At 39.1% G+C, this 64,049-nt stretch overlaps 5 protein-coding genes and 1 long non-coding RNA gene across 6 annotated transcripts; 3 read left to right on the forward strand and 3 right to left on the reverse strand.

Annotated features, from left to right (window-relative positions):
* The first annotated feature begins 2,239 nt into the window (after positions 1-2,239).
* On the forward strand, positions 2,240-16,953 carry gldc (glycine dehydrogenase (decarboxylating)). The gene is made up of 25 exons (XM_017695599.2): positions 2,240-2,506; positions 2,853-2,931; positions 5,458-5,593; positions 6,105-6,269; positions 6,371-6,448; positions 6,858-7,005; positions 7,467-7,663; positions 8,182-8,278; positions 8,370-8,475; positions 8,560-8,699; positions 8,794-8,874; positions 9,016-9,113; positions 10,077-10,161; positions 10,248-10,289; positions 10,515-10,657; positions 11,946-12,021; positions 13,124-13,249; positions 13,360-13,509; positions 14,510-14,622; positions 14,773-14,914; positions 15,038-15,149; positions 15,238-15,333; positions 15,425-15,597; positions 16,208-16,288; positions 16,421-16,953. The coding sequence occupies exons 1-25, from the start codon at positions 2,240-2,242 to the stop codon at positions 16,556-16,558; spliced, it is 3,069 nt and encodes a 1,022-aa protein (XP_017551088.1). The 3' UTR covers positions 16,559-16,953.
* coq2 (coenzyme Q2 4-hydroxybenzoate polyprenyltransferase) lies at positions 14,080-24,281 on the reverse strand. Its single transcript, XM_017695600.2, has 8 exons — positions 24,208-24,281; positions 22,296-22,646; positions 19,703-19,869; positions 18,618-18,739; positions 17,849-17,934; positions 17,607-17,740; positions 17,313-17,501; positions 14,080-17,178 (listed from the first exon to the last, which is right to left on the reverse strand). The coding sequence occupies exons 2-8, from the start codon at positions 22,600-22,602 to the stop codon at positions 17,017-17,019; spliced, it is 1,167 nt and encodes a 388-aa protein (XP_017551089.1). The 5' UTR covers positions 22,603-22,646; positions 24,208-24,281; the 3' UTR covers positions 14,080-17,016.
* Positions 24,282-25,407: 1,126 nt separating this feature from the next.
* mfsd10 (major facilitator superfamily domain containing 10) lies at positions 25,408-33,838 on the forward strand. Its single transcript, XM_017695489.2, has 13 exons — positions 25,408-25,530; positions 25,957-26,165; positions 27,291-27,387; positions 27,507-27,610; positions 28,207-28,365; positions 28,799-28,987; positions 29,541-29,649; positions 30,289-30,400; positions 30,900-31,008; positions 31,158-31,248; positions 31,368-31,415; positions 31,748-31,837; positions 33,351-33,838. The coding sequence occupies exons 2-13, from the start codon at positions 26,019-26,021 to the stop codon at positions 33,452-33,454; spliced, it is 1,359 nt and encodes a 452-aa protein (XP_017550978.1). The 5' UTR covers positions 25,408-25,530; positions 25,957-26,018; the 3' UTR covers positions 33,455-33,838.
* Positions 33,839-35,244: 1,406 nt separating this feature from the next.
* On the forward strand, positions 35,245-44,340 carry inpp5e (inositol polyphosphate-5-phosphatase E). Its single transcript, XM_017695595.2, has 11 exons — positions 35,245-35,443; positions 37,132-37,999; positions 39,513-39,636; positions 39,765-39,862; positions 39,946-40,070; positions 40,216-40,335; positions 41,225-41,332; positions 41,812-41,973; positions 42,125-42,240; positions 42,351-42,487; positions 43,173-44,340. Exons 2-11 carry the CDS (start codon positions 37,188-37,190, stop codon positions 43,306-43,308), a joined length of 1,938 nt encoding a protein of 645 aa, XP_017551084.2. The 5' UTR covers positions 35,245-35,443; positions 37,132-37,187; the 3' UTR covers positions 43,309-44,340.
* Positions 42,700-43,243, reverse strand: LOC108426246. The gene is made up of 2 exons (XR_001857760.2): positions 43,162-43,243; positions 42,700-42,964 (listed from the first exon to the last, which is right to left on the reverse strand). It is a non-coding gene; the product is annotated as an uncharacterized LOC108426246 (long non-coding RNA).
* Positions 44,341-45,263: 923 nt separating the features above from the next.
* On the reverse strand, positions 45,264-52,073 carry pmpca (peptidase, mitochondrial processing subunit alpha). The gene is made up of 13 exons (XM_017695596.2): positions 52,027-52,073; positions 50,743-50,945; positions 50,579-50,658; positions 50,384-50,466; positions 50,130-50,224; positions 49,942-50,042; positions 49,489-49,752; positions 48,330-48,422; positions 48,115-48,233; positions 47,919-48,009; positions 47,751-47,813; positions 47,504-47,648; positions 45,264-47,128 (listed from the first exon to the last, which is right to left on the reverse strand). Exons 1-13 carry the CDS (start codon positions 52,071-52,073, stop codon positions 46,959-46,961), a joined length of 1,554 nt encoding a protein of 517 aa, XP_017551085.1. The 3' UTR covers positions 45,264-46,958.
* Positions 52,074-64,049: the final 11,976 nt, after the last annotated feature.

Consider the following 64,049-nt stretch of genomic DNA (forward strand, 5'->3'; position numbering starts at 1 on the left):
TGAAAACATCTTAATCGTTTACACAGGCTTATGCCTTACACTACCAAACATTTCTAAAGGGGAAAATAACCACCACATGCTACTGTATGCAAATGGGTGTAAAAAGAACAAACAGTAGTTCAGTTTTGTATGTTTAGTTTAAAATGATTAGATGGTAAAAGATACAGATGTACATGAAAATATAGCACAGAATTTTTTTTTTACTTGTAACAGTCATGTGGAACCCTTTTTGGTGTTCTTGAAAAAGGAAACATATTCAACAGGTTTACCATCACAAAGAACCTTTTTAATTATGCATTCATAGAACTGTTAAGCTTCTCCATGTTTAGTCTTTGCCTTAAGCAGGATTAACTGACTAGTTCCTAATGATCTGAGAGGTCTGCTTGGCTCATACTGCTGCTGCTTATCAGATAAATGCACTGGTGATCTATAGACCAGTAATAACACCCTAAAGTCCATTTTGTAGCATACTAGTAACCAGTGTAAGGATTTAAGAATGGAATTGTGCATGCATGACTGACTCCTAAATGGCTATTTATTATACATATGCACTGTATGGGTGCAGGAGCCACTATTTTACTATGTGGTGCACTATGTAGGGAACCGGAAAACAAGATTTTTAAAAGTTTACGCCTGGCTTTAGTAACCTGTGTCCTGTGACACACATACTGTAGATTGGATTCATTCACATGGTCTGACATGTAGGCCTACTCCCCGTCCTTTGTGTTTCTGATAAGTACTGGAATGGGAGAGATTACCGGCACACAGGGCCCAAACTTGTTTTGAAAGCATGTACTACTGACATCATTAATGTAGCAGCATGGACCTGTAAATATCAATTTGCCAGATTACTTGAGAATGGGGTGACCTCTTCCCTTCCAGGGGAGGACGGCAGGTGGGGCTTCTGATGTGGTAGAGAGCAAAGCTGCCTTTCCGTAAGTTGCGGAGATTGTCTCTTTGTGTGAGGTGTTGGTGGAGCTCTGCTCACTAGTAACCTTTGCTTTCACTAAAAAACTTTGAAGAACTACTTTTTTTAGGAAAAAGGGTTCTATGTAGCATCAAAACAGGTTCTATAACTTGTAACAATAGCTGAGCCTTTCTTTATAGAACCATATACAACAGGTTTCCCATCACAGAGAAAAATCATTTAACCATGCAAAGAACCATCAATGTGAACACGAACAAATTTGGGGGACAAAAATATGTACACACACAAATATGGTTCTTCAAGGGTTCTTTAGTAAAGGGAATAGTTGAATTTAGAACCATGAGTCCTAGAACCATTTCCTGCTTAAATGTTATTTAGCATGGTCAAAAAAGTGCTTTTTAGATTGAAGCAGAATGTGTTGTGTATGGTTCTGTAACCTTTTCGAAAAGGATTCTTCTGCTGTTACAAGCCTGACATCGAACCCTTTTGGTGCTATGTAGAACCAACTTCATAACTGTTCCATTTAGAACCATATGCACCACATTCTCCATCAATCTGAAGAACTATTTCACCATGATAAGAACCGTTTAAGCATGAAATGGTTCTATGTATTACTCATGGTCCTAAATAGAACCACTGCCTTTAATAAAAAACCTTTTTTGGGTGAAGCACCTTGAACAGAGAAGAACATGAAGTACAATCTCAAAAATGATGGTTCTTTAAGGGTTCTTTAGTAAAGAAAATGGTTCTATATAGAAACATAAACAGTAAAAAACCTGTTGCGTGATTAAAGGTTCTAGAGATGGATCTATATAGAACCCGTTTGAAAAGGGTTCTATATAGCACCACTAGGGTTGTTTTATTGTTAAAAGGAACCTTTTTTGATGCTGTAGAGAACCATATATAACCTCTCCATCGGTCTCGAATCGTCTTATCTGTGGCACCCTGAATCCAAATGGAACACAGAGGAGCCCAGAACGTTCCATCCCTGCGCGACGGTGGAGTGACGGTGAAGTGACGGTGGGGTGAAGTTGGAGTGAAGGTGGGGGGTGGATCCTCAGAGGAACTCTAGGGGTTCTCTCATAAAAAAAAAAAAAACTGGCACGTGAGAAAAGTTGGAGACGGCGTCACAGTGCTCGCGCTCAGAGATTGGCCGCTCGGCCCGCCCCCCGCTGAGGCGTAGGTGCTGGACACTTTTAAGGAGTTTGCTGGAGCGGCGCTCGGCAGCATCGCGGAGTTGCTGTAGTTTTCCCCGCCGGCTCGTGTCTTTTCCTCCTCGCTCTTTCGTCCGCGTCTCGACCCTCCTCCAGCATGCAGAGCTGCGCGAGAGCGTGGCGCGTCGTCACGAGGACCGTGAGCGCCCGCGAGAGACGCCGCGTGTGTGAGAAGCTCAGCGGCAGACAGGCGTTCACGAACGCGTCCGTTAATGTTAACACCGTCCGCGGACTCAGGACCACCGCGGCTGCGGGGTCCCGGAAGATTGAGCGGATCCTGCCGAGACACGACGACTTCGCGGAGAGACACATTGGACCCGGTGATAAAGAGAAGAGAGAGATGCTCAACACGCTCGGCCTCGGGGTGAGATGAGGGGATAACACTACAAGACTACCAGTAACTACCTAACTACCGATGACCGCTCTCCTCAGAGAGCAGGACTCCGTCACACGCCGTTTATTTGATTTAAACTTTTATTTTTACATGAACAAGAAATCTAAGCTGAGGTTAGCTCCTTATTTCAATTTTCCGTTCCACCTTAAACGGCGCCGCGCCTGGATTTTGACGCTTTTAAGTGCCAGAACGTATCCGCTGCGCCGTTTAAGGTGGAACGGAAAATTTGGAATAGGGAGTTGACTTCAATCCCGTTAAATAAACAGGTGTAACGTGTGCTTTTGGTGTTTTATGTCTTAATTTTTTTTTCTTTCAGTCCGTTTCGGAGCTCATAGAAAACACGATTCCTTCATCAATTCGTCTGCAAAGGAGTCTGAAAATGGACGACCCAGTGTGTAAGTTCTTGACACTTTGAGAGAGAGAGAAAACACGTGTTGTCTGTTGATGTGATTTCGTCGCTAATCCAAATTGCCTCACCACGTACCAGTCGAGCTACTTTTGAGGCAGATATTGCGCTTTTTGAAAGGATGTTCTTTCAAAATAGTCCACGCAGAGACTACTTTTCGACGATAAAGCAGCGTTTTCAGCCCCCGCTGTCGTATTCCGGCTGAATTATGTTAGTACCCGGTCAGAAGCTCAGTATTTTTCTGACAGAGCACGACTGGGAACAAAAGAGGCGGAATGTGGGTTGCACGCTCATTGTGTGCCAATAGACCTTTAGTGGAGTGAAGGGGCTTTTTTTTCCTCCTTGAAAAGTCTTCCTTTGAACATATTTGGAGTTGTTTTTGCCCTCGGCTCATACCAACAGGCGAGCAGTAGAGTGTAAAGTTCAGCATTGAGCTCCCGTCACACGGCCAGTTTGATCTGGTTGGCGTTGCCATTACATCACGCCTTGTGCACCGCATGGACCATTTTCTTCTCTTTCTGCATAACGAATGCACATTTAATGTTAAACTGCATGTCGTGGGAAGCAGAATCGTGCAGAGAAGTCTCTTTATCAGGAAAATGTTTTGTGGCAGGTTAAGGATGGTTTAACCTTTTAATTCCGACTGGAAATGCATTAAATGAGCTTTTCTTTTGAGCAGGTTTGCTTGTACTGGAGAGGTTAGTGTTCATGATGAAAATATGCAAAAAAAAAAAAAATACAATATGTGGTGCATTTTTTTATAATGCAGGTACAAACTGAATTAAAATTGGAGAAAAAAAACTAATCGATTGTCTGATATCTGAACGGATGACATGAAGAAGAATGTTTCAAATGTATAAAAGCACCTCACTCCAGATAATCATGAAGGTCTGATGCGCTGCTCTGATGTCAGTTGCGACTGCCCCTGTCTGCTTCGGTAATGAGTCAAGCCATGCTGAAGAAACTCGATGGGGGGCCATACTGGATTTTGCTGGTTCAGCTGCCTAGAGCTTGGTTTTGCAAATCCAGCGAGGGATTCGTTTCTCAACAATAGATGTAGCACCCTCCCATCCCCACATGCACAAAAGTGCTTTTGCACTTGGAGTGATTTAAGAGGTTAGCCGTGAAACACTTGCACTGATTTAGCCGATTGTCATGTAAAGCAGAATGCATTCGTCCCAAGTTACTCCTTCCCTTGTTAGATATCTGACAGCGTAAATCTTCCAGTGATTCAGTGGGAGAAATTTCGTATGGTAAAATGAGATATAAACCCTGTAAATTAAAAATACATCACCATATAATGCTCACTTACAGTAAGATGGAACATGACAATAGATGAGTCAATCCAGGCTTAAGAAGGAAGCATTCTTGGAGATATTACAGCATGGTTGTTTTTAATGCGGCTACCTCAGTCAGCGCTACTGGGTTGTCTTTGCCCTGCCGAGTTGCTGTGTTACTAAGCTGCAGCACAATGCCTGGGGAATTCCTGTGTCTCGGTATGCACGGACTCCAGTGTGCCTGAGCAACTGGAATTAAACTAGGTACTTAGCCATCAGGAAATGGCCCATATGTGCCCATCATCCTCTATTTACTTGAGTAGTTTGTTAACCACCCTTGCACTTGCATGTGTGACTTTTTGATTGATTAAAATCATGTAGTGTCTGGTAAATTGAATTGTGGCTTTGTAAATATTAAAATTTGAAGGTGCAAGTAGCAAAATACTCACTATACTTGATGTTTTCAGATACACTTTAGTGCTTTAAACAATATTTAGTTTTTTTGATGATCAATAGATTTAAACATGCAAAAATAAACAGTTGTGGCGCATTTAAAAATAAAAAATTATGAATACAGTGTTTATTTAAATTTTCCACATACTGCACCTTACTTATGTACTGTTCAGAATAAAATACACAATTGGTCACTGTTCTTTAAGTACTGATGGCATCGAATATACTGACAAAAGCATGTTGTGATGCAATATGACAATTTAACACAATAATAATAAATATCAAACATTTTCCCTACCCCTTGGGACATGTGTGAGTGTGAACCTAAGCTTTACTGGTGATCGTAGCCCTGCATAATTATTCAAATGAGTCTAGCAAGAACCAAGTTTCCTAACCAGATTTGAGTCACAATGCCAGTCACTTGGTTAACTAAATAAAGGAGTATCTGCTTTCAATTTTAGGTTGCAGCACTACAGGGTTTTTCTGGCATGAAAGGAGGTCTATTGCAAAGGCCTCATTCATCCTTTTTCTTGTGTGTCAGTTTGAATTAGATTGACAGTAAATTGTGGCTGCACTGGGAACACGTGAGGAGAAATGGGTCGTCTTCAATAAATCGTGAAGCCTCCCAATCACCCCTTGTGTGATTGTGGTTCTGTCAAAAGAACTGGTATATCCAGCTTGGCAGCTCTTAGTTGAGAGAGAAATGTCTTCTTTTTTTTCTTTTCTTTTTTTATTTAAACAATTTTTTTCTGAAATGTCACACTTTCTGTACTCATTCTTCACAGGTGAGAATGAAATTCTCGAGTCACTCCAAAAGATTGCCTCCAAGAACAAGCTGTGGAGGTCCTACATTGGAATGGGCTATTATGACTGCTCTGTGCCCCCAGTCATACAGAGAAATCTTCTGGAAAATTCCGGATGGTGTGTGGAATTTTTTTTTTCCTGATTTTATGTTGTGGGATGATTTTCCAAACATGGATTAAGCCTAGTCTTGGACAAAATTGCAATGCCACTGGTGAATCACCCATAATAAATTTTTAGGCTTAATCTGGATGTAGGAAATTGGCTACAAAGTTCAGAACCATGCAATGACGAAAACATTATTGTTACGGCAAACTTGTTAAAGTAAGCTTTTCAAATGGTTTTTATAAAAGCTGCTCAATACAAGATTTAATTTTACTAGATGCCATTATTGAGCAACATTTGGAGCAGTTTGTGTATTTAAGAATAGCATGCCAAGCACCATTTAAATCTTGTGACTTAAATAAGAACCCAAGTTTAGATCTTGTCCCAGCAATTCTTAATCTGATCTTATGATCAATTTGTGGGAGAAAGTATTTTTCTAACTGCATGCAAGTGAAAGTCATTTGTTTTACTAATTAGGTCCTTAGGTGAGTTATAAACAGGCTTGAGTTGCCCTGTCCTTTCACAGGGTAACACAGTACACTCCCTACCAGCCTGAGGTCGCGCAGGGTCGTTTGGAGAGCCTACTTAACTACCAGACCATGGTGTGTGACATCACTGGTATGGCAGTGGCCAACGCTTCGCTTCTGGATGAAGGCACTGCAGCTGCTGAGGCCATGCAGCTTTGTCACAGGTTAGCACACCAGTTAACAAGACGATGGAAAGTGTTTGATCGTTTGGTGAACTGTGGTGATTCTTGCCTTTGTGGCTGATTTGACTGCTTCATGTCCTCAGGCAGAACAAGAGAAGAACATTCTACATTGATCCTCGTTGTCATCCACAGACCATTGCAGTGGTGCAGACCAGAGCAAAGTATGTCACTTTGAATTAGCTTTATTATTAACAGTGGACAGTGGATTATGCACATAATATATGTAAAGCTAGGTGATATCAAAAACCAGCTTGATGAGTCAAATCGACTTGACCAGGTAAAATAATGAGTAAATGAAGTTCCTATAGCTAACATGTACAATACAGTGTAAAGTTCCCTATGGTGTAATATTAAGAGGGAAAAACAGTCCAATCAAAAGAAGCTCTGTCCAGTTTGTGGGTCATTCTTTTACCCTAAGATTCTAATACTCAGGAGGTGTGTGGTCCTTAACCTCATCTGATACCATCATATATTTGAGAAAATTCAGTTTCATGATATTTTCCAATGTCTGGAAGCACTACATGTATACATCTGTCTATATTGAGTTCTGACAAATATGTATATTTTTAGCTATATTGGGGTGAAGGCTGTGCTGAAATTGCCTCATGAGATGGACTTTAGTGGAAAAGATGTTAGTGGAGTGCTCTTCCAGTACCCTGATACTGAAGGAAGAGTGGAGGACTTCTCGGCACTTGTGGATCGGGCCCACAAGGGTGGGGTAGGTACTAATGTGACTTAAACTGCTGGCAAGTTCAATACTTTTTTTTTGTAAATTGTTTAACTTTTCTACATGTGCCTAAAAGAACACTGATTCTTTTTGTACTTGTATTCAAAATGTTATGGCACAGGGAGTTGCTTCATCTGTCCGTCTTATTCCAAAAGAAGGGTGTTGTCACTTATTTGTTGTGAGGACGTCATTTTGTAATCACTGCTTTTAGCTTTCAGTTTTAACTTCCTTTAAAGGCTCCAAATTAATATTTTTTTTGTATTTTTGTTAAACCGATGTCCAATGTAATATTCATGAGTTTATGTACCACATATCCATTGTGAAAACACTGGACTTAATAGGCAGACATGTCAACTTATTTCATCACATTTACCCATACACATACAATGAATGGTATAATATGATCCTTTAAAACCACTAAGCATTTTCTTTATGTTGAATTTTGATTAAAGGCATTGGCTTGCTGTGCTACTGATTTGCTGGCCCTGTGTGTCTTGCGTCCACCTGGTGAGTTTGGAGTGGATGTTGCTTTGGGCAGCTCCCAGCGTTTCGGAGTGCCTATGTGTTATGGCGGACCTCATGCTGCTTTTTTCTCAGTCAAAGAAAATCTGGTTAGGATGATGCCAGGAAGGATGGTTGGAGTTACTAGGTAAGCTTCCATTAGATTTTTGGCATTGGTTTGTTATGTGTTTCTTTCATTTAAATAAAAATAAACAAAGCCTGAAGTATTTTTGCCTGCACACTCAGAAAAAGGGGTTCTAAACAGTCGCGGGGGGGTGCTGGCATGCTAAAGGGTACATTTTCAGTACCTTGAGTTAAAAAACATTGTACCACCTTTCATTGAACTTACACTTGTAAAGTTGTAGTGGCTCCAAGCACTCTGTCTTGTCTGTAGGTATTTTAACTCATTGCTCTGTTTTAAAATGGAATATTTGTACCTTTTTTAAGTCATGAAAAGGTACAAATATTTGCCATTTCCCTAGGGGGAAAAACTTACACAGCTGGACCTTAAAATACCTGTCGCACCTTTAGGGGTAATGAATGTAAAATGTAAATGTAAAACCTTAATGAATGCAAAATGTGCCTTTTTTTTCCTGACTGTGTGGAGGCTTTATTTCCTTTTGTAGTATCTTAAAATTCACACAGCCCTTTCTCCCTCTTTTACAGGGATGCTGCTGGTAAAGAGGTGTATCGTCTCGCGCTTCAGACTAGAGAGCAGCACATCCGGCGAGACAAAGCCACGAGCAACATCTGCACTGCTCAGGTGCCGGAGTATCCTCAAAGAGAATCGCATGATTCTGCATGTCAAGTTGTTCGTTGGTGACTCACCTTTTTTAACATCTCTTCCCTTTTAGGCTCTTTTGGCGAACATGGCAGCTATGTACGCCCTGTACCATGGCCCACAAGGCCTGAGGCACATTGCTGAGAGGACACATAATGCAACCCTGATTCTTGCTGAAGGCATGTGCTTTCACACTATAATTTATTAGGCATTTTGTTCATCGTCTAACAAGCACTAGCATGTCTTATTTCCTGCCATGACAGGGCTTATTAGAGCTGGACACAAGCTCCAGCATGAAACCTTTTTTGACACACTGAAGATTCACTGTGGTGTGGCTGCCAAGGACATACTAGAGAAGGCCGTACAGCGTCAGGTTAATTTGCGAGTCTACAGTGAAGGAGTGGTAAGATGTCACACATTTGCTTTAAGTTTGTAAACATTTGAATCTTTGAATGACAGATAAGCCTCTTTATAAGCACTGAAATATGTGATTTCAGCTTGGTGTGTCTTTGGATGAGACGGTTACAGAAAGAGACTTGGATGACTTGCTCTGGATCTTCGGATGCGAATCCTCTGCTGTACGTGTGTGCAAAGTCTAATCTGAGAAAGGAAACCATTACCGCTAATTAGCATACTATGAGATTGATCACACAGTAAACAATAGTTTAAATCACTGCTCACTCTGCTGTTTAATGCCTCTGGAACTGCCCTTTTTTTAGGAGCTCATTGCTGAGAAAATGAATGAGAGAACAAAAGGTCTGCTAGCAAGTCCTTTCAAGAGGACCAGCAAATTCCTCACCCACCCAGTGTTTAACAGGTATGCTATGATGTCTTTAGGAAAGTTGTCATTAGGGCTTTCATGAGTAATCAATTAAATTATATCACTCGGTTAAAAAAAAACATTCTTGACAATGTGGGCTTATTGATTAGATTGCAGTTTGATTTAATAAAGTGTATCTGCAGGTCAGAATAAAGCCATGTTTGGCAGGCTAAGGATTCTCAACAAGGGGGAGCAATTATCAGTCAGACTGATTTCATGAGCATCACAGAGACAGAGGAAACTTGCACCAGCAGGATGAATAGTGGTGTTACTCAGGCACTTTTTTTTATCTTTCTTTAGTTAAGTATTTTGGAATCTTTGAACAATAATATACTGCAGGACTTTTTACTGTTCAGTTATTGTTTGGCCTTTAAAAACGAGGAGAAAAGATTTGTCAAAATAATCAGTTATCTGGCTGTGAAGTAGGGAAGCCTTAGCCTTCTGCAGCTTAGGCCATAAATGAACACTGTCATTCAGTGAACTTCTGGGACTGGACAAAATGCAGTGATCTTTGAAACTGGAAATACAGGGCGAGTCAGAAGTCACAGTACACCGTTTTATTTTTTATGCTGTTACAAGCCTCCATGATGTGGTGCTGAAGGTGGTGCTTGTTGCAGAATTTATCAGCATACACAATTTGTTTGAGATGACCGCGAGATAAAAGTCGACAATAAAATAAAATAAAATAAAACGGTGTCCTGTGACTTGACTCACCCTGTACTTGATTATGCTTATGAAATGATGGTTACAACACAATGAAATTGCAGTTATATGAGTGGATGAACTGTGCTAATGGTTTAATTCGCATTCAATCATGATAAGAGTGTCATTTAATACTGTCTGGAGAACAGTCTGTTTCAGTTCTTCTGTATCAGATTTCATTTTGTTCTGTTCAGATTACTGTTAGCATAAAGTGAAGTTATTGTACAAGTTTTTTTAGCTTATGCTTTGCACTTACAGCTATCACTCGGAGACCAACATTGTGCGATACATGAAAAGACTGGAGAATAAAGACATTTCACTTGTGCACAGTATGATTCCTTTGGTAAGTTGTTAATAGACCAGCATTACTTAAGGTTACATGTCATTGCCTCTTTGTAAACATCACATTAAAACTGTGCTTAAATGCAGGGATCCTGCACTATGAAGCTGAACAGCTCCTCAGAACTCATGGTGAGTCATCATTTTTCTGACTTACAAAATCCTGGAAGGTGTTTGTTGTCCGGGTTATCTTTGGGGCAACTATAAGAAAACATGCTGTCTATGCCCTACATGATTTAGAACGTGTAGCCCCACCCCTCATTGCTTCTTTAAAAGGCCAGTCAGTTTTGGCTTTCTTTGCTCTTTTATTGATCCTCATTCAGTCATGATGTGTATGCTCTTCTCACTTGTTTCCAGCCCATCACCTGGCAGGAATTTGCTAATATCCACCCTTTTGTGCCGCTGGACCAGGCTGAGGGTTACCAACAGCTCTTCCGCCAGCTGGAGAAAGATCTTTGCGAGATCACAGGATATGACAAGATCTCCTTCCAACCAAATAGGCAAGCACTACATCCGCTACTATTCCTTGAAATAAAGTACCTCACATTGTCATGTTAATATTGGGCTGTTACTAAGGGCGTGATTTTAATATACTGTCCAAAAAAAAGCCGGAGTATTGAAATGCAAAACTAACACAATGCATTCTTGAGTTTCTTCCCCTCCCTTTTGCCATGTTCTGTGGAAATCACTGGCATTCAGAACTAGGCTTCTGGATGCATTGTATCAGAGTAAATTGAGTGGTAAGGGGGAGGAGCTTATGCTATGCACACATCTGTAATCAAGTTGCTTATGAATTGTAGGTCTTTGTGATTTATTTTTTCTCAATTTGAGCCTCTCAATTTAACATACAGGTAATAATACATTCAACAGACTGGTTGTCATATGATTTTTGATTGACATCAATATTTCATTCAAGGTATGAAAATGTCTTGATACTTGTAGCTCGTCTTACTGTTAACTCTTTTAGTAAAAGTTCAATGAACTCGATTTTACCAACTTTAAAACATCAAAGTTTTCAGTGTATGACAAATGTTGTTATACACTGAAAACTTTGATGTTTTAAAGTTGGTAAAATCGAGTTCATTTAGTAAAAGTTCAAAGAGTTAACAGTAAGACGAGCTACAAGTTATGAGCAAAAACCTACATCTTATTTAGTAAAAGTTCAATGAACTCCATATTGCAGCAACAGTATAGCCGACCTTTTTATATATATATATATATATATATATATATTAGTTCACACCTTACCTGTTAATATTACTTGAATGTAATGTAATTGTTGTGCAGCTGTAATCCATTTTTAATCAGGTTATTGTGACGGCCCAGTATTAGTATCAAACATTATAATTTGCTGTAGCCAATAGAATTAGTCTCAGAAATACAAGGTCATTCTGATGACCACCCTATTATATACATTAGTTTTTTTTTTTTTTTTTTTTTTTTTTTTTTTTTTTTTACCTTGATATTCTTGGCACCATCAATTGTTTTTCTTATTAGCTATGTTGATGTTTGAAATGGTCAATGGAACACTTGTTCTTCCTGTACAGATATCTTAATGGATGTTGATATTTGAAACAGTAAAGATAATCCTGACACACAATTGCCTGTAGATGTCTGTCATTTGGTTATTTAACACGCAAGATAGCTTTGCCATGCTGTACTTTACCCTCATTGAAGTAAGCTATTGCCCTCGAGAAGGACCTTGTGAAGTGATGTTTGAACTGTGATCTACTGAGGCAGAGGTTGTCACTGGTGTTGAACAGAATGTTGGGTCTCTTTGCCTTTCAGTGGTGCCCAGGGAGAATATGCTGGCCTGGCTGCCATCAAAGCCTACCTGAATTCCAAAGGAGAGTCACACAGAACAGTAAGTATCTATACTGTGAGTGGCTTAAACTGATCAAAAACAAGATCCAGTTGATTATTACACAGAGGAACACTGGATGGAGGAAACTGGAGTCCAGATAAACTCTTACAGAAGATTGCATTGTTGCATTTATCCAGGTCTGCCTGTATTCTATGAAAAAATAGATAAGCATAATCAAACCACTCTGTGGCCAGTGCCAAACAAATGAGTGGTTTCACCTGTCTCACCTGTAGGTTCATTAGAATTGTACTGTAGGGCATCTGATACTTGGAATAGATTTTATTTGTAACTAGAGCATATACTGCATTTGAGAGTGGACTTAAAGCTACTGCACTAAGTGAAATGAGTGGACTAGCTTGTGGTAGAAAAGGATGGCAAACTGCTGAACAATTGCAAATGCAGGTATTGTTAGTCACAGGGGAAAAAGCGCAAGATGTCCAAGATAAGGTCACTTGTTCAGGTTGTTCAAGCATTTTGTAATCTGGCCTTTGTTTTAACAACTCCCTAATAAGCACATCTTAGATAGCTGGTCGAGCTTCTGAAACAGTCAAGGTCCAAACTGCCACGGTTGAGCAAATAAGAGAGAGAAAACAACCACCAGATTCAGAAAGTTGGCACATGTCACTTCAATGCAAGATTCCATATTTGGTGATTTTGTTAAAGCAGAGACCTCACTGACATCGACTCGTCAGTTTGGGTTTAGTCATTCACAGACTGTTACCAAACACACACTGTTTTTGTGCCGTGGTGTCCCTGTATATAACACAGATTGTTTTTTTGTGTTTTATTGCATTAGGGATCTTAAGACATGTTAGTGTTATTCAGTATGTTATATAAATGTACCCATAGCTGCTTTGATTTTGAAAACTGTATGGATTGTATGAAAGGTAATTTCAGTCATCACTAACTTTGGCATGTTACTATTTTTAGTGAACATTATGATCATAGGAAACTATTACCATAGCAGGACACTCTTTATGGTTCTCTTGTAGTGCTGACAAGCATGGCCTATTGTAACCTACTGTACTATATAATTGTGCAATTTTTTATGACTACACAGCACTGAAAGTAACCAGGCTTGCTGTCCCTGTTTGAATTCCAGGTGTGTCTAATTCCTAAATCAGCTCATGGTACCAACCCTGCCAGTGCTCAGATGGCTGGCATGAAAGTTCAGGTGGTAGAGGTAGACAAAGACGGAAATATTGATGTGGTTCACCTGAAGGCAATGGTACAGTACATTGTGATATTTAAGTGTCTGATATGGTCATGGTCAGTTATATTGGAGCTGTACTATGAAATGGATAAAAATGTATTAAATGTATTCAATGTTTTACCCAGGTGGACAAACACAAGGCAAACTTGGCAGCCATAATGATCACATACCCCTCAACAAATGGTGTGTTTGAGGAAAATGTCAGTGAAGTGTGTGAGCTCATTCACCAGAACGGTGGACAGGTGTATCTGGATGGGGCCAACATGAACGCACAGGTGAGATAAGCAGAGCAGTTTAGTCAGTGTTATTTAGTAGTGATGTCAAACACTAAACTCTGATTAGATTAATTTTAAGCACACTGTTTCAGTAGATTGCTTTGGAGTCTCAAAATACAAGTTACGCAACTAGCCTGAACAAGGTTTCATTACACTACACTGTTTAGAAATGATTTACCGTGTTTTTGTATATGCAATAAGAAGCAAAAGCTGCTGATCTGGGATCAGGATGTTTTGACTCAAAATACACCTATTCAAGAGTCGGAAAATCCTATTTGTGACTGTTGTCAACATGACATGACCCAGTTAGCACCCTCGCAGACATTGTAAATGATGCAAAGGAAAGCAGGGGACACAGACACCAAATTGCATTTGATTATCAGTGTTTTGAAAATCATTAAATAGCACGTGGTCAGTCATTCTGGCTTGAATGGAAAGATGTTCTCACTAAATTTCTGATTAACTGCATTGTTCATTTAAAAAAATAATAAAAGCAGTCCCAAGCCCAGTTCCACAAGCACTTATCTCATAATTTGAAACTGCAAAACAAAATCACAATAAATAACATCCTCACATATTCATGAGTTTATTTAAAAATACAAAAACATACATGTTCTCTGCACAATGTCTTATCATGGACATATTTAGTTCAATGAAAAACAAAACCCTATCATTTAAATGGTTCCACACTTGCCTCAGTTAAATAACCATCAGTACTTTACTTTTTTGATTATCTCAGAAGGAGACTGAATATCAATGTTTTGCAGCTATTTTTTTTTGCACATCAGACAGGTTTGTATTGAGTGCTGTGCTTGGCCACCAGATGTCACTATATGGGAAATGCTTTGAAAGATGGAATCTTTTTACGACTCGTTTCATTTCCTTCTCTTTCAAAATATCCCCTAATTGCATCACTAGTGCTCAACAACATGCTTATCTACTGGGTTTACCTTAGAAATTGACATTAACAGCTCTGTTTATGTTCATAACTTGTCACCAGGTGGGATTGTGTCGGCCAGGAGATTATGGCTCAGATGTTTCTCACTTGAACCTTCACAAAACCTTCTGTATTCCTCATGGTGGTGGAGGTCCAGGCATGGGTCCCATTGGAGTGTAAATTTGTCTTTCATCTTCCACAATTAATCCTCTCCAATTTGTGGTGCTGTTTCACTCTTTTTGCTGTACTCACACATTTCAGTGTCTATGCTCAGTGTGACTTGAGCTTGTGTAATTGGACAATAACATTGGACTGTTTTGTTTCAGGAAGCAGCATCTTGCTCCGTTTCTACCAAGCCACCCAGTGGTGAACATGCAGTCTAGCAACACAGTTAGCTCTCTGGGCACAATCAGTGCTGCCCCCTGGGGTTCCAGTGCCATCTTGCCCATCTCTTGGGCCTATATAAAGGTAGATTTGTGAAACCTGTTATTGCTAGGGAAAAAAGTTTGTTTGCAGAATGCAATGCGGAATCAGTACTGCAGGGCTACATATGAAATGCATTTCCTATTTCTTTCTCTCCACATTATTTAGATGATGGGCTCAAAAGGCTTGAGGCATGCAACAGAAGTCGCCATCCTTAATGCAAACTATATGGCCAAGAGACTAGAAAGCCATTACAAAATCCTGTTTAGGGGCTCTAAAGGCAAGTAACGATGTTATTTGAATAATATGGCTGCATAACCCATGTCACATCTTGTTGTTTTACTGAAAATCAAGAACTTTCTTCACAGGGTTTGTTGCTCATGAGTTTATTTTGGATGTTCGACCATTCAAGAAGACTGCAAACATCGAGGCAGTGGATATTGCCAAAAGACTGCAGGATTATGGTACAGATGACATCCTTCTGAGAACTCCTCAAACAGTTTAATCCTGATGTAAATGATAGTTTTGTAATAAATTTCCTGAAACGTTCACTAGGCTTCCATGCCCCTACCATGTCGTGGCCTGTGGCTGGAACTCTGATGATTGAGCCTACAGAATCAGAGGACAAGGGCGAGATGGATCGTTTCTGTGATGCCTTGGTGGCCATTCGACAGGAAATTGCAGACATTGAAGAAGGCAGGATGGACACCAGGGTTAACCCACTAAAGGTAGGGAATTAAGGGGCAACTGAGCCTACTGACCAACTACATGATACCAAAAATGCATTCCTTCATGGCAACTGTTCAGTTTGAAAAAGATTTAAATTAAATAATCAAGTCTTCAGCTTAAAATGTAAAGCTATTAAGATATATCGCTGCTGTTGGAAGAAAACCTCATATCTCCATTTTTGTCCTTCTCCTGTAAAGATACGAGGTTTACTTCCAAACACAGCAATGCATTGCTGTAGCTAATCTAAACCTGGCAGGTTGGAAATGATAAGATTTGCTGCCATTATCTCGATTCAAAATTCACCTTATGGATCCCTTGCAATATAACAATACATGTACACAAATTGAAAACTTGAAACAATAAATACACCCTAAATTTAGTTATTGAAAAAAGATGTACTGCAATTTCTCATTAGGTTGAATGGGAATTTGTCAGTGTTCAATGCTTGTAGGTGAAGTGTGGATAGATTAACTGGCCAGTAAGAAATAATCCTAAACCACATTTTGAGCACATTTTTGGGCATCGTTGTAACTGGCTTTTGTAATGACCAAAGTATCTTTTGGTTATAGAGAGCTCAATGCAACAACTTCGTTGTATTTTTGTACACAGATGGCTCCCCATTCTCTGGCATGCATTGCTTCATCCACTTGGGACAGACCCTACTCCAGGGAGTATGCTGCTTTCCCCATGGTATGTGGCTTAGGCCTTTAGATTTATCTTCTATAGAAATCACAAGGTGGAACAAAACTGAAATCTTCATGCTTATTTCCCTATTTTACATTGTTAATCTGATTATGTGGAGTTATTTTTGTACTGTTCTAGCCTTTTGTGAGACCTGAGACCAAGTTCTGGCCCACGATTTCAAGGATTGATGATATCTATGGTGACCAGCATCTTGTGTGCACCTGTCCCCCCATGGAGGTCTATGAATCTCCATACGAAGAACGAGCCTCCTCGTGACCACCTCTAAGCAACATGCCATTCTTCCAAATGATTCATCTCTCCATGCTCTTGGTGCCTCACTTCTCATCCTGCAATCACTGTACAAATCAAATCGTTTCCTTCCCGTTCTTTAGCTCTCCGTTGCGCTACTAAAAAATAAAATCGGCATCTGGCTCATATTTAGTGATCAACTTGTATGGGAACCCTGTCATATTTAGTGATCAAATTGTATAGGTTTTGTTTTGTTTGGTTTTTTTATTTGTTCCTTCCAAGTATGAAATGTTCAATGTATGGATTTTGTTTCAACTGTATGTAGACATAACTAACTGGCACAGTTCTCAATGTTGACCTTAAATTTTTCAGATGTAACCTTTTCTAATTATTTAAGAAATTTAATAAATGTTTTAAAGTAACATCTGTGAGTGAGAACTTCATTAAAATATTCCAAAATTAAACCGACTAATAAAAAAATTGTTTTATGTAGGAATAGAGTTTAAAGGTGTTTCATACTGGCTGTCGTCTCTCTTCTTCCACAAATTGCCAACAACTATTCCCAAAAATAACAGAAGTCCCAAGTTACGGTTGGAGGCAAATTTCTTCCAGCAGTCATCAGGCTTGTTGAATTCCAAGGAATAGATCTATGGATTGTCGCATTAAAACCGTTCATTAGTCACAGGTTTTTAAAATGTTTACAATTTGTTGTCTTATTCAAGACATAGGACTAATAAAATGCAAGCAGAACAGATATTCAGCATTACAGATCAGTACTAACCTGATGTGCTAAATGAACAGCCACTGTGGACACTGCTGCATAGTAAGGAAGAGTCTGGTCAGCATTAGCCCCTGCTAGCACCAGTCCAGACAGCATAGCCACAGAAAAGGCACTAAGCCATGGTTTTGTCTGCTCCTGGAATTTGAGGGCTGTGGACTTTACGCCCAACTTAATATCATCATCTTTGTCCTGCTCAACAGAGAACATGACAAAAAGCAACATAAGCTTATAAATTGCTTCTATGCAAAACAGATGCTATTATAAAACAGCAAATATGACATGTTAAAGTAGTACTTGATGGGCGTAGATGGTGTCATATATCAATGTCCACATGATGCCTGAGAAATACAGTGGTAGACAGATGGACCACTCACAAGATCCCATCACAGCAGACCAGCCAAGCAAAGCCCCCCAGTTAAAGGTAAGACCTGACAAAAAAAAGTTGACACTTTCATTTGAGTGCATTAAATATAAAAAATATGCTTAATTTTTTTATGGTGGATTTTAATTTTTGCTGAAAGTTTTGTTGCACACACCTAAGACGAGCTGAGGCCAGTATGTTATTCTCTTCATTAGAGGGTAGGTGACAACCAGGGATAATGAAGCAGCACCAAGAGCTATGCTAAAAAATGAAAGTCATTTTTTAAATATTACAATATAATTCGGTTATTTCAGCACACTTTAGTGGTTTCCCTGTTTTAACACATACACCTTTTCTCAGGAAGGGTTTGTTAATTATCTGGATCAGGTGTGGTGTAGCCGCAGAGTACTCCTGGACCAGGACCATCTCACGAAGCAGGATTTGTTGCTTAGCCAGGTACGTATAAGCTAAATTCTATCTAACCCTAGATTACTGGACTACATCACCAAGGGAACCTCTGTTGTATGCCTAACCTGCTCCAGGGCAGGTTAAGATTAGGATTTCAGGTCACAAACCGCTCCTGGACCAATCAGAGCAAGATTCTATGGGGTTTTTGAAGTGGAAGCTTAGTCAGGAACCCTGTCAAAGTTGATTTTCCTTCATGAGACTGGCATCTGGGTTAGGAGCCACTAGATTAATTTATAACGGTGACACATTATGTAGTGCTGGGAATCAAAATGTAACACTTTTATGGTATCGACCAAATTACTTCAGTACTACCAAGTACTGAAAAATTCTGCCATTCAGAATCAGGATTAAAGGTATTAGTATTTGTATCAGTATTGAAACATTTTGATTCAGCCATACATATAAGTGAAAATTAAGATAATTAAAAATTCATATACAGAGATACACCATCAGAGATGTTTCAAAAGGTGTAGTACCTGTAATAGTTGAGACAGAGCAGAACCCCCAGTGCTAGACTTAGTTGACCCCCCAAAAAAACCAGAGCCTGGAAGCGAGAGATCTGACCTGCAGCTATGGGCCGCATAGCTGTCCGGGACACCTACAGGGAAATGAGTTTATAGACGAAAACTTTTTATCTCCTACATCATCAGAATGATAAAAGCCAAATGTTATTTTGAAAGAATCACATTAGTATTCAAGCTATTTAAAAGAACTGCAAGAGAGAGGCAAATTTTGAGATACTTGTAAGAAAAATTATGCCCAACAGCCTGAGCTTTTCTAAGCCTTCAATGAATAGTGGCTACTGAAGTAAAGAGGGTCAAATAAGGTCATAAAGTGAAGCTGCCAGAGGCCTTAAATGCAAGTTGATTTGTTACAGTTCCAGTAAACTGTTCCCATGTTCACATGACATGAACTGGTTCAGCCAGTTTTTGTTTTTTTTAATCCAAATAGTATTGAGTATCGATGTAATGAGGTGGGTACTGCAATGGTGATTTTTGTTAGGAACATTAGATCATTAGGCCTAATTTTTCCTTTAGTTAACTACTTTCTAAGAAAATCCAATCCTGTGTTCACACATAAGCAGAAGTGTTTTGATGATTTGTTGAAAGTGAAAACATCCTCTACAGAGAACTCTCTTCTGCACATGTTAATGCACAATTACTAGAAACTGTGTATTAAAATGTACATAAAAAGTCCATATTTTAGAGTGTTCTTTGTAGAGGATGTATTAACTTACTTTCACTTAGAAAATACAAAACATGCAGTTTGAAAGGGGGTGTTTAACCTTGTGATTGTGCATGAAAAATCAGATGTTGGCATCTGACCAGAATTCTGATATTCATGCAATCCTAGTCAGCAGTGAGTTTTGTGTGAGTCACAGAGCAAGAAAGAGAGAGAGAGGCCGGCAGACACACAGACAGACACAGAGAAATATTTCTCCAACAACCATATCAGAAGTGTTTGTCAGACCTTCTCAATACTCCAGTTTTTACTCATTGATACCAGCTTTCTGTTTACAATGGAGGGAAATTGAGAGAATCCCTTGTTATGGCAGTGATACCTTCTTGTCAAAGTCTTTGTCCCACATGTCATTGATGGTGCAGCCGGCTCCTCTCATCAGCAGAGCCCCAGTGCCGAATAATGCAAGCATGCGCAGGTCAGGGAGGCAACCCGGGTCCGCAGCCAGCCCAATACTCCACGTACACGGCAGGTACAGCAGCCATGTCCCTACCAGCACAAACATCACAAACCCATACAAAACATGAGTCAGCTGTAGCTTTTGAGAGTGATTAATGCCACTTAGATGTAGAAGGAGGAGCTACGTTATATTATACAGGGTACGTATTGTATATACCTTTTAACGTTTGTCAAGCATGTCCCATTACTAGTTCTTAAAAAGCAGTTAAAATACAGTATGTTAATTTAGCTACTTCTTTTTAAACATCCTATTTTTATTAAAATTATTGATGATTACAACTAAGGATTACACAATTAAAATAGATAACTTCATTTGGAAAAGCAATTAAAATGCGCAATGAAAGTGCTTAGTAATTTGACATTCAAATAATAAACAGGCCATTCAACAATCAGTGGATTCTCCACAAGGGGGAGCTACACTATATTTCCAAAAGTATTCATACCCATCCAAATAATTGAATTCAGGTGTTCCAATTACTTCCATGGCCACAGGTGTATAAACCCAAGCCCCTAGGCCTGCAGACTGCTTCTACAAACATTTGTGAAAGAATGGGTCGTTCTCAGGAGCTCAGTGAATTCCAGCATGGCGTCATAGGACGCCACCTGTACAACAAGTCCAGTCATGAAATTTCCTCACTACTAAATATTCCAGTGAACTGTCAGTGGTATTATAACCAAGTGGAAGCGTTTGGGAATGATAGCAACTCAGTCACAAAGTGGTAGACTACGTAAAATGACCGAGCGGGATCTGTGAAAGCTGAGGTGCATAGTGCACAGAGGTCGCCAACTTTCTGCAGAGTCAATCACTACAGACCTCCAAACTTAATGTGACCTTCAGATTAGCTCAAGAACAGCATACATAGCTTCATGGAATGGGTTTCCTTGGCCAAGCAGCTGCATCCAAGCCTTACATCACCAAGGGCAATGCAAATCGTCCAATGCAATGGTGTAAATCGCTGCCTCTGGACTCTAGAGCAGTGGCGACGTGTTCTCTGGAGTGAAAAGTCACGCGTCTCCATCTGGCAATCTGATGGACGAGTCTGGGTGTGGTTGCCAGGAGAACGGCACTTGTCTGACTGCATTGTGCCAAGTGTAAAGTTTGGTGGAGGGGGGATTATGGTGTGGTATTTTTTGTCAGGAGTTGGGCTCAGCCCCTTAGTTCCAGTGAAAGGAACTCAATGCTTCAGCAGACCAAGAGATTTTGGACAATTTCATGCTCCCAACTTTTTGGGAACAGTTTGGAGACGGCCCCTTCCTGTTCCAACTTTACTGCACACAGGTGCACAAAGCAAGGTCCATAAAGACGTGGATTAGTGAGTTTGGTGTGGAAGAACTTGACTGGCCTGCACAGAGTCCTGACCTCAACCTGATAGAACACCTTTGGGATGAATTAGAGTGGAGATTGTGAGCCAGACCTTCTCGTCCAACATCAGTGTCTGACCTCACAAATGTGCTGCTGGAAGAATGGTCAAAAATTCCCATAAACACACTTCTAAACCTTTTGGAAAGCCTTCCCAGAAGAGTTGAAGCCGTTATAGCTGCAAAAGAGGGCTGACATCTTTTTAAACCGTATGGATTAAAAATGGGATGTCACAAGTTCATAAGTGTGTGGAGGCAGACGAGTGAATACTTTTGGAAATACAGTATATTAGCACACAAGAAGCTTTCATGTTTCTTCTACATGAAGTCATATGTTTGCTGTTGGGAAGTAAAAGATTTAATTTGACTAGGTCTGGGCTGAACAGCTGGGCAGACAGCTAACAGGCTAACAGGCTACTCCAATAATATTCAATTAGGCTTTAATGAAGGATTCACTGAAAAACTGAAACATACAAAGAATGCTACCTTAATGTTACAAGTTTTAAATAAATCCAGAATCCATGTTTAAATAGCGCTAAAATAGCCTATGTAGTGTTAAGTATGTAGTGTGGTACTCATAAAGTGAGCACTCTTATAGTAAATGCCGCTCTATAATGATATACACAGCTGTGACAAATGATGACTGGTTCTAAGCAAAACAAATGATTTCTTAAAACTTCACAGAATTTGGCAGTAAATGAATTAAAAAGCATTAACTGATAAAGCATTTATTCTCCTACTGGTCTGTACTGCATTAAGAAAAGGCATTGCATTTTTTTGCCACACTGTTTGATATTTTAAGTATTTTAAGTTAACACAGGCTCAGTGTACTATGTTACTGTTCAGTTAAGCCTATATTTAATGTGTGGTGTTAAAAAAAAAAACACAGATTATTTGATTCATTGTCAAAATTATCAGCAAGTTACTCGATTATTAATACATTGGACAGAGAGTGACAGCCCAATTTAGCATTATTATTATGATTATTGTTGTTATTAGTATTATTATAAATGCTAAGAACAGAAGTTTGGATTTGTGACATCACAGACAAGAACATGACAGCATGGCTGGTATCAGGTTTTTTTTTATCAACTCACCAATGGGTTTGTCCAATCTCATTAACCGGAGGTATGGCTGCACAGACGATGGGGCTGCATTTACTATCCCGGCAGGCGTGAGGCTGAAAGACCTTTTACTCGCAAGTCCACATTCATGGCCAGTCAGTGACCCCACTCTTAGTTTCCAAAAGTCTCTCTTGAAAAAACAGAATCCTGATGGAAACCCAGCCACAGTGTGATCTTTCTTGTCATTTTGGATACTTGACAGACAGGAGTAACAGGTCTGTGGTGAAATTCTCCTTATTGGATGTGAATTCAGCAGTGTCACCAGTCTGCTGGACATCATGTTGTCTGTTGTGACAACAAGAACTACCTACATGTCAGAAACATCTGCAAAAGATACCAATGCAGGCATTGTGCTTTTCTTCATTTACATGCAAATCATCACCGTTCTACACACTCAATAATTAACAATAGAAACAGCAACTTCAGTGAATACTATTGTGTCTTTGACTGCTGCTGTGTAAACCCATGTTTAAACTACATATTGATCTCTGTCATGACCAAAAATCTCCATCATATTTCTAATTGAAACTTGACCCACTTAAAATGGTATAAGAAAGTGTTCCTTGTGCAATGCTATAGAAGATCCACTTTTTGTGCACTTAAGAACCATTATAGAACCAACCAGTGAGGTACCTTTATCAAAATTTACAGAACCTCCATGTAACATACAGGTTCTAGGAAGAACCTTTAAACTGGTATCTAACCTTTGCATCATGTGAAACTTTTCCACACTCGTAAATCTCTTTTTCAACAAAGCTGCATCTCTTACCAAAGAAACAGATCTATAGTAATTCTACGGATGAACAATTATATATTGGAATCATCACTACAGACAGATTTCATTGCTTAATAAAAATTCTCAGCTTAAAACACATTTTGATTTGACCTATATTTTAAACCAATAGTGTTGACAAATTTATTGTACTCTGGAAGAACAGAACATTTAAATGATGTTGAGCTGCTGTGCTAAAATTTCTGTATTTTATCCATTTTCCTGCATTTTTAACTGTACAGAAACGAAGGCCATGTAAATCCAAGTAGAAGTAGTCTCAATATCTACTTTTTTTGAATGTTTAGGTATGGGCATCAGTACATAAATACATGGAAAATATTGGAAAACAGCCCACAATTCCCATATCAGTGCATCCATAAGTAATAACAAGACATTACAAGATTTCTATGGTGCTGTACAATACTTCAGTAGCAATCTGTGATATTTTCACCCCATTTAATATTCTTTTAGTACTTAGTAAATCTATAATTTCTATAACTCTTTTAGTAATCTATATTTAAGATGTGTTTGTTAAGCCTTATAGTCCTTACAGGAATCCTGTAGAAATCAGTTGTATGATTATAGATCTTTTCCATAAGAGCTAAATCCTTGAATGTTGCAATCTAGGCGAGTCAGAAATGAATACATGCCGGTCATTTACAAAGACCATCATTAAGCTACTTTCCCATACTTCCCATACACTGACTAGGACTGAATTTCCAATCGCTCCCTATTCCCTGTATACTGCACTGCACAGGTCTACGGCTTCCACACCGAAACAGTGCTCTGTCGTTAAATATTAATGACAATGAGTCGTGCAACATTTGGTTCAATATAAATGAGGACATATATGACATATAATGCTCAATTAGGTGTGCAGAATCCGTTATTTCATGACCTACTTCGTGCACTACATAGGGTGTAGGGGGCCTTTTGAATGACAGCCCAGCTAACCTGGCTACGTTACTAGCTAAAGCGACAGTAATCTTTACTAGCCCGTGTTTATTCGCTCTGCGTACGTAATTTAGGCGAATCAAATCAAGTTTAAACATATAACACGTAGACAGTGTTTACAGGACTTCACCAAGTGCTTAGCGTTCAGGATGTACTTACACTGCCCTCAAAACAAAGCCGCGCACAGCTCCACACCGAGGTGTTTTGTGTGCTGTAGTTTTCATTGTCCCCCCGGAAACACCGGATTGATCATGAGCTCCGTCTGACTGAGCAAAATACGACGACATGTTAAAACATTGGAGATATTCTCGGTTTATTATGTACTTTTATACTTCTAAAATATGCTTTTAATACGTGTTATTACACCATCTACTAATCGTTTTATTTTGCCGTCATTTGCAGATACATTTGATCTCATTGCTCCACAGTGCCAACGCTTCGTCTGGCTTTCAGCGACCTCGTGTGGTCTTTTGCAAAAGTTACACAAAAATGTTTTATAAATACACGCGCAGAAAACTAGAGAACAGTTGTAAAGATATTTACGGATTCCTCGCACATCTAACAGGTTATGCTGTGTGTCCGCACTTCGGCCTCGGTTTGTTATGCCTGTTAGCTGTGAAGCGTTTAGAATCAGTCTGGCCTTCAGAAACTGGGATGAACCAAAGTTTGTGGGAGATGGAAGCTATCATAAATGATTTAAACTGTGCTCAGCGCTCCTGGCCACAACATTTCACACATGGGCCTTTTTGTAAAGCACCACTTGACTATTTTTCAAACGGAAGCGTGTCTGTTTATTGTTCTGTAATTCTGTCAGAAATTCTTAGTTTTGGCCACAAGATTCAACGGCTTAATGGCCTGAGGGGCCAGTTCAAATTGGTATCTGTCTACCTCCGTCTGCAGGAAGAACGAGTTTGGATTTAATAAGATTTTGAAATGAATAACAACTGATGTATGTTATCATATCTGGAAATTTCTTGTATGTGTAAAGCCCACTTCCAAAGTTAATGTATTGTTGTGTGTTGTTTTCTTTGTTGTTTTAGGACCAAAATGAAGAGCTCCTATAGAGTTCAGGTTTAGTTTTATTTTTTTCTATTGAAGAGCTCCTATAGAGTTCAGGTTTAGTTTTATTTTTTTCTATTGAAGAGCTCCTATAGAGTTCAGGTTTAGTTTTATTTTTTTCTATTGAAGAGCTCCTATAGAGTTCAGGTTTAGTTTTAGTCTTTTCTACTGAAGAGTTCATATATAGTTGAGGTTTAGTTTTAGTCTTTTCTACTGAAGAGCTCGTTAAGGCTAGTTTCGCAGTGGCAGCTTCTGCTTCCTCCTCTGTGCGTCACTCCTCTGTTGAAGCCTCTTCCTGGTTGAGAAACACTGCCCCGCGTGTGTGTGTGTGTGTGTGTGTGTGTGTGTGTGTGTGTGTGTGTGTGCGTTTGAGGGCGACTGTGAAAGCGCATCCATTCAGTCGAGCTCGGGGAGGAACTCAAGGTACAGTGTCTCATTCAAATTTCTCTTATCTAACCACCTACCGCTCTGAACACGCCTGGTCGTCAGTGGCTCACAGCCTGTGGTTAACGTTAGCGAGCCGCACAGCCGCTGTCTTCACAATAACTTTAGCAGCGAAACTATTTTGTTTACCGCTCGTCTTCAACATTAAACAAGTTATTTGTCAGGGTTTAGCACGATAGCTAGCGTCATGTCAGTGACGACGAACAAACCGCTTAGTTAAGCTGTGATTTCTCCATAACGATTTGCGATTAAACAAACTGTGTGTCCACAACGGAACACCTGTGTCTTTAAAGTAACTGAATGTACTGATTAGATGTGGTGTTTGGGCTTAATGTAATCTTTACTCTAACTCCACTGCTAAACAGCTCACATTGTTAGGGATTTATTTCCGTTCTGTGAGCACAGGAGATGCTTTGAGGGTCCTCCACAGCTGTTTACTTCTGAGAAGACAAGTGAAGGGAAGAGTTATGGCGGGGGAGAAGAGTTCTCCAGAAGACGGTCACTCTTCCAGAGTCATTAGGGTGGTGTTTTTTGCCCTTCTGCTGGACCTGCTGGGCTTCACCCTAATACTCCCCCTGCTTCCCTCCATCTTGGACCACTACAGTCAAACAGGGGTGAGCACTCTTTTTAAGAGAATACTTACCATGGTTGCTGACTACTTTGTCATCATTCAGAAATGTTTCAGAAATTGAATTTAGTTTATACCAGAATAATAACGACGTATTCTGTACCAAAACATGCAAGACTTAAGATGTTGTGTTGTCTTATTGAGTCTCTGACTGTTTAAAGAATTCCACCACAGGTAAATTAAAGATATTCGTGTTAAAACAGGCCCTCTCACGTTAAAAAATGTAGCAATGCGTTACGTAACCTCTTAAAATCCCAGGGACTTCAATGCAAACTGGTTTAGAAATTTGTAGGTTAAAGAAGTGTGTAATAAAGCCGGTGGGCCCTGGCCATTTAATGGGTTTAAGGTTTAGTGTGTAATATGTAATGTCATCTGGCGGTGGGGTTGCAAATTGCAACTATCTGAATACCACTGCCTCACCAACTTCAGCCTAAGTTCTCAGAGTTTCCTGTACTTTTCTAAACTGTTTTGGATACTGTATTCTGCATATTGTAATTGCTGTACCCTTAAAAGGGAATTCCATGCATACCTAAGTTGTTCACAAGTCACACAGAGTCATTCAGAGTGATTTGATGTCAAATGATCTGTTCTAGAGAAACTGAAGTTAAATTTCTTTACCGTGGCGGTGAAAGGAACTAAGGGTTACCATGTCTACCATGCAAATATAGCCATTCTAATTGCTGTCTAAATTGATGGGTTAATCTACATATGCCTTTTGAATTTTAAGGTATGTAATGATGACCATTTTGAAACATGGCAAATCTGAAAAAAAAAAAAGAAATGGTTACTATCTTGCCATACAACGCACACCTCGCGAACCAGCTTCTTAAAAAACATATTTTTGACCAAAATCTGATCATAAAACCTGATATTAATTGTAAAACAATGTTCTAGACACACGGTTATGTGTTTAGAACTATTTCTTGTAATAGCTCTCCGTGAGATCACTTTTAGAAGCATTAAAAACTTCAGACGTCTGGTTCTTATCACCACCGCTGTAAACAAATCTGACTGTATAAGTGTCTCTGGAATAGAGAATTTCACATCAAACCACTCTGAATGAATCTGTTTACATTGTAACAACTGACAGTCTGTCTTTTCTCTGAAACAGGATGGTGTGTACCAGTCATTACAAAGCATTGTGGACTGGTTCAGAGAGATCGTAGGAGTTCCCATGGAAACAAAATACAACAGTGTACTTTTTGGGGGTAATATTTTTTAAGCTTTTTATTTCTTAGCACTTCTTACTTTCTTATATATTTTATCACCCAAGCAGCTTGTGTCTAACAGGGAATGGTGATCGTTTTCTACTTGTTTTACTTTGTAGGTCTGATCGGCTCGCTCTACTCTCTGCTGCAGTTCCTTTCTTCTCCTGTGATTGGAGCTGCCTCAGATAAGCATGGGAGAAGACCACTGCTGCTGTTAACTACTGTGGGTATAGTGGACTTTTTATGAATCTTTGATCTGTGGATTTTCTTTTTAAAAAAGCTCTTTTTAGCAATTTCCAAACCTAGAGTCAGTCTGTTGCATCTGTATTGTATGGTCTGTTACCTCAAACGTTCATCATGTTTAAAACATTTTTACAGGCTAGTAGTTCGGGATAGAGTTGTGCATGTTGATATTTTGCTTGGCCAAGTGGTAAAATTGCTTGCTTTCTATGCAGGGAAACAGGATTCATGCACAGGGAAGCACTTGTTCTTGTAATTTTACCTTCTTATTAATCAATCTTATCAGGTGATTTTAGTGCAGTCATTGCAGCCTGTAACAAAGTGTTTGTCATGGAAAATCATATCATGATAATGATAAAAATAAGATTTTTCCCGCAGGCCTACTCAACCATTTATTCTGTTTTAAGTACAGAGAAACGTAAACATTGTTGCCCATTATAATCGACTGTATACTACTATGTATCTGATTAGGTTTGAAAACATTCTTTTTAGGCATGATGAGTAAGATGTGCTCAGATTGGGATGTTAAGGCCTTGTTAGTATGTGTAAATTCTAATCAGTTTGTCTCTGTGTTTCCAGGTGGGGCTGATATTCTCTTACATTCTGTGGGCAGTTTCCCACAGCTTCAGTATTTTCCTCATGTCTCGTGTAGTGGGAGGACTTTGTAAGGGCAATGTTAGCCTCTGCACTGCTGTTGTGGCTGACCTGCCTTGCCCTAAAGCAAGAAGCAAAGGAATGGTGAGTCATTAGTATTGCCTGAGTTCTTCAAACAGAACATGCAAGTGCAACATTAATCAGTAGAATTCAAAGGCCTTACAGTTCTGTATGTCTTTTAAGCTATTCAGCATTCGATGGAATGGTCCATATAAGAAGAAGCCTGGGCCAACAAACATTTTCATATAGTGTAAAGTGATGAATGTTGTAAGAGACAGTAGTGTTGAATCTCAGAGCTGAATGGTAGACTGAGTCTAAAAGTTTAATAGCAGGTGAATGTAGCTATATCACATCACCAAAATCAAGCACAGATAACAAAGTTGCACAGTTAACTTTAGCATGCATTGGAAGATGTTTTATTTTGATACAGCAATCAAGTTTTTGTCTCCAGTAATTTGCAAGATTACTGACTTAACATCTGCTATTGTGACTGATTTGTATTTTATTTTCCTCCTAGGCCATGATTGGTGTTGCCTTCTCCTTGGGCTTCACTCTAGGTCCAATAATGGGAGCCTACTTTGTGCTAAAACTGGTGGATACTGAGCTTTTCTACCAGGGCCCTGCTTTACTGGCAGTGTTCTTTTCCATAGCAGACCTGCTCTTCATCTTTCTCATGCTACCAGAAACTTTGCACAAGGACAGCAAGGTATGAAAAGAGACCGATTTGATTATAAAAAAAAATAAACTTGAATGGTGTACTAAGCTTTAGTCACAGTCATGACTTATTGTAACAAAAACATGGTGTCATTTAATTTTATTCCTTTGTCTGTAGCTCTTTGAAGCAAGCGTAGAAATTCTTTCCAAAGTGTGGGTTTTCAGTCTTTCAACTGGTAACAGACTGGTGCTCATACATAGAAGAGAATATTTTATTATGATTTGAATTACATTTAAAGTTGTTGATGTGTGTATAGTTTTGTTTTATGTAAAGAAAACCGTACTTTACATTTTGTGTCTTGTATTTGTAATTTCTGGATGTAAAAATAAACAGAAAATCAAAGGCACAGACTTAAAATCAAATGTAAATATGATTCATTGTGTAACTATGTAGTGATTATATAATTACATATGTATGACAAATTGACTGTAATAACTATAGACATAACTAAGCCATGATGTCAAGGCAATGATAATTGATGTAACTTTGATGGAGACACGACACTCCGTATGAGGCATATTTGATAGGTGTTTTTCTTCACAAGGGCTCCTCAGTCAGCTCAGGTGTTCAGGAGGTTGGGGACCTACTCAGTCCAGTGTCCCTTTTTAACTTCTCTGCAGTCACAAGAACAAAAGAACCACCATCGAGACAACGTAAGCTCATTCTTGTGTATGCAGTTTTAATACATCATACAGACACGTTTTTTTTGTTACAGAAACATGATCTCAAACCCATCTGTAGATCTGTTATGTGACATATATAACATTTCCACAAACATACACACAGAAATGGCTGTTCTATGTTATGAAGATTCAAGAGTTTTATTGTCATGTGCACAGCAGAACAGGCAGTTGCACTGTACAATGAAATTCTTACTTTGCTGTTCCTCCATTCACCATATATACTCTTAAGAGAATAAAAAAAAAGAAAATATAAGAATAACTCTAAAAAACCGTAGTAAAAGGTAAAAGCAAAAAGTGTACAGTATGTGCAAAGTTGAAATAAAATTAAAGTTACATGTGCGTATGTGCAAATAAGTGTAGCAGCTGTTCATAAAGTGCATCAAGTGACAGATGAAAACAGATGTAAACAGTAAACAATATTAGTCTGTGCAGTAATAGATGTAAACAGTATTGTAAACAGTATTGTTCTAACAGCAATAGATGTAAACAGTATGGTTCTAACAGAATTACTACGTAACTAAAACCCATTGTGGTTTTTCTTGCACTGTCAACTGCCACACTTATCCCCACTCAGATATTTTCTGGTTTTTCTTTTTATTCCCACACTAGGAATGCACAACCTTAAAGTTATGGGCTGGGTTTACTTCACATACCTCTTCCTTTTCTCTGGGCTGGAGTTCACTCTGAGCTTCTTGACCCATCAGCGCTTTAAGTTCTCCAGGTAAGCTTCACCAGAAAGAGTCTGATAACCTCTATTACATGTACTTTATGGACAACTGCTGTTACCTTAAAACTGAATATCAAGATGGATCACTGGATCGTAGTTCATTCATTCTTGTGATAGTTTGGTTCCTGGCTGTCCGTATATTCAAGGCTCAAGTTAGCCAAATATCTTTGGTGATACATTAAAAGATTTTGATGATGTCCTCTTCAACTCTTGAAAATCTGTTAAGACTGCTGTTATTTCTCATGTATTTCCATGGCCTCACCTCTTTAGAGACTGACTGATTGCAGTGGTTAAGCTGTGATTTGGGTTCTTTTTTGAAACTAGTGTTTGCTGCTTTGATGATTTAAGCATTATAGCTTTTCTGACTCAAAGCAGTTATCTTGTTGCTAGAGAGGAAGGATTATTCTTGAATTAGGTAAATTCACTAGTAAATGGCTAAAGATACAGTGTATTTTTTTGTTCTGATGTTCACAGAGATGTTTTTTTTTTCCAGTATGCAGCAGGGTAAGATGTTCTTCTTCATTGGCATCACCATGGCAGCATTCCAGGGTGGATATGCCCGCAGGATCCAACCAGGCCGTCAGATCCAGACAGTCCGCATGGTATAATCCCTACATCCATGTATTGGTTTTAAGCATACATAGTCACCCCTTCCCAGCAGGATGAGAAATATTATTCGAAATAAAATAAGAAAATACTGTAGAAAACTGAAAACAAGCTACTGAACTGATGACTGATTTTTTTTTTTCAGGCAATAATAGTACTTATTCCAGCCTTCCTGCTCATTGGCTTTGCACAGAATTTGGCAGTGCTCTACAGTGGCCTATTTTTGTATTCCTTTGGTAAGACTATTTAAAAATTAGCTGATTTCTGGTGACAGTGTTTTAATAAGGAAAAACCTGTTTTTGTGAAAAAAATAAGAAATTTTGTCAACTTCTGTGTCCTTTCCTCTTTCATACAGCGGCTGCTATTGTTGTGCCATGTCTTTCAGCACAAGTCTCTGGACACGGTGAGTACATGCGCTCCCAGCTGTACGGAATGAGCTTTTTTGTATAGCACCTTTCATCATGCAGCTCAAAGTGATTCACATAGGGTTAAAAGACTATAATAAAAACAAATAACTAAAAAAATAAAAGACAGTAATATAAATATAATTATACATTTACACAAGAACATAAACATAAGAAGCATATGGTAAAATATTGTACAAATAAGAAACATAAAAGAAACACTCTTAAATTGGTGGCTGGCCATACCAGACACACTGTGATTTCATATATATGGGGTGGGTTGCTAACAGCAGTATGAATGAACATGTTAACGCTATCTTAATTGCATTAGGCACTGCCAGTCAGAAGGGCACAGTGATGGGTATTCTTCGTAGTCTGGGAGCGCTGGCTCGAGCACTGGGGCCAATTGTGGCCTCCTCAGGTGAGTAATCACTTATCATGTATCTGGTTGAAGAGAGGAAGCAGGAAACACGCTTGACTCTTTTTACTGTAGCCTATATTTCACGAGCATTCCAAGAAATGACTGACCTGTTTTCACACATTACTGAATTTATGATCAATGTTTGACCTTTGAATTCTTCCTGTTCTAGATAACCAGTTTAGCTACCCTAAAGGGCTCTATTGTTCTTGTATTTTATGTTTTTCCCTGAAGTTCAATTATGACTTAGCTTTCAAATAATTATTAGGACACTAGAAAGTTATAAGGGGCGGCACGGTGGCGTGGTGTGTAGCGCTGTCGCCTCACAGCGAGGAGGGCCTGGGTTCGATTCCCCGGCTGGGTGACCGGGGTCCTCTCTGTGTGGAGTTTGCATGTTCTCCCTGTGTCTGCGTCGATTTCCTCCCACAGTCCAAAGACATGCAGTCAGGCCGATTGGACATGCTACATTGCCCCTAGGTGTGAGTGTGTGAGTGACTGTCTGTGTCTGTCTGTCTGCCCTGAGATGGGCTGGCGACCTGTCCAGGGTGTATCCTGCCTTCCGCCCGAAGACTGCTGGGATAGGCTCCAGCATCCCCCCGGCTTAGAAAACGGATGGATGGATGGATGGATGGATGGATGGATGGATAGATAGAAAGCTATAACAAATGGAAATGTTATCCAGAATGATAAACAGAGACAGTATTTCTGAGAAATCTAAAATCTCAGTTTAAAATGATTGAAAAAGACATTGAGAATTAAGTTATAATCAAATTAAATCCAGATTTCATCATATTTCCAAAGTGGAGATCAAATCTCAAGGCAGACTACTTGACAAAAATGAGTGTCAATAGATCATTACAGTATATAAGTTAGCATATAATTTCTAAAATGCCCACAGAATTTTTGAAACATTGAATAAGACATAAGTTAGTATTCTGTATAAAATAACCCTGAAAACTATTAATAGGGTAAGCTTTTTCAAACTTTTGAACAGTTGCGTAAATGAGATTTTGTGACATCACAAAATCAATGTATTCAAAAGTTTCCATATACAGACTGCATGAACTGGGAACAAATGGAACATTTTGAAACTTCAAAACTTTAGAATAGAATAGAAATATGATTTACAACCATTTGTCACTGTGTTTGCACACTGTGAAATTAGACCTCTGCATTTAACCCATCCATGCAGTGAAACACCCACATACATGCACACTAGTGAACACACACACTAGGGGGCAGTGAGCACACTTGCCCGGAGCAGTGGGCAGCCCTATCCATGGCGCCCGGGGAGCAATTGGGGGTTAGGTGCCTTGCTCAAGGGCACCTCAGTCATGGACAGTCAGCCAACCGGCAACCTTCCAGTCGCAGGGCTGGTTCCCTAACCTCCAGCAGCAAACTCTTTTATTTGAGAAAAGTTAGGTTTGCCATGATATGGGCCCTTGTTGGTTTGGTTTATTGTATTTTAATGCCTGTCTGTTCAACAGTTTAATCACTATAATATCTTTTTTTGCAGTGTACTGGCTGGCTGGAGCTGAGATGTGTTTCATCATCAGTTCGGTCCTCTTCATTGCTCCTTTGCTCTTACTGAGCAGATTAGAGAGGCACAAAGAGGACTAAGAACAACAGTGCTGCTTTCAGATAAATTCTTACAAGCAGCTTTTATATTTGCCTTTTTTGAACATTATTATAGCCTTATTGTGGAATGCAGATGCTTTTTTACTTTGTAATGTTTACATATCATACGGTACTGCAACTACCTAAAGGTTAACAGTGTAATTCCTGTTTTCAGTGACAACAGAAACACTATGACCAAGCCATGTCAGGCAAAACATTCAATTAAAAGCAAATAATCAAAGTAGTTCATTAGTACACAGATAATCTGACAGTATATTTTGGAACAGAGCAAACACTGAGAAGTCTTTTATATTTTTGTCTTTTGTAAATGCCAGTAAAGATGTTTTATAATGAAGAAATAAAGATGTAAAATATGTTTATAGTGTTTACACTGTTTCGGTGCTCTTGGTTTGCAAATCAGTAATTAACTACAATAAAAAACACTTAAGTGATCTTTAAACACTACCGGAACTATCTATTTAAGCACCAGAACGTGAGAGGGAATCATCACGAATAACATCACGGCTGTGCCATGGGCAAACAATGAGCAAAGTGCTAAATGCATTTTTGAGCACTTCAGAATAATTACATCAGCTGTAGTTTTGTTGGAAATGTAGGTTAACTGTATAACTTATAGCGCCCGCATCCTACATATTTCTTTTAATTCATTTTCTTGGATGTCCACTTATGACGTTTGTGAGTTTACATGCCAAAGACAGTCAGAATTCATTTTTACATCTCTATCTCTTGTAATTAAAAAGGCTGTTCCTTTTACTGTGCCTTTATACTGATACATGTAAATGATCTCTGTTCTAGATCTCTAAATGTCATGTATTGTGTCTCATTTAAGAAGCAGTCCAGGTTGAAACACTCCATCTAACTTCAGTGTGAATGAGCAGAGCTAAACTGCTGTAGACTGTAGCCTCGCCAACCAATCAGCTCTCGGTAGCAGTAACACTGGCATCCCACGGCCAAAACCTGTTTGCTGTAGAAAACCAGAAAGAAACTGGTACATTTTCTTTCATTTTGTAGTGGATTCTTTTGGTTTTGTACTATATCCTTATTTACAAACTTAAAGGAATGCCTGCTTAAGTGGTTAGAAACATTTTGTTACAACAGCAAATTCGCAATGGGCGATTTTGAAACCAACTGTGTTTACACACTATATCAAATATTATTGCTTCAAAAAAAGTGAGAGATTTTAGTTTTTCTATGGCATGTGCCCTTTAAGACACAAATAAAACCAAAGCCTACTGAATGCAATTTCAGAGCCCTAATTAATCGCGTGCCTGAACTTAAAACCAAATATGGGCCTATAGTACAGGCTACTGCTCAGAATCTTAACTAATTACACACCATTTTAGATTTGTTTCCATATATCACAGTAATAAAAGAGTGAAATAAACAAAGTCATTCAGCTTAGCTTGAAATTTGCGGTGATGATAGAAAACAGACGTCTGAAGTTATCAGAACTGCTAAAAGCTACGTCACAGAAAAAAAATACATTCATGGCAGAAAGGTACGTGAGAGCCAAAAATGTGAGGCAAAGTAGTTCCCAAATAAATGTTTTTTTTATGTATTTCTAATTTTCCACGATCAGCATCACATTTAAAAACGGAGGCGACATGTAGGTTCACTTCTGTGATTTAACAGTGAATAAAATTGCTAACTATATTTGAGTGGTACACCCCGTGACCCCTGGTTCCAACCACCACCACTGTGACTAAAGGAATCTCCGCCGGTCAGTTCCTCTGAACCATTTCACATTAACCTCTCTGAGTGGCTTACATGAACGACGAGTTTTGCAGAAAGTTTGAAAGGCTGGTGGAATTCCCCTCTAAATCTCAGAAGGTCTGAAACGCTAAATCTCAGTCAGGAGCTCCGTCTCAGTGGGATGGTGGCGCTGTGGAGCAACGTCCAGTCTTCAGCCGTCTCTGCTGGCTGGTTGCTAAGGAAGTGAAAAAATGTTTGCAGTGATGCGAGCAACTGGAGGTAACGAGCTAATGTGTTTTAATACTTGCTTTATTGTCAAACAAAAGTGTGAGTCGCTCTGCATCTCATCCCGAACTCCTTACATTAGACAACGAATCTAACGTCAGCTCGCAGAAGACACAGCACTGTTTTGGCCCGAGAGCAGCGCCTTTAGCTGCCACAGCGTTATTAGCGGTTACCGCTAGCTGGCGGACAGGCTATTAAGCTAGCTAGCGATATAAGCTAACAGCATATTAATCTTCATCGGTGTTATAATTACTGATTGTTGCCGGCGAAACGCAGCAAGACGTTTATTCACACGCTTTTAATAATTAACACTAACCCGTTTTGGTGACTAGCCGGTCGTCAGTTTTGTTAACTACAGTGAAGAGCATCGCAATTTAAACAAAATACTAACCTAGCTAGCTTAGTTAATTTAACCCTCCTGTCCTCTTCACCTCCCGCCCCTTACTTTTGTGTTCCCGGTCGAAATTGACCGGTCTGTTTTAACTGCTCTTAAATTAGCACAAAAACCATTTTTCACCAACATATTTTTATTCAACATTCCTTAGCTGTGAACAATGTCTCAAAGTAGTGTTTAACCTGAATTTATAGAATTAGACATAAAATAACTGCAGTGCAAATACAAATAGAGTGAGTGAGTTGGGCTGGTGTGATTGAGGATGTTTTCTGTCTGATGGATGAATTTAGTCTGGATACCCATTCATTTCCTATGGCGGTCACTTGACCGGGAACATCTCAGGTGTAACCACTGATTAAACACTCAAAATTCAACGAAAGAGGTCATCATCACTTTTATATGTTCAAGTGCATAGTGTGGAGGATATCATAAGGCCTTCAGGCAATCAGATGTAAAACACAATATTTATGAGCGTTTTAAGTTGTAAATCGGTCAGATTTGACCCGAACACGACAGGAAGGTTAACAAATTACAAGCTAACGAACCTGTAACAGTTATCTGGTTAGCGCTCGTTGTTAGCTGAATGAACTCTTAGGCTTCTGGGGCTCAGGTAGCGTTAATGAGCTGGAGCACAGATGATGTCCCCTGGCTCTGTTCAGTTTCCGTTTGTTTGTGAAAGCGTAGATGGCAGTATCATTTAAGATGTCTTGAAAGGTTATAGCTACTTATGAATAGCAGATTGTAGATATATGGCTAGTAGTGTAAAGTTTAAGAGCGGGGTGATACTGATACAGTACAGTTCACTTCACTGTGATGTTCGCATTTGCGTTAATAAAGTAATGAAGCCCAGCTTTCTGAGTACTAGTACTTTGTTCTAAGAATGTCTGAAAAACCTGACGGCTTGTTTTGATCTTGTTGTTTTGCTGTGTTTTTGAGATTGAGAGCGTATTTCCAGAAAGGACACCTAGTATTTATTTATTTTAATAGATTGTAAACGGTTATTTGAAATAGAATCTGAAGCACTCAGTAAGTGATGAAAGTGCACAAAATAGAATAAAAATAATAATAACGACACAATTTGGGCATTACATCATGGATATAATGTTCAGTATCTCAAATATAACCATAAAAATATCACCAAAAAAAGTATCACAGTTTACTGGTACAGATGCCATGTTGCCCTACATATAAACAGTAAAGTATATAAGTACAGTTAGTACAGATATAGTAGTATAATACAGAAATTATCCAATTCTGTTCATGCAGTAACTCTTTTTGCCGTTTACAGAACGTAAAAACATGAGGAACGTGGCACTTGTTTGCATCTGAAAAGTAGAGAGTAGGATGAATGAGAATGGAGAGACCATTGTCCCATTCCAACCTGAAGATGAAGTTAACCCTGAAGAGCCACCTTGTGGGAAGGATAGCTTTATCGTAGATGGGGTGAACAAGAGGACCAAGAAAGAGCAGCTCAAAGGTACCAATAACTCCAGTGAAGTGCTCCAAATCCCTCAGGATGAGCGAATTAAGGAAACTAACATTAGTCCTTACCAGCCACATCCACCCTCCCTCCCCAAGCCTCCCACTGTGGGAAAAGGGAGCAGAAACATCTCATTTGAGGAAAAATTAAGGAGAAGAAGACTGAGGAGCAGTCAGGAAAGCCTCACCGACCCAGCTGAGACAGGCTCCTCCACAGACTCCCTTAGGGAAGATGCAACACCTGCACTAAGCAGTGCTTTAGAGCTAAAGAATGGCCAGATCTCTGGAAGAGGTAACTTTGACCAGGCAGCCGGGGAGTCCCCACCCTTTCGGGAACGTTGCAGCAGCCTTCCCGAGGCAGACAAACATCCTCGCGGGCAGAGTCGCCTGGCTGAACAGCGGGCAAAACAGTCCAGAATCATTCTGTCCCCCCTGCACGCCACAGGAGCATTTCCCCCAGTGGAGTACAATGTTGCCTCCATGTCCTTAAGGACCACTAATCGGATTGACAGGGATTGTTTGGATTATGGGAAAAGGGGCCTGACGGAGAGGCTGCACAGGAACTTCAGCGACAGCCGGCTTTTGGAGACCATGGTGTCGGATAGCGCCTCTGTCAACTCCATGAAGTCCACCTTCAGTGCGCTGAACCCAATCCGACCCAAGGATGTGAGGAACAGGTAGAACCCTTTGGGGTTTTTTTTTTGGGATATTTTTTGTGTGTTCGATATAGAGAGATAGTCAGCACTGTTACGGCTCTTCTGGGGCTTAGCTCTTGCCACGTCTCTTACTCCTTTCACTTCCGGGATTGTCATTCATTGCTCTGCTAGGTAAGATGACATGGTGGTATTTGGATGATCTGTGTTTAACTAAGAAGGTGTCCAACCTTTGCTATGACTAGACAGTCAACTCTGTCTTTGTTACATGTACACACTGCTATTTATTATTATGAATGGTGCCATATCTGGTCCTGCTGTTAATATGTACTTCACCTGTGCAAGGATTTATGCAAATTGCTCAAAATTCTAATTTGAATTCAATCTAAATCATAGGTCTACTGTTTAATATATTAAACTTTTTCCCAGTCTTTTTTTCAGTTTGTTAATTTGAAGTTAGAACCCTCTGATGGAATATACATTAAGAAAAAAAAGTGTAGCGTGGACTGAATTATGTTGTATTTCTTACATACAGTAGATTTCCTGAATGAAATGAACTGTTTATAACAGTTCAGAAATGAAGATTGCAAAGCAGTATGATTTCTAAAGGGATTATGGCTGAATCACTGAGAGATGTGCTCAGCACATGCTGCCTTACTGATTGATTACTTCAGTCATTAAGTAATATGAGCTTTAGTTTTGAGTTAATATTGTTTGGACAGATCTCTGAAATTGTGCCGTCATTCTGTACCTGACCATATTAGTCACTCCTGCTATAAACAGATTTCTTCAGGGGAAAAATGAATGGCCTTTTTGGAAATCGTCCTGTTTAAGTCTAAAATGTTTCAAAGCCAATACATTTGGTCCTAGATACATTTTTCTCATCAAATGTGACTGAATCCTCTGAATGATGAGTTCATTATGAATACTGCTACATGCAAACTAACACAGCATTTAATTGGCATAATAAGACTGGCAGCCCATAAATTACCCCATGCAAACCAGTGAGCTTAGCTAAGTGTGATATTAAGTTGTTTTGGCTGTAGTATCATACAGATTGAGTACCTTCATGCAGCGTCATGTCAATGCAGATGAGTGTAAGCTTGCTTATAGTGTAGATATAGCAATATTCTTGCATGGACTGCAAAATGACTATGTAATTCAGAGAATCCAATAATATTCTAAGGGAAAATAATAAAGGAGAAAACTTATCAGATTTGGAGTGTTTTTGTTTCCCACAGAGACAGTTTTTAAAAACTACAGAATGATGCACTACTTCATTGGCCTGTTGTAATAGGTCTTGAGTTTCAGCTTATGCAAATAACAGTAAATGTTTTCCTTTTAAAACCACTAAACTTTCAAAAGAGCTGTCTCTAATTGAAGCACTTGATTTAAGTTATCCTGCTGCTGGTTTCATCATAATACCCATACTAGGTAGTAAAATTTGTAGTTAATTTTGGTCATGTCACATTTGAAGTTTGTCAATAGAATTAAAAAAATTCTCATTTTAAATCTACCTGCCTGATGTTGGTTACAGGAGCTTTTTGGAGGGCAGTGTTCTGGGCAACGGAGCCTTACTTGGGCCTGAAGAGCTGGACCGGTACTTTCCTGATAGGCATGTGGGGATCTATGTTGCCACTTGGAATATGCAGGGAGAGAAGGTGGGTGACCCTGAGACTGATGTAAGGAACAGGTTTTACTACATCATCATCATCGTCGTCATCATCATCAATTTCCTGACATTGGCATCCAGTTTTTATTAACGATGACTAGTGCGTTTGATCTGCAGGGACTTCCAAACAACCTAGATGACCTGTTGCTCCCGACTGACACTGAATTTGCACAAGACTTCTATATCATTGGAGTTCAGGAAGGATGCCCCGATAGGTATGAAATTTGCTGTCTGTCTGTTTTTTTCTTTTCTATCTCTGTCTCTTCTTTGATCCACTCAGCATTCTCTGTACGAACAGGAGGGAGTGGGAGATCCGACTGCAGGAAACACTCGGCCCGTACTACGTCATGCTTTATGCAGCTGCACATGGAGTGCTCTATCTCACCGTTTTTATACGAAGGGACCTCATATGGTTCTGTTCTGGTGAGGCTTTTGCTCATGTCAGTGTTGGCCTTGTGCAGTTTTTCATGGTACAAAGAATATATCAATGCCTGTAGTAATAATTTGAATTAATGTACATGAAATACCTGTAGTTGCCTTTGTTCATTGTTCTTGGTTCTTCTTGTAGAGGTGGAACATGCTACTGTCACCACTCGTATCATCTCTCAGATTAAGACCAAAGGGGCAGTTGGCATTGGCTTTACTTTCTTCGGGACGTCCTTCCTCTTCATCACTTCTCATTTTACTTGTAAGTAAAGCGTTTGATGGTACTAAAGTTAATGCAAATGTTTTGTAATTATATTTAAAGTAGTGATTTGGCAAATAGTAAAATTTACAGTTTTCCCCTTAAAACACATGTAGTCAGTCAGTCAGTCAAGACAAGTTTGGTTTCTGACATTTGCTTCCCCAGAAAGAAACTGATGTCAGCTTTTGATTTACCAGCTTCTTGTTCAGATTTTCTCGTTGCACTTTCATTGTTGCAGCAGTTACATTCTGGCACCTGAGGACCAGAAGCCAAATTCAGCCTCAGTAACCCAGCTGCTTATGAATATGAATAGAGTATGAATACAAAAATGTTGAAATTTCTTAAAATGCCCAACCCCACTAATAAATTAGTTACTCAGTGCTTACTGGTTCAAAAGAAAATTAGCAAAGTCGGCGTCCATCTCAAAGTTCTTCCGGGCTTTAAGCTGCATCTTTCAAATGCATTGCCATATTTACTTGCATTTTACTCCAGTTTGCTTGCTTGCTTTCATGGCTGCAGCATGCTGTGTTTGCCTGCTATTGTGTTTCATGTCTGGCAACTCTGTGTCGAACTGGTACTGTGAAATGGGCAGTGGGTGTGATCACAGGTCAAAACACAAACAGACTTTCTGTTCTGGAACAGAAATTTCAATGGAGAACATACTGGCTGTAGCATTGTTGTTGGAGAAGCCAATATGTCAACTTGGTATGTTTTCTTAATCCCTGATGACATATCTTGGCTTTTTATGATTTACAAAAGTAAATGTTACTTTTTCTTTTTTTTTTACATTATAATGTTTTATATAAATGTATTATTCCCCAAGGATACCATAGACTACTTGCTACATATTACTCTGTATGACATTGTAATGTGGGCAACATTTCTGTTTCAGCTGGAGATTCCAAAGTATATGAGAGAATATTGGACTACAACAAGATAATAGAAGCCCTGGCTCTTCCCAGATGCCTTCCTGACACTAATCCTTATCGTTCTACCGCCTGTGAGTGTTCTTTTAAACCTCCTTCAAATTTAAGCATTAAATATCCTTCATGAGTTATAAATGGCTTAACGTCTCAGGTCATCATTAATGAAAACTATTACTAGGGATAAGTAAAACTAAATAGTAACAATATCTTCAAAAAGGTGTGGAAGTGCAGTCCATTTATATCAAAACCTTAACTACCCATGAGATGGCAATGTGTTTGAGCTGAGCAGTCTGGTGTTGCGCTGATTTAGCGCTGCAAAATATATCAGAAGAAATCCAATCAGGAATCACAATCTGGTTTCTGACAATTATTATATTGAACTATTGTTAAAAAACTAAAACTGAATCTAAATAAAAACTTTATTAAAACTATTCTTTATGGAAAATAGAAGCAAAACTGAGGCTGTTAATGCACTTTTAAAACTAACTGAAACCAAAATAAAAACATACATTAAACACTATAGTAACCCTGCTCATAACACCTTTGTCCTCAGCGGATGTGACCACTCGATTCGATGAGGTCTTCTGGTTTGGGGATTTTAACTTCCGCCTGAGTAAAGACCGGGGAGGCATAGAAGCTATTTTGAACCAGCACATCAGGGAAGACATGGGCCCTCTCCTCCAGCATGATCAGTTGTGCAAAGAAATGAAAGACGGTCAGTTTGGGCTGGGTTTCATCTAAACAAAGACTTTGGAGATTTTCCACTAAAAAAGATATATATATTTAAACCTTTACTTTACCCTCTGTAAGGTTCCTTTTTTCCTGATATCTCTTGAACGAACCCAGCCTGTAATTCTTGTTCATAGGCTCCATCTTTAAAGGATTTCAGGAAGCCCCTATCCACTTCCCTCCCACCTACAAGTTTGACATTGGCTGTGATATTTATGACAGCACATCCAAGCAGAGGACACCCTCATATACAGTGAGAAACTTTGTTTAGCCTTTCTTAAAAGTGTGTAGATACAATTTGCACTATTATTTGATTTTTTTAATTTATTTATTTATTCTTATTATTATTTATTCTTTTTTTAGGATCGCATCCTTTACAGGAACAGACAAGCGGATGATATCAAAGTGGTTAAGTACACCTCCTGCTCATCTATCAAGACCTCAGATCACCGGCCAGTCATTGGCATGTTCCAGGTCAAAATTCGGCCTGGTAGAGACAAGTAAGTACTACACCAGTTTATTCACTGTATAGGAGGCATTGAACACATTTGAACTTTGAAGGGGTGACAGCAAAGAGTTGCATTTAGCTGTTTGCCATTTTTAAATTGATTAAAAATGGTTAATGTTAAGATCTAAAGTAAAAGTAACTTAATTTGAGGAACTACATGTTTTTGGACTCCTGCTTTGTATGTTTCAGAGTTTAGTCAATCAATCAATCAATCATCAACCTTTATTTAGTCTCAGAGAATATTGAGGGTGCCCCTCATTTACCATGTTGCCGAGTTAATACAGAGTAAGTGATTGATAATGTGTAAGAACATATGAAGTGAACTGCTCTAACACAACATCCATAGGAAAGTACTGTTCATAAACTGATTAGAGCAGGAAAAGCATTAAAATATGCAGGGGAGAGGCTAATCCAGGACCAGAGAGGGAATCACCGCTTCGCAGAAACATGGTAATACTCCTGTGAGACACTAAAAGTAGAAAATGCAGAAGCATACAAACAAATCTAGTCTGAAATGAGACAGAAAGGTTGCAGCTCAACATAAAATGAGGTAGCCACACAAGCATCACTGAATGTTAGTCAGTGTCTTGGCAACATACTACAGTATGGGTCAGTATCGGTTTCAGCTGATACTCAGGGTGTCAGTATCAAAATAAAGGTAGTTACCTGCCTTCCAGCATTCCATTGGGAGCTGGCCAGTTTGACCGACCCGTGTACCTGGAGGGCATCAAGAGGAGGATCACTAGAGAGCTGAAGAGGAGGGAGGCTGTGATGAAGAACCAGAGCAACAGCACTGTCTGCTCCATCTCCTGATGCTGGATCAGCAGGCCTGGAGCAGTACAAACTGTGAGACTGCGTTCTCCTGTGCTGGGATACGGAATAAGGAAGCTGGACTTTCAGGACCGAAGGGAAACTCAAAATTTTGGGAGATAAAGTGTTGGGCCATCATCCAGGTCTTCAGGCCATGTTTGCCACACCCTCACAGGAGCTTGAAAAAAGGCTGTGCCTAGACACTCAAGCCTAACAGCTAGAGTTGCTTTACTCAACATCCATGCCTGTCTTTTTTTTATTATTATTATTATTTTGTACACTTCAGTTAGAGGTTGGACGAAATGTTTCTTACAACTGCATTTTCAAACTAAAGCAGGTTTCAATGGCCTTGTACAGTTGCATCAGCTCAAATCTCTGATTTTTCATTGGAACAAAACATTTACCATCGCTACGAAGCAGATGACAGCTGATTTAATTGTTTTATGGATCTCATCTAAAAAAACATCCAAATAATGCTTGAAATGAGAGGAATATTTTAGTATTTCAGATGTCTACTGGTACTCTTTTCCAGTCGAAATTTACAGGAATGTAATCATTTATGGACCACCTGTTTGAAAGATTGTTGTTTTATTTATAAACGCTCTTAAAATGTATGTTATATCTGATAGTGGTGTGCTAATTGGAAAAGTGCAGCCTAGGCTGAAATCATTTCTCACTGAGACTGAACAGAGAGGGTCAAATGCCTTAATTTGTTGTACAAAATTTAGCTTCTTGCTTACTTGATGTCAATGTCAACTGGCTGTGCATGTGTGGGAGCAGGGCTGATTTTGACCAACAAAGTAATAGACTAACAAATTAACTGTACTCCTCTTGCATGGACCTCAATTAACCAGTGTAACAGTGAATCGTGTATTCACATCACATTCCTCACTCCTAATGGAAAGTGCCTGAGATCTTGTTCATGATTGCCTCTGGGCCTTTTCTAGTACATTCTGTTGTTTGAAACCAAATAATAGCTTGTTCTAAATGTTTACAATGTTATTTAAGTAATATAAAGCAGCTATTTCTGACTCACGTTTGGTGTTGTGTGATGTTTCAGAGGTTTGTTTCACTGTTTTCTTTGGCTGTACAATTCACACTATTGGTAATAGTGGCTTGATAATTAACCAGATAACTTAGTGTCCTGTGTGTAAGTTGGGCTGTAAAGCATGTGTAGTCACTTGTGGATGGGAGTTTTCATTCATGTAGAAGTACGCTGGGTGTACTTTCCTATAGCAACCGTTGGCGGCTGTCCTTTGCTAACAAGTAATTATACATATTTTCATCACAAACTATATATTAGATATTTAGTTTTTAATCTAAATTTAGCGGTTTATAAAATGTGTTAAAAAAACACAGGTAAGCAACCAATTATAAATGTTTAAGTTATTTTAGCTGTTATACTAAATGCAAACTCAAGTTCATCTTCTATCTACAGCTCAGTGCTTGCTGGTGAAATCACTAGAGAAATAACAAATAGGCGAACACCGATCTTGTTCAGGATTCATGGCTCTGTGAGACGTTCGTATGGTTCCTTTTGAATAAGCTTCACTTTTTTTTTATTGTTGCCAATATTTTACCACTGTCAAAAAGAACAACGAGGGCCTTTAGCCACTCATGAAAGTTTTTTTTTTACTTTATATTTTAAGAGTAGTTTCAAGTTCATAGTTGACCTTATTAGTCAATGTAGTCAGTTACATATCCCTGTTATTTATTCTTAAGAATTGCTATTTCTATTTACATACTGTTGTGAATGGCTTTAGATAAGTGTATGCTAAATAATGTAAAGCAATGAAAACATGATATTTTCTTAAAATAGTTAAACTCAGTTTATGACATTGGTACTGGCCATAAGGTGTTGAGTATCTGTTACCTTATTGGGCCCGTAAATTCCATCTCTACTCTTTTGAAGACCACAAACAGATGAAAACTTGAAAAATCAACCAATACACAAAAACTGAACATGTATATAAACCACATTTATGAACAAAAACAACAAAGACACTTTACACTGAAAAGGACCTGTGGAACTTCACATCATAGAGTTACAGCATAATTAAGATTTAAGAAGTTAACAGAAACTGTAAAACTATGACGAAATGAACAAATATCTATATTTCATCATATGCACTGATGTGAACATAAGACTAAGACTGACTCCACATCAGACTTTCTATGAAAGATGTCTGTAAATGGTTGTCGACATCCTGGTAGTATATTTAGCACATTAACTACGACCTTGAAAGTTTGGGAAACAACATTGAATTGTCACTTCTTCTGAGATAACTGAACATAAGTTTTTATATATTTCTCATAACAGACTTGAAAAGTCTTGAAAAGTTTGAAAAGTAAGTTCTTAATTTATTCCTCCTAAAGAGATTTCTGCATGGTTACTTTCTCCAGTACCTGAGTTTTCAAATCTTTAAGGTAGACAAGTTATATTAATCATTTTATATATAGTTTAGTTTTAAAAAATCTGAAGTTGATGCCAACATTGGATTTAAATTGTTTTTTTTTTTTGAGAAAATCACAGCAACACACTAAAAAGTGTGATAAGTAAAATAACTGTAAAAAAACCAAAATGTTTAAAGCTTGCATTACAGTATTTACTGAAATTGATGAAAGATCATGTATTTATACCAGTGCCTCTATCAGACGCACATGTTGGTGGAATCCAATTTCACTTTAAAACAGAATCTTCAATTAAACTTTTCCAACATACATTCATTGCACTTAATCAGCACCTGGCCAAGAGACTGGACTAAACTACTGCATCACATTAACGTATCCAAACCAGACCTTTCAAAATTACAGCTTATAGACCACTGAAGTTATGCAGTTTCTGTAATCAGCATCATTCCCATATTAAAAACACTGGGTCAAAGCTGTATTTCTCTATGACAAATGTACGGGACTTTTGAAAATGTCTGCTATTGCATCCTGTGATAAGCTACATGGTTTTAACCCCTAAGATCGTTGAGATTAACCAATAGGTTCCAACCCGATGCATTTTGTCATACGTTCATACAAAATATGAACATTGCTACATCCATGCTAATAACAGGCTGCTGCTCCTGCACATTGAAATGATGTTGCTTGGAAGTAAATCTATTATATTTAACACTGTTAAATAATAACTTAAAAGACTTGCATCCACGCATAAATACTTATGATGTCAAGTCAGTGCACAGCAGTGCAAATTCATGTTTTGACTTCTTAACAACCTTGTAATTCAGAGGATCCAGTGACATTCAGTGGAAAATGTATGTAAAACACAACGAATCGGGTTTGGAACGTTTGGTTACCACAGAACCCAATAGCACTGATTTTCAACACATGACTTCAGGGGTCTACAGTGTGAAGGACATGATGCAAAACTGCCCAGCATTATTAAATTTGGACACTGGATTAAAAGCAAAACCATGCAAAAAATTAGTCAATATAAATTCTTTGGGGTCAAAATGAAACTTGCTTCTAGTGCCTCCCCACAGATAAAGAGTAGCTTTAAGGTCAATATACTGAGCTCTATACAGCAAAGACAACTGCAATTTCCGTCTCCACTGTCTCACTGCACTCCAAGTGCCAGTGAACGGGTTGTACCTTAGGTCAGTCCTTGGTTTAAGCAAGCATAATTGCTGCCAAGTGACGAACTCCTACCGGAAGAGACGGTACATGCGAGGCAGACGACCGTCTTTGCTAGAGAGAGCAGCCTGGATGTGCTCATAGGAGGGCAGCTCAGTCAGGTCCCCCAGAGCGGCAACAGCTGGCTTGCTACGTAGCATCTTGGTGGTAACTCTTTTGATGTCACTGGCTGTAACATTACCTACAATAAAGGACAAAGTGCACTGTAAATCCTGAATGTCCAGTTAAGTACAGTTAGCTAAAAAAATGGCATCTGAACTATGGACCAAAATAACTAATTGAGTTATGTACTGTATTTTTGCAAATATTTAATAAAACCTTTTTATTTTTGTACTCCTTATGGTTCGGAATATTCAGCAACTGTCACTAAAGGCTAGCCTTACTTTTGATCATTACAGGAAAAACCTCATGATGTGCTTGGAAAATGTTGAACATAAGAGTGCACTAAAACTTGTCTGTCCCTTAAATGCAACAGAAAAAAGTGTGTCTATCTGTAATAAAGCAAACAATGTGAACCCTGCCTTAGTTGGAGGACCGAATGGGAATCTGTACTTACTAATGAGTTGGCACAGCTCATGCGGCAGCTTTCTTTTGCCTGTGGCCAGAACCTGCCGTCCGACATCCTCAAAAATGACAGGCCTGGACTCCAGGTTCATCATCAGCATGGATTTCAGTTGAGTCTTTGCTCTTTCTAGTTCCATCTAGAAATAAGCCATAAAATGGTTTAAAAAAAAACAAACAAAAAAACAAACAACATTCTGAATTATACCGAAGATTAGTTAGAAGTAGATACACAAAAGTACCTCTCCTGCTGTCCCAGCCATCTGGATAAACTCCCGTGTGATTATCTCAACCATTTCTCGCACCTAAAAAAATATATACATTCATGTTCTATTAAACATGTCCACCCAAGATAAAACAATTAGCTGTAGTAAAAAACCTCCAGGGCCTTCTAATCTGTCCAAGCATACCTGTCGGGGGTCTGCACTGGCGTGAATACAGAGGAGCCCACTGTCCTCATAGCTGTGGTGGTATGATGTAGCATTGTACATCCAGTGATGCCTGGAAAACCATGTATAAATCATGATCAGCTTTAAGCGATTACTACCAAAGCTGGCGTTTCTAGGTGAAGTGCTCCCCTCTGATGTTAGATGAGTGCTGATGTACCTGTTAAGAACGTTTAGATAGAGCCGTGTAAACATGCCTTTTCCTGGACCGCCTGCTGAGAAGGATCCTCCTCCTCCCATCATCATGTTGAGGACAGCAAAAGGGATGAAGTCATCCTCCTAGCAAGAGTTTCAAAGAATTGCACAGGTGTTACAACAGCAGGCAACAGGTCAGCTGAATGGTTTAAAGGCACTTGATGGCTTTTAAAGACACACCAGAAAGGAGCAGCTCTCTAGGCCGATCATGATATGAGTGAGCTCTGGGATGGGTGTGGGTCCAAGACTCACATCAGACATATCCTTCTCCATCTGCCAGATACACAGAGCAGTCAGTCACAATGCATATGGGGACAAATTACAAACATACTGAACAATATTTATATTGAATATATTTATATTCTATATATTCTTTTATATATATATATATATATATATATATATATATATATATATATATATATATAAACAAAGGATCTATTAGCAGATTTGCTGGATATAGGAACAAAGCTTGGCCAGCGAGGAAGAAGCAGGCATTTCAGCCGTGCAAATAATGACAGATTACCAGTAATAAAAATTATCAATTAAATCTAATCTGTGGACTACTTTGATACTAATCTAAGTATTATGTTCTTGTTTTGCCAAGAAGTAAATTAAAATAGCAGAACACACAATTGTCATTTGTTTAACGCTGCTGTGAAAAAACCTGCTTTGCATGTGCTACGTTGAATCATGCTGTTACTTTGGTGGCTGAAAAATACTCTCCACATTTTGAACGATCTGTGACTTTTCTCACTGGGCAATGAAAAAGCTTGTCACATCAAGTCTCTAAATTACCTACCTATGTTCTGTGACATTCACTAAAGTGCTCAATGCCATCACATCTAATCTGCGAGGCTGTGCACACATATAAAAGAGGGGGAATAGCTCCTATGATACTGGCACCAAATTTGGTCATTTGCACATACATTGTGTATTACTTACAGTGGAAGACCTTTGTTTGTTTGCCTTGAGCTTATATCTTTCCATTTATGCAGTGAATTTAGGATAATTCCACAATCAATATTTGCTGAAGTTTTTACCCCAAGCGGCCTCACTGAAGTTTGCAAAAGGTCCACATTACCCTGTAATGGCCTAGATAAATGGCAGAATTAGAAACCTCCACACCCCTGTGGACTTTCTTGGTGAAGCACACATTAATTGTATGTGTCTGCAAGTTCAGGGGAGGGCTGGATATATAGACTGGGCACTTATTTTCTGATGCAACAAAATAATAAGGGTTATATGCCCCCCAACACTTTCTTCTTCAACTAAGATCTGTGCGGTGCTTGTGACAACATGTGAGCAGATTTTATATCTCTAACGTACTTTAACTCACCTTTATGATGCCTCCTGTGTACTGAGCCACAGATCGGTCCACTTTCTCAGGTGTGCTCGTGCCCCACACTGGCTTCACATTCAGAAGGTACTTCCTGGCACACTCTACCAGCTGCTCATGCTCGATCCCCACACCTGCCAGCACCATGCGCTCTGGGCAATAGTAGCTCCGGAGGTATGTATGGAGCAGCTTCCGGTCAATCTTGTCTACGTTCTCAGCAGGGCAGTAACGAGGCAGACCAACTGTGTTCCCACGGTATGCTGCCTAAACCCAGCAGAGGATGAAAGTGTCAAGGGACGGTAACACAATCTTGGCCATGACTAAGCATGGTCTTAAACCAAATCAGGATGTGAATTCTCACTGAAGGACCAAATTATCTCAAGACGTGGCTTCATGTGTCCAGAAAACAAGACCCAAAATACAAAAAGAAGGCACAAAGACAGTCCCACTCACTGCATGGATCATTTCAGTCAACAGAGGCTCTGGATCGGGTCTCATATTCAAATCTTCTAACTCAAACCTCACAGTCATGCGGGTCATCTCGATTTCCTCATCTATAAAGAAACAACCACCGCTTGCTTAAACACAGCTCACAGAGTCGAAGAGATACACCTGTTCTAGAAAGCGTGGCACATCCTCACCTAATAAACGTGGCTGCAGAACAGCATCTGACAACAGGTTAACCACAGTGTCTAAACCTTTAACTTCAGCTGAGACTGCATACATTGTTGTGTCCCTGAAAACAGCAAGAACTACATGAGAATCAACAGCAGTGTTTAGTTATACAATACCTGACATCACTTGAATCAGTTCTTAGTACAACCGAACAAATCTTTCTAGAAATGCCAATAGATCAGTTTATAAACTTAAAAGGAGATTAAATAGTAAAGAAAACCTGGATGTCTGGCAGTCACAGATCCCTCCGTGTTTTTCCAATGACAGGAGAATTTCATCTTTACTTCCGTACTGGGATGTTGACTGAAAGTAAAAATGCAGCACGTTAACTGGGCATTGCTTCTTACATGTGTACAGTTCAAAACAAGAATGTGACCAGGAAAACCCAAAGGACCAAAGCTAAAAGGTCACTTACAGAAAAAGCAAGCTTTTCCAAAAAGTGTGCAATCCCACTAGGATACTTGGCTTCATGGCGAGAACCTGAATTTACCAAAACTGAAAAGAGAAAAAGGCCAGCATGTAAGAAAGCACAGTCCATATGGAGTCATGCATCAGTGGCACAGGATACTCTGTACTTACTACCAACTGTGCAGAACTGTCCAAATTTGTTTTGAGATGCAACTCGGAGGCCGTTCTCTAAAGTGGTGATTCTAGTCTCATGTTTCTCCTGCCCATCAACTGAAGCAAAGAGAGGCTTGGGAATGCCGGGGAGCGGTGAGGACAGAGAGACATTGGGGTATCCACTGCTACTGCTGTACTGCCTACAGGCAGCAACGCCAAGCCTACAGCAGAACGACGGTAAGCACATTAGGAACTCATCAGTGTTTACTGGATACATTTCACTTTTTCTCTATAACATTACTGACATGCCAAAAACAGTTAATCCGTTAAAAGCAGTAGCGGCGACGAGATGAGCTAATCTCGGGTATGAAACAGACGAAACAGTCTGAGAAAAACTACGGCAACCTAGCTAACCTAGGTTAATAATGGTTTAGAATCTAAACCCTAGCTCTCTGTTATGTTTTTCTTTTTTCCCTTTTCCTTTCTTCTGTATATTTTTTCCTTTCTTCTGTCTACTTCTTCTTCTTTCAGCTGCTCCCTTTAGGGGTCGCCACAGCAGATCATCTGCCTCCATCTTGCCCTATCCACTGCCTCCTCTACTTTCACACCAACCATCTCCATGTCCACCTTCACTACATCCATAAACCTTCTCTGAGGTCTACCTCTTCTCCTTCTACCTGGCAGCTCCATCTCCAACATTCTTTGCCCAATATATCCACTATTCCTCCTCAACACATGTCCAAACCATCTCAACCTGGCCTCTCTGGCTTTATCTCCAAACTGCTCCACCTTCACTGTCCCTCTGATCTGCTCATTTCTAATCTTGTCATTGTCTAATCTTGTACTTTTTCCTTTCTTCTGTATTCTAATTATTTATTTTCTTCTTTGGTTGCACCCATCCTCTTTTCCTTTACCTGCAGTATTCTTTAATTGCGCCTTTTTCGATGTTTGCATGTTTTTTGTTCAATATAGTTTAAAACAAAAGCCTAGCTTAGCTAACCTAGGTTAAACTACCCAGCTAGCTTAGCTTTCAACAGCGTAGCCAAGTAAACAAGACCGTTCGAATTTCCCCGTTCCACCTTAAACGGTGCAGCAGTGACATTCCGGCATCTAACAAATACACCATTTAAGGTGGAACGGACATTTGAAAAAGAAGCAGGAGAATAACTGACTTCAGCTTCGCACCGACATGTCACACCACAACACTAATGCGGAATACTGTCTCCCGCAGGGCTGATTAAAGCAGCGGCTGGCGTTCTGGCTGTGCTGGATGTTAGTAAAGGCTCAGAGAAGTGAAGGTACCTCTGTACGCGGCCCCAACGCCTGAAGCTGGACATGTGAGCCGCCATGTCGGATTCGCTGTGACCCTGACGATGCCCGGATGTAATTCATGAACCGTCCCTCCGCTCCATGTTGCTTAGAAACCGAAACGCCTCGGATCGGGGTCCGTCCCAATTCTCCCCCCTAAAAGTGTTCAAGTCTGCACTCCAGGGACGCGGAGAAGTGTAGGAGGGTGCATGGATTAAAAAGGATTCAGCCCTAATTACTCAAATGCCTCCTGGGCTCCGAGTGCACTCGTTTACTCGATACAGACTAACATGAAATGTTTAATACCTGCTTTTTATCTCGTTAGTTGTTCATATTAAGCATGATCTAAGTTAAAAAATAAATAAATAAATAAATTCCTCTTCCCCCCTCTTTGAAGATGGCTTTACGCAGTGAATTTGTTGTATTTGAGTTGTATAATGTAAAGCTGCCCCAGATTATCTTCTGTTTTATTTTGAAGCGGCTGGGGGAAACAAACTGGAGTTCTTGGTAATTCTTGAGGACAATGACCATAATAACATCAATACTCCTTCACATATGCTTTACAAAATAAACGTACTTACCGGAGTCTTTCCCCTCTTAAACGTAAAGGTTCCAAAAGGATCCCTAGGAGAACCACTCCTGGTTCCCTAAAGGATGTTTTCAGTGGCTGGTGTTTTTAAAAACCCTTTTTAAAGATCACAGAACCGCCACACAGTGTACAATTTTGATCAGAATGTACAGGATCTCAGTGGCAAACCATGAATATTAGAGCTAGACCTTCAGTTTGGACCATACATCTCAAGACTCTGTCACAAACGAAGATAAACACATATTGATATTATTCATTTCTGCTGGTGCCCCGTGGGATCATATTAGTATTTCAGAGCTAAGATAACAACAATTCACATGAATATTTTTAGCTATTCTGGATTAAACACGGACAGCTGAAACTTGTAAAAAACATTGAATGTTTTGTTTAAAGCTTGTTACAAACATTAATATATATTTTACTTTGTCTCTACCAGTTCTATGTTAGCGGTCAATCTGACATGTAAGGCCTTCAGTCCAGTCCAGAGCGCTATATTGCATTCCACTGAGAAAAACAGCCCTGAACAGACTATTTTGTGTGGGGCATTTTAAGAATTTAACCATTTTGTTTTCAATGAAAATAATAAATAAAAAACCAAAAAAAAAAAAATCACAGAAATCATGACATCTGAAGAATTCTCTAAAGAATGCGAGCTGTTGTATATGAACTGACAGAGCCTCATTTCACAACAGCAATAATAAACATCTGAAATACAACCAGGATCGTACACACCTGATTTGAAGTACAAAAGTGAGTCATTTATATTCTTGTGGCTTATATGTTGCCACCAGATGGACTGGAGCAGGTAACCTGTGCAGCTTCTCCTGAACGCTTCACTGTAGGTTTGATAGGTTCTAACAACATAAAGCCAGGAATGATCGAACAGCTCACTTTAAACTATGATGCGGTTAATGAAACCAACACGTTCACGAGTGGCAACGTTATTCAGGGGCGAGTTTTTTTGGAAGTGACCAAAGCGGTAAAGGTCAGCTGTTTTTACATAAAGTGTAAAGGAGATGCAGATGTGAGTTGGGAAACGGGGGGTGGCGATTCGACCTCATACCACAATCATGTGAGATACTTCAAACTGAAGCATATCTTTATCAATTACAACTCTACGCACGGTAAGAATGAAATATGTAAGTACAGTCTGTTTATGTTATATCCAGTTCCAGCCTAATGCTCTGGGGAAATAAACGTGTGGATTTCAGGGGAGTCATTTTACATAAACGGCAAGAACGAACAACAAATTATGCTACAGAATGTACAGTAAATCTGAATGCACATTTAAACTGAAGACTTTTCTCTCTTTCTTAAAGTAAGTTACTGCTCTTTGTAATTTTATTGCATTCATATTTCCAGGTTCTGGATGGACTACAATCTGTTTTGTAGAAGTACAATGTGCACCCAGGAGCTAAATGGAGCAAGGAGGTGTGCTTAGTGAAGTGCTCAGTGCACAGCACTGTATGTCACATACTGAGACAAGCTAGTGACAGAGCGACTTCACTGTGATCTCTAAAGTACCCATACTGCAACTAAAAGGTGGGCTTTATTTAAAATTGTTGTAGCATCATAGTTTATAGATCTGTAGGCATCATTTATCAAAACTACAAATATGATGGAGCTTAGCTTTAATTAGTTAAGTCAGAGCCATAAAACACTTAGAACCATAAAAATGTATGCAGTTTTCTTTATTGCAGGGATTTACCACCATCTTTTGAAGGAAGCTGTGGCTTGGTTAAGTACTTACTGGAAGGCAGACTGAAATTGTTGTCAGGGAAGGGCAGCACTGTGAAAGCAGAACTCAATATTGTACCTGGGATCAGAAGCGGTGGTGCTCTTTTAATGGTATGTGCTTGTGTGAAGTGTGTACCTTTTTTTATTCTGGTCCAGTGGTCCTTCTCAGTTTTACTGAATCTACAGAAGTAGTATTTATAGCAGGTAACTTGTAATGTCTCATCCTTCCATCTGCAGAACTGCTTTTTGTTTAGACCTGTTAATTCGATGGAAAAAACATAATATGTCAGAAGTAAAATTGCCTCAGCGCTGCATGCTAACCTCCTTTATGTTAGCTAGAAAGTCCAGCAGTAAGTATTGTTGCCCAGGTGTGCAGATGCCAAGAAGTGAAGTCTAGTCTTATAAGAATAAAAAGCATTAAAATGACTGAATCCTGTTTTCCAGATTTTTCTGATTGTGTGTTCAGGTCGATACATATATGTGTTTTGGTAATATACATAAAAAAACAATCAACTTATACATGGAATGACTTTTTGGGCAGCCTTTTAATAACATTTCAACATTGTCTTTTTATACTTCTGTATATAGCGTCCACAGATTGCTGCTACAGGGAAAAGGATGAAAATGTTCACTTCCGGAAGTTAAGTTTCCAGAAGCCTCAGTTAAAATAACAATTGACAAAATGGGTTACATTCCAGGTACGTTTATACTGTTACAAGCATCGTTTAACTACTGTGGGGCAGGATCCTTTAGCATGTAAGTTAATAGCATGTGAGTTAACCCCCGTGTTGTGTTGGGTCTGTGGGACTCATTTTCAGTGTTTACCAAAAGGAAAAAAATTGAATTTTATTATTATTTCAACCCCAGATCTCAGAATCAGAATCCTTTATTGATCCCAGAGGGAAATTGCAGTTGTTACAGTTGCAACCATTTATGTAAAAGAATAAACACTTTAATAATTTAAAACAAAGATAAAGAGAAATTTGCAATATGTACACAAGATTTAAGCTCTTATGAATACAGTAAAGTGGCAGTGACTGTGATAATATTAAACATCTAGTATAAGGCATGTCAAATTATAGTACCTCTGAGTTTTTGCACACAATTATTGTTATTACACATATGAACAGTTAGGTATTGAGTTTTGCACAGATGAACCACACTTTGTGAATCACACACTGAGGGAGGAGTTATAGAGTTTGATGGCCACAGGTGAGAATGACGTCCTGTGGCGCTCTGTGGTCATTTCGGTAGAACGAGTCTTGCACTAAATGAGCTCCTGTGTCTCATCACCATGTTGTAGAGTGGGTGGGAGCCATTGTCCATAATGGCCTGCAGCTTAGACAGCGTCCTCCTCTCTGACTCTGCCGTCAGCAAGTCCAGCTCCACGCCCACAACATCACCGGCCTTGCGGATCAATTTGTTGATTGTCAGCCTGCTTCCCCAGCATGAAACTGCATAGAGGATAGCACTCACCACCACAGACTCATAGAAGATCCTGAGCATAGTCCGGCAGATGTTGAAGGACCTCAGGCGCCTCAGAAAATAGAGACGACTTTGGCCCTTCCTGTAGAGGGCGTCAGATAACACATTAAATGATTTCACGCTGTTCACCCCCTATACATTTATATTACACATGTGGTGTTGGGGTAAACCTGCAGGGAATCAAAGTGTGTAGGTGCTGTGGTCCTTCACTCTGTTCTCTTCACACATGGCCTGCTGTTAGTGTGTGTGTGTCTGTGTGTGTATGTGTTTGTTTGTGTGTGTTTGTGTGTGTGTGACGGTGGAAAACATGGACTGGCTACAGCTGTTAAAAAAGAACCCTATGCTCACGACTTGTTATAATTTTAAACATCTGGTATTTTTTTATAAATTGTTATGGCTGTATTGATTTAAAAACACAATATTGCGGTGGGTTCACCAGACCCACTGGGTAACGAAAACGTGAACACCACACAAGAGTTAAATTATGGAACATAATAAGCACAAACAAGTGCAGTTCATTAAAAATTTTGGTTGCTTTATGCTGTAATTTTTGATTTGGCCATGAAACTGTAATTAATCTTGTAGGAAATAGTGAAATTGCAAATGTCACATGAACTTCACCGTCTTGTTTATAGTTATGTAGTCTAACGCCTTCTTCTCTGAGGAGATTTAGCCTATGTCCGTTGAAAAAGTCTTGTTTCGTCTGATGCACAAGAGCCAATATTATTTTTTTACCCATTTTATCTTGTTTTCCTGAGACATGAAGTCGTTTTTTCTGATGTTTGAAACCTATACTATGGTCCGAGGATGTCCTAAAATGTATGCCTTACCAAAGGCCTTTTGTGTAGGTGTGCTGTCTGTCGGTCACACCTAAACTCGCTTATCCAGAGACCATATAGTGAGGAGAATTGCTCCTCAATATGGTCTTCAGGCTTTGTGAGATGCTAGAGCTGGAAAATGACTGGGTCAATATGTTTGTAAATGCTTTAACATTTTTATATGGAAGAATTCGATTATTTTGTGAACACGGAACAGGATGAAACATTTTAACACTGCAGTTATGCTTCTGAGTTCTTTGAACTCCAGTTATAGGACTTTATAACAACACCTCATGTATGTTCATGATGTGAGTGAGCATGAACTCCTTTGCTTAGTCAATGAGGTGCATCACTTGCCAATCGATCAGCATTCAATAGCAATAATGCTAGCACACTACTGCCCAAAATATATTTCCGGTAGAAAAAGGAAATATATAGATGTTTTCTTTGCTTTTCAGTGAAATACATCCTTCTACTGTTCAAAATGAAAAGAAGATCCTGGATGAATGGTTAAAAGCTATTTTAACTTTTGGTTTTTAGCCATTTAGCTTCATTAACTCATGAATGCATTGAGGATTAATAGTGATGGGCACTCTGGCTTTTTTCGGTCAGTTACCTCCATCGGCTCAGCTCATTAATCAGCTAAAATCGACATGAAAACCAATAAAAACAAACTAACAACAAGCAGCATATGATGATAATGAAGGGGTGGAACCATTTATATTCTTTTAATTTACCAAAAAAAGAAAATGTTCACTGAAAAGAGCTGGCTCAAAGAGCTGACTCAATTTGTAGAAAAATCAGTCAAATTTACATGAAGTAAATCAGTAAACTCAGTTGTCACTGCACACAGGCCTATGTGTTACCAACAAAAGGTAAAGCACTTTTTATGTATTTTGAAGGTTTTTCTTGATTTGTTCTCTTTTCGGAAGGTGATGTCATCAAGTTTTGTGCTACTGTTGATAATTCTTCATCTCGTGCACTCAGGCTAGAGTGCACTCTCAAGCAAAAACAAATCTTCACAGCAAAAAGTACGCACACCTCTTCATCAAAAACGATTTTCAGTGTAGTTGGACAACACATCCCATCTGGATCAAAGCAAACAATTAATGCAGACTTGAAGATCCCACCTAACCTGGAACTAACCATCACAAACTGTACTATTATTAAAGTGCAGTACATACTGAAGGTACCATTGTCTTATTTTCTTTATGTCATATCACTAAATGTAATTAGCTTCTAACTACATGTGCAAGTTGGGTGCAAAGATAAAAATACAAACAAAAAAACAACAACAACGGTTTCGATTCACCGAATAGGCTTTACATTAAGATAACAATAATCTCAATATGAGATTACCAAAGAATAAAATCTGAAAATTTTGTATGCATTAACATTTGGGCCAGTGTTGGGCAGAGATGACCACCAGAGATGTACCACCTTTTTGGGTTACACTTTACAATAAGTGTTTTGTAATTCTGTAATATGTAAGTCATCAAAGTAGTTTGGTGCAAAATGCTTAATTCTAGAGAAACTTAGTAAGTCAGAATTGTTCACAATGGTAGTGATGATGCAACCAGATGTATGAAAAGGTTAAGGCCTGTAAAAGATCCATCACAGAAAGTTATTACATTAATGGTTATGAATACTCATAACACCATCCTGGTGACATTTTTTACAGTAGTTTTGAGATAAGTTGTGGCCTAAAACATATTTACTCAATTTACTCTGATCTGTTCATGGTGGAGGGATACATTAAGAGCATCCCCTAAGGCCTTATAGTCCCCAAAGAAAACTCTTTTTCTCAGATTTTACCATCATCAACATTACATATAAAAATCTCAAAAGTCCTGTGTACATTAGAGGTTTTATATATGAAATGAAATGGCTATATTTGTGTTGTAGACATCAGCACCCCTGGTAGAATTCCCCTTTAACTAATATTAAGTAATGAACAGCATATGGTACTACATTAATATCGCCATAGGAACTGTAGTTTGTAAATCTCTATTCTAATATTTTCAGACTCTTTTGCTATAAAATAAAATGCTTAAGTGCCAAACGGAGAGATGTGAGCAACAGTAAAGCAGTGCTTGAGCTGAAACAACACAACAGAATTCAATTAAACCCAAAAATATAAATAAATATATAATATCAGCTAACCTTTATTAACAGTCTCTCGTGTTTCTGATGTTCACAAATGTGTTAGTTGTGTTAGTCAACACAATGTAAAAACAACATAAACTAATGCAGTTGTTCCTTGTTTACTTAATATTAGCTAACCATTATTAATGTTGTACATGTACTTCATGTGTTGTTCACACTAATAAATGCCTTAGTTAAGTTAATAAACACTTATTGTAAAGTGTTAGCCTAGTCCAGACTACTGTCCTTCCTGAGTTGTGTGTGGCTTTATCAAATGTAGAGGAAAGTTTTTGAATTATCTGTGTGATACATTTAAGATTTTATTTAACCATTAACAATGTTCAGGTTGTAGCTTACATTCATTTATACATACTGAGTTGCAAGTTTATTAGGTTCACCTATCAAGTAGCATGCTGCATCTACTTTGGCCTTAATAACAGCATCATGACATGATCAGGGGTGGAAAGAATACTGAGAATCCCTACTTAAGTACTGTAACTGCAGTGATCTTTTACTTGAGTACAAGTTTAATCTTTACTTGGAAACCAACATTTTCGGTTGCCATGATGCATTAATTGACTGCAAGTACACTCTTCTGATTTTTCTTAGGTCCGCTTGATTATCCAATATGCTAAGGACCTAATGATCGAATTTCCATTGGTCATTCTGCATGCAAGCCAACTTTCTACTTTGCAACCAAGTGTTCAACTGTGTGGTATTCCAGATGAATCAAGAAGGAACATTCCACCACCCCAGGCTGCATTTGGGCACAACCCTCCACCTCAGCCTGCAATTGGGCCCAGCACTCCACCCCAAGCTGCATTTGAGCCCAATCCTCCTGGTGCTGCCTCTGGTCCTGCTCTAGGACATCGCCTCAGTCTGTACCCTTCACCTGCATATTCACAGACAACCACTCCAGAATCTCCTCCTCCGTCCTATGCAGACATCTACCCACAACTTACCCATAAATTCTAAGTTTCCAGCCACCTCCATCAGCTCCATCCCTACATCCTCTTCTGTTCCCTGTTATGGGTTATCCAAATGCACCTTCATCAGTCTTATCCAGCTGAAATGCATGAAAACAGGCTTTATTGGACACAGTTTTAAACTCTGAATCTGATGATCTGGAGATCATTTTGTACTCACAAGAATTTAAGCTATGGAAAACTGTGTGGAGCCAGCCTCATCATGAGGGTTTCAATCAAAGTGAGGGCTTTAGTTGTGATTGAAATTCTGAAAAATTTAATTCAGGCAGCTTGTTGATTTCTTTCCAATGACAAATCATTACTGTTTATAAAATGTGCATAATCATTTTGCTTAAAACTCTCCATAGGACCTGTGGGAACTTTTGCTGTTGCATATAAACACTCCGGATCATTTACAATGCATGGACCAACGTAATTAAAAATAGATTTCTTCTTAAAACCCACTTCTGCAGTTTTATGAACATTCTGACATTCACAATGTTTTCACAATTGGGATTTGTTTTTAGATCTACACATACTCAAGAGGACAAAGGTGTGAGCGATTCAAGGAACATATCATGAATCTGATGTAGACTTTTTTTCTGCACCTTTCTCAAGAACAAACTTAAGAAAACTTAGGAAGGTATTGGTGAATGAGGCCCAGTGTCAGAATGCTTCTGGCAGCCGTAAATGCGATGCTTTCTGTGGATACCCGAGACTCTGCCAAGGGGTCAGAATTCAAATGATGTGGATCACAAACATCCAACCAATCAGAACAAATTACCTGTTAGTTGCCTGCACAGCACACAGTGGGGTCATATACTAGTGGAGGCACAAAAAGGCTTTCTGAAGCAGTTTCAAAATGCACAGAACAATGCATGGTGCCATCTGCTGGTCAAATACATGTAAATGCATTTTAAAAACAAAAAAATATCTTAAACCCAACAATCTGGAAGTTTCTAGCCTCACAAGCAAGCATTTATATGGTTGTATTTAATCATATTCAAAACAATTTTATTTATATCTAGAGATGTGACATAAGTATAAGTTGAATATAATATTTATGGTTGCTGTTAAGTAAATGTAACTTCTTGATTTATCTTAATTGATTTGGTGGTAAATATTGATAGGAAGCTGAATCAGGAGATCTGCAGGAAACCTGGAATCATTAACTGTTGATCTGCTGACAGCTAACAAAGGAATTGTATCTTTCAGCCTAGAACAGCAAACAGTGCTATGAAAATCAGAATTCATGAGAAGCCCTCTGTACCTTGTAAATTAAATTCCACCAGGTTTCAAAATGTCTGCATAAACTCTTTGTTCACCTAAAATGTGTTTTTTTCAAAGGTGGACGCAAATCATATGCTGGAGTTAAAGTAGAGATATCCAAGGTAAAATACTACTCCAGTAAAAGTAGAAGTCCTTACTCTAGACCTCAACTTGAGTAAAAGTACAAAAGTATTTGCCTTCAAATGTACTTAAGTATCGAAAGTAAAAGTACTAAAAGATTAATTATGACTAATGTCCTGTTATCATTTTTGCAACAAGACTCACTTCATGAACTCACTTTGGGTGAAAATCCTCCAGCGTCTCTCTTGGTAAACCAGTCTTTTAATAGAACGTCATTAATTAGTGACACTGACGTCTATTAAAATGATCATAAGCACAAAACACTGAAGGTAAACAGTTTCCATCAGGGAGAACCGAGTGGCTCTGAAATCACTTTTACAAACAAGCAAAGTTTCAGTTTAAGATTACTTTATAAATTAATTACAGTTTAATAAAAACTTACTTTAAACTCAGGCTCACAAATAAGTTTTCCTTTACTGTGTTGATCTGTAGGCCTCTGTTCATAAACATTAACTGAAACTAATTTACTATAAAATGAAAGTGTTTGTATGAATTCAGAAAAAAAGAAACAGGCCAGTCACGACTGCATGTGTGTACATATTTCTATACTGTGGTCTATTTACACAAAGTTAGGTTAGATCATCATTGGCGTTCTTGCTTTGCGCTTCTTTTGTTTTGACATGATACGTTTTTATACACACAAAAACCAAAAGGAACGACAGATAAAAAGTCAGATATTTGACTTTGAAATGTAGTGGAGTGAAAGTAAAAAGTCGCCCAAAATGGAAATACTTAAGTAAAGTACAGATACATGAAAAAACTACTTAAGTACAGTAACAAATTACATTTACTTAGTTACTGTCCACCACTGTTTTTTTTAAATCCAAAATTCATAGTAAGGGGTTTATACAGAGTGTTGCAAAATAATCTTCAGAGAAAACCTTTCTTTCAGATTCTTCACTAATCGACCATCATTAAAATTATGTGTACAAACTCAGAAGACGTCTAGACTGGTAGTTTAGGATAATAAACAAAATGGCTATATTTGTGTTGTTATGACCGCTGGTTCCTATCACCACGAGTATAAAGAAATCTGTGTTGGTTCTACAATTAACCATTTCACATCAAACCACTCTGACTGGCTTTGCTTACATTTCAACTAGTGAATAATGTGGAAATAATAATTAAAAAAAGGTGTAATTCCCCTTTATGCATGGAATAATACTTTATCGTTTTTTGCAGTGCTTTCAGTTCATCAAAGATAAACCAGCCATTAGGGGTGTACTTTGTGTACTTCTGGAGCCGGTCCCAAGCCCGGATAAATGGTGAGGGTTGCGTCAGGAAGTGCATCCGGCGTAAAACTTGTGCCAAAACTATCATGCGGATCACAAATATGATACGACCGCCTCCGGTGCTGTTGACAAGCAGGGTGCCAGTGGAAATTGGACTACTGTAAGTCAAAGACCATCAAAGAGGAGAGGAGGAAGGCAGGTTAGAAGGCAGCGAGAGAGAAGGAAAGGCAGGAGTGTGGAGGTTAGAGTAGGGACTCTGAACATAGGGACAATGACTGGTAAAGGCAGAGAGCTTGCAGACATGATGGAGAGAAGGAAGGTAGATATTCTGTGTGTCCAGGAGACCAGATGGAAAGGAAGCAAGGCCAGGAACATTGGAGGTGGATTCAAACAGTTCTATCACGGTGTAGAGAGGAAGAGAAATGGAGTAGGGATAATCCTAAAGGAACAGCTTGTGAAAAGTGTTCTGGGTGTAAACAGAGTGTCAGACAGGATCATGAGCCTGAAGTTGGAGGTTGATGGTGTGATTTTGAATGTGGTCAGTTCATATGCACCACAGGTTGGTTGTCAGTTAGAGGAGAAAGAGGAATTTTGGAGTAAGATGGATGAAGTGGTAGATGGTGTCCCAAGAGAGGAGAGATTGGTGATTGGTGCAGACTTCAATGGACATGTTGGTGAAGGGAACAGAGGGGATGAAGAGGTGCTGGGTATGTATGGTGTGAAAGACAGAAATGCGGAAGGTCAGATGGTTGTAGATTTTGCAAAGAGAATGGAAATGACTGTGGTGAACATGTATTTTCAGAAGAGGGAAGAACACAGGGTGACATACAAGAGTGGAGGGAGGTGCACACAGGTGGATTATATCCTTAGCAGGAGATGCCACCTAAAGGAGATTGGAGATTGTAAAGTGGTACCAGGGGAAAGTGTAGCAAGGCAGCATAGGGTGGTTGTCTGTAGAATGAGATTAGAAACAAAGAAGAGGAAGAGAGTGAAGACAGAGCCAAAGATTAGATGGTGGAAGCTGAAGGAGGAGGATGGTTGCAACAGGCCCTTGGGGGCAGTGAGGAGCTACCTGAGGACTGGGAAACTACAGCTAAGGTGGTGAGAGAAACGGGCAAGAATGTGTTGGGTGTTTCGTCTGGTCAGAAGAAAGAAGAGAAGGAAAGTTGGTGGTGGAATGAGGAAGTCCAGGAGAGTATTCAGAAGAAGAAGGCAGCTAAGAAAAAGTGGGATAACCAGAGAGATGAAGGAAGTAGGCAGGAGTACTGTGAGGCTAGCAGCATAGCGAAAAGAATGGTGGCAAAGGCAAAGGCTCAGGCCTATGATGAGCTGTATGAGAGGCTGGACAGTAAAGAAGGAGTAAAGGACTTGTATCATTTGGCTAAACAGAGAGATAGAGCTGGAATGGATGTACAGCAGGTTAGGCTGATAAAGGATAGAGAGGGAAATGTACTAGTGAGTGAACAGAGAGTGCTGAGTAGATGGAAGGAGTACTTTGAGGAACTAATGAATGAGGAAAACAAGAGAGAGAGGAGGACAATGGGGGGAGAGATAGTGGATCAGGAAGTGCAGAGAATTGGTAAGGTGGAAGTGAGGGCAGCTTTAAAAAGGATGAAGAATGAAAGGCAGTTGGTCC

This window comes from Pygocentrus nattereri, chromosome 20 (assembly GCF_015220715.1).
Source record: "Pygocentrus nattereri isolate fPygNat1 chromosome 20, fPygNat1.pri, whole genome shotgun sequence".
NCBI classification, from domain to species: domain Eukaryota; kingdom Metazoa; phylum Chordata; class Actinopteri; order Characiformes; family Serrasalmidae; genus Pygocentrus; species Pygocentrus nattereri.

What these genes read in the sequence shown, in the direction of transcription:
- gldc (XM_017695599.2), top strand. Translation starts at nt 2,240, where the DNA reads ATGCAGAGCTGCGCGAGAGCGTGGCGCGTCGTCACGAGGACCGTGAGC. An exon ending in GAAAATGGACGACCCAGTGT is followed by an intron (nt 2,932 to 5,457) that starts GTAAGTTCTTGA and finishes CATTCTTCACAG; the next exon opens with GTGAGAATGAAATTCTCGAG. An exon ending in CTTCTGGAAAATTCCGGATG is followed by an intron (nt 5,594 to 6,104) that starts GTGTGTGGAATT and finishes GTCCTTTCACAG; the next exon opens with GGTAACACAGTACACTCCCT.
- coq2 (XM_017695600.2), bottom strand. Translation starts at nt 22,602, where the DNA reads ATGATGTCCAGCAGACTGGTGACACTGCTGAATTCACATCCAATAAGG. An exon ending in ACAAAGACTTTGACAAGAAG is followed by an intron (nt 18,740 to 19,702) that starts GTATCACTGCCA and finishes ATTTCCCTGTAG; the next exon opens with GTGTCCCGGACAGCTATGCG. An exon ending in CTCTGTCTCAACTATTACAG is followed by an intron (nt 17,935 to 18,617) that starts GTACTACACCTT and finishes TTCATTTTTTAG; the next exon opens with CATAGCTCTTGGTGCTGCTT.
- mfsd10 (XM_017695489.2), top strand. Translation starts at nt 26,019, where the DNA reads ATGGCGGGGGAGAAGAGTTCTCCAGAAGACGGTCACTCTTCCAGAGTC. An exon ending in CACTGCTGCTGTTAACTACT is followed by an intron (nt 27,611 to 28,206) that starts GTGGGTATAGTG and finishes CTGTGTTTCCAG; the next exon opens with GTGGGGCTGATATTCTCTTA. An exon ending in AAGCAAGAAGCAAAGGAATG is followed by an intron (nt 28,366 to 28,798) that starts GTGAGTCATTAG and finishes TTTTCCTCCTAG; the next exon opens with GCCATGATTGGTGTTGCCTT.
- inpp5e (XM_017695595.2), top strand. Translation starts at nt 37,188, where the DNA reads ATGAATGAGAATGGAGAGACCATTGTCCCATTCCAACCTGAAGATGAA. An exon ending in CCTCATATGGTTCTGTTCTG is followed by an intron (nt 40,071 to 40,215) that starts GTGAGGCTTTTG and finishes TTCTTCTTGTAG; the next exon opens with AGGTGGAACATGCTACTGTC. An exon ending in CATCACTTCTCATTTTACTT is followed by an intron (nt 40,336 to 41,224) that starts GTAAGTAAAGCG and finishes TTTCTGTTTCAG; the next exon opens with CTGGAGATTCCAAAGTATAT.
- pmpca (XM_017695596.2), bottom strand. Translation starts at nt 52,073, where the DNA reads ATGGCGGCTCACATGTCCAGCTTCAGGCGTTGGGGCCGCGTACAGAG. An exon ending in CGTTGGGGCCGCGTACAGAG is followed by an intron (nt 50,946 to 52,026) that starts GTACCTTCACTT and finishes GTTCTGCTGTAG; the next exon opens with GCTTGGCGTTGCTGCCTGTA. An exon ending in TGACTGAAATGATCCATGCA is followed by an intron (nt 49,753 to 49,941) that starts GTGAGTGGGACT and finishes TGCTGGGTTTAG; the next exon opens with GCAGCATACCGTGGGAACAC.